The sequence below is a fragment of the Leptidea sinapis genome, chromosome 40 (assembly GCF_905404315.1).
Source record: "Leptidea sinapis chromosome 40, ilLepSina1.1, whole genome shotgun sequence".
Lineage (NCBI taxonomy): Eukaryota > Metazoa > Arthropoda > Insecta > Lepidoptera > Pieridae > Leptidea > Leptidea sinapis.
This window is the reverse complement of record NC_066304.1, coordinates 8,667,239-8,739,327: the sequence shown is the minus strand read 5'-3', so window position 1 is coordinate 8,739,327 and position 72,089 is coordinate 8,667,239. Positions and strand designations below refer to the sequence as shown.

General features: G+C 42.1%; 1 protein-coding gene across 1 annotated transcript; it reads right to left on the bottom strand.

The window, feature by feature from the left end:
• Positions 1 to 23,263: 23,263 nt before the first annotated feature.
• On the bottom strand, positions 23,264 to 68,361 carry LOC126976325 (integrator complex subunit 9). The gene is made up of 9 exons (XM_050824607.1): positions 68,163 to 68,361; positions 67,868 to 68,059; positions 64,392 to 64,594; positions 55,962 to 56,253; positions 51,549 to 51,800; positions 47,778 to 47,996; positions 45,409 to 45,511; positions 34,114 to 34,334; positions 23,264 to 23,824 (listed from the first exon to the last, which is right to left on the bottom strand). Exons 1-9 carry the CDS (start codon positions 68,169 to 68,171, stop codon positions 23,357 to 23,359), a joined length of 1,959 nt encoding a protein of 652 aa, XP_050680564.1. The 5' UTR covers positions 68,172 to 68,361; the 3' UTR covers positions 23,264 to 23,356.
• Positions 68,362 to 72,089: the final 3,728 nt, after the last annotated feature.

The window sequence follows — 72,089 nt, the reverse complement described above, 5'->3', positions numbered from 1 at the left end:
GTTGGTGGCAAATTATCCTCCCTAATTATGGTCTATTTATACCTCTCATCTAAATTTAATAAATAATCTTTGGACCATCTATGCCAAAAATCATTAGTAATCTTTTGAACTAATTTCCATCTTGTTAAATTTACATTTTCAGCCTGATTAATGGTTCTCCTACCAGGAAATGTTCGGGTGTCAAGAGGGTCAACCGGATGGTCACTTAACTGACTCAATGGTCGTGAATTCAGACAAGACTCTATTTGTTATCAGCACCGATAAAGTTTGGCGCAATGTAGATCAGTGCAACGTCCTCGTCGACCGTTTTGAAGTTAAGTCAGAGACTGCTTCTATATGAATGGCACGAGTCGCACGCACAGGAAATTATAGCCTTTATAGGATTTGCCTCCCCTACCAGGAGAGAATCGAAATTTATGTGACCCGCATAGTCCGGTAACGGCACTTCTGCTAATTGACCCATCAGAGGGGTGGTTTGCAATTGAAAAGATTTTAATATGACAGGAACAGTGGAAATATTCCATTCCCGATACATTTAGTGCAGCCTATGTATTGTTGAGATATGAGCGTCCTCTACGATGACCTGGGTAAGATGACTTATGTCAGGCATCACTATGGGATGTTTCTCGTCGTAACTCAACTTAGATAAAATTATTCGACCACCTACTCTCAAAAGTCCCATGTCATCTAACAACGGGTTGAGAATGTGCAGTTCATTTTTCTTATGTACATGACCTTCCAGACTTTAGTTGCTTGATTTCCTCCTTAAATTTTATTGCCTGCACTTGTTTAATGCAACCTAATAAAGAATCATTAATTTCCTTGCAGTTATGAACTCCGCATGTTTCCTTCTTTCGTGCGCTTTTAATATTAAATTTAAAAGTCTTTTTACATATGAAAAAATTCTTAACATTTTGTTCAGAGACGAATATTTACTGAATGACATCAAAAAGAATTCTAAAGGAATCAATTTTGAGAAAATAAATGCCTTTTATGCCTTTTTATGCCTTTTACTCCAAAATAAATTGTAGGTATCAAAAAAATTATCAAATGAAACACTTCCAAATGATAATTCTGTGATTTTGTAAATTTAATTTTTTTTTATGAAAAAAACGTTTTTTGCGTTTTAGTCTATCTCCCGTGATATCAAAAGCTTCTAGAACGATAACTAAAATGCCGTTGCGTATAGCGTAACGGCATTTCAGTGTTTCTTTTACATAAAAAATATTGCCTATCATAACGCTAAAATAAATCACCTTACTGATTAACTAAAACGTCGTTATGGTACATAACGTCGTTTTAGATTATCAATGATACGTTTCAAAACAGCTTTATGTGAGACTTTAGTACGATTAAGGGCCGTTAAGTCTAGAAAACTAAAAACGATTAATATATTTTATAAGAAAATTCTTGCTAAAGTGCGCCTAAGCTAAAAACCTTATGACTTAACGGCATTATAGCGCAGTAATATAAAAGTAGATAGTGCAACAAATCTTACAAAATTAAGTGAAGTGTAACAAACAAAAAACAGCTATTTTATCAAAATCAAAAATTTAATATTTTTAAGCATTTGTTTATAATAGTAACTTTGTTGATATTCACTTAAAACTAGATTAACAGCTTCAAGTCCTTAAATCACAACAAATATTTGTACTTTAAACTTCAACATTTATCACTTACAAATATATTTAAAAGTCGTGGTTAAATAAAAAATACCTAACTAAAAACTTAAATGTTACAATAATTAAAATGAGATCTGAAAAAATTAATACTAAATAACATAATAATATTTCTTAACATAAATTTGAGTAGAAACTCAGAAGAAATATTAAAAAATCAATTCAATAGGTAAATCATATGAAATATATTCTAAAACCTATAACTAAGAAAACACGTGACATAAATTAATCAGTCTCAATAAACTTCCATTACGTCTATTTTTTAATTCTGTCAGAACTTGTACTTGAAGTTATATTTTCCTTTGTCGGTAAGTTTTTCCAGTATAACAGTTTCTGGGGGGGCATTATGTTAGATAACTTGTCAAGTATATCAGCTTTTCTTTTAGGTTCTATACATTTTGGTTCAGTCCTGTATTCTAATGTCATTATATTTGGATTTTTCAAATATTTATCGTTCATGAAACGGAGTGGAGTATATTCATCATCAAAATTATTCTTGTACATGAGATGATAACTTTTACGGATAAAACATACTTCACTCATATTTTTTAAATAAGCCCTCGGGTTATAATAGCCAATTTTTGTTTTGCGCGCTGCAATTATCAAGCCAGAGATGTACTACTATCCCTATTTCTCAAAAGAAAATGATAAAATGCGGACATAACGTCTTCTTGTTTTCTGCCTGCAATGCCATCATGCCAGATAACCGTGAGAGGCTTTGATTAGATGGTGATCTTGCCAAGTGCAGCAAAGGTCTGATTGTAAGCTGTAAGGCGCTGACAGAAAATTGCAGCTATAAACGTCTCTAACCTGAGTAACATTATAACTTTTTCGAGTTCTGCGCTATAGTACACTTGTGCACTATTTTGTGGTTCCTCTTTATGTGCTTTATACAGTTCCCGTGCCTTTTTGTATCTTTGGTGATGTTTATCCCAATCCGAACAAACTGTACACTCTGTAACTCTCTGGATAGTCGCGTCATGTGATGTATCCTTTTTGTGAAAATTATAAGCTTCACATATTTCACACTCTTCATTGCCAAGATCTGTAAAAGATATGGTCATCTTTTTGACGTGTGATTTGTATTAGCTGTATGAAATATTTTTATCGGGGTACCTCTCACACCGGGGGCATCTGAGTTATATTAATGTCGCTTGGTAAATATCTCGCAGAGGTGCGTGTTCACGTCTGTAGTGTGACACTAATGGGTTGAACAATTCAACGTGCTGGTTAAGTAAATTCCGATAAAATGCTGGTGTTTGCTGGTGTTTTCCACGTTTATCCGTAGAAAGAGAACTAAACGTTGTATGTAGGACCCTATTATTCGTTTTCACATACCCTAGAGTAGTACGAAAAAATATTTTGCAAACAGCAGTTCTGGTACCATCACGTTTTTGAAGCCCAAAAGTCCTTTTTGCTTTCCGTTTTGGTTCGCTTTTAATTTTTCTTTTTGGTATTGCTTCACAAGTATGAGGTTCAACAAATGCATGTTGTTCCTGCTATGACATATCCCAATACGCTTTATTAATAGCTTCTCTCTCTGCTTGGTTCAACCGTATTTTACATTTTCTGAGACACTTATCATTGCACCCAGATTTAACATTATGCTCGAACTTTCTTTTATTAACGGCGTTTAATTTTCGCTGGAAAAGTGGAGTGGTATATTTGTTTCGTTTACGTAACAGTTTAGACACTAAAGTTTGGGATTTCTCATACGCAGGAGGGAGAATACACTTCTTTTTTTTTGTTAACCTTTGAGACACAAAAGGCATTGGACTTTCGGGTATTTCATAAGTAGAATCAGATGGACAGTAATCTTTATCACGAACGGAGTCGTCTGAATCAAAATCAATTGACTTGTTTAATAAACCATCTTCAAGCGGATGTGTCCACGGGCATTAATTCATTGCATGTTAAATCAATTTCGATAGGTGTGTTGACGAGATGTTGTGTAACTGTTGGGCGGACTGTATTTTCATTACATAAAGCTCGTATTAAAGTATTTGTGTTTAAACTCAACAAATGATGGGAGTTGTATGTCGTTGCGGTTTCACAAAACGTGTCAAAAACGCTGCAGGTCATTGAGTATGGTCTGGCATAAATACTGTCAACATTGTTAAGTCCAGGCTCGGGTTCATTAAAATTTTGTTTCTCAAAGTGATTCTTAACCAAATGTAATTTTTTTTTCGCTCTCTGGGAAAAAGCAGAATTTCTGTAACAATTAAAAAAATATATCAATTAGTAGGTCCTTACAAATAGTTATATTTGTACGTAAAATTGTAAATATGAGTTTAATGACAGTGCGTGCATATTACAAACTAAAAATATTCTTAATCAACAAATTTGTTACATATATTAATCTTATAAAATATTATGTTAAGTGAAAAGAAATAAATATTGGCATACCTTATATCGTGATCAACCATCGCGTCGGAATTGGCGGGAACAATTATTATGGAAACACGCGTCCTCCTCCAACAAGCGCTTGCGCCGTTATACGGCTCAAAATTTACCCCGACGTATTTAATTTATTTAATTTTTTGTGACATCGCATTTCGTTCGCGATTATTATAACATGCCCTCCCCCCGCGAGAGCAGATAGCGGCATTGTTGTTTACTAATGTAGGATAACTGCGTTTTAGTGTAACTGTTACAGGCAAATATTTCTAATTTGATTTTGGGAATACAATTACTGGCTTGTAACAATACGAACACTTCAAATATAAAAACATCATATATTAACCTTTAAAGCCGTTAAGCGGCGTTAATGACATTGATGTCTAGCTTTTTCAGTTAACGACATTATAAGTAAGTAAGTAAGTAAGTATATCTTTATTTGGAACAAACACTACAAATACACGTGAACATTTACAAAATATAATAACATATAACATGAAAAAACTTATCTTAAAAATTACTATAATATACCTAATCTAAGTAAAACTAACATACATTAAAAAACTAAAGTAAGCCTTATTCTATATCAACATAATTAGGTGGTATTTGCAGTGTTATGTCCCAAAAAGGTTTGCTACTCAGCATATTAGTTGGGTATCACCCAACACTGATTTTCAGTAGCTACCTTCAATAAACCGGCCGTCGCGATAACAGCCACAAGTGCTTCCATTATTAAATACAATAATTATGTAATAAATAAAAATAAATAAATGATAGTACTCAAAACATAAGGTAAAAAATAATATTATAGTAGACGGCTAGATCGTAACAGTTATTAATTAGATATATATTGATTTTATAATATATAAAATTCTCGTGTCCCGGTGTTTCTTACCAAATTCCTCCGAAACGGCTGCACAAATTTGTATGTAATTTTGTGTGCATACGTGTTTTTTTATATTTTTTATTTTATATGCCCAATATATAAATATATATACATACATATATAAACATATATATCCATATATACATATACACATTAAATATATTCATTCAAACTATGAAAGAGATTTGCGGCGTGATTTTTTGTTAAACTTCATATTAAGATTTATTTTGAGAGAGGCCCAACTGAAGTGTAAACAAATACGTTTTATATTTATTTCTAAAGGTATAAACACTATTTATATTACGAAGGGGAGGAGGTAAGTCATTCCATATTTTAGAATAATTATAACAAAAGCCTACTTCAAATGCCGCTGACCGGTGTGGTGGTACACAGAGCAGGTAAGGAGAAGCTCTAGTGTGATACTTGCAAGTGTCAGCAGACCATCGTAACTTGGTATAAAGATATTGTGGAATTTTGTATTTTATAACCCCAAAAAGAAGAGTAGCGAAATGCAATTGTCGCTGATATTCCATTTTTAGCATTTTAGCATTATTTAGATATGGTGAGACATGTTCACGAGGAGGGATTTTAAAACAATATCTAGCGCAGGCATTTTGTACCCGCTGAATAAGATTTTTAGTTCTTGCTAAGAGCCTGTGACTTATAACTGCATCGGCATAATTGAATTTAGATAGAACTAGACTCTCACAAAGCTTGATACGTGTCCCTACATTCAAGTAATTCCGAATATTGTATAAAATTTTAAGTCGATAGAAACAGTTTCGAACGGTAGTGAGTGTATGCTTCTCAAATCTTAACTGTTCGTCCATTAATAAACCCAAGTTACGTGCTTCATTAACTCTTTCGAAACTTTTCTCATTTATTTGAAGTAATGGATGCTGTGGGCCAATAATATCGATCTGATTTCTAGTTCCTAATATCATGAACTTCGTTTAATCGGGGTTTAATAATAGAGTATGAGACTCTGACCACTCTGAAATACGTTGTAAGTCTTCATTTAGTTTCGTAACAGTGCTACTAACATCGTCAGGCTTACATGTAATATATAATTGTATATCGTCAGCATATAAGTGAAACTTACAATGTCTAATACTTTCTACAATGTCTGCGCAGTAAAGTGCAAAAATTATAGGGCCTAGGATGGAACCTTGTGGAACACCTCGATTGACAGGAGTAAATTTAGAAAAACATTTCTTGCCATCAGATGATGTAAGCTCCACAGTCTGCTTACGATATTCTAAGTAACTTAGAAACCATTTAAGAGTGTCCAAGCTAAAGCCATAAAATTTTAACTTAGATATTAATAAAGATCTATTTATAGTTTCAAAGGCAAGCGAGAAGTCTAGTAAGACCAAGATTATACCCGCCCCCTTATCTTGTGCATCTAATATATTATCCAATCCTTCCATTAAAGCAGTTGTTGTGTTATACCGTTTCCGGAAACCCGATTGCAATTTTGTTAGTATGCTATTTATCTCTAAATATTCTGTGAGTTGAGCATAAACAATTTTTTCTAATACTTTCGATAGGCACGGTAATATACTGATTGGTCTTAACTCTATCATTAAATTAATATTTTCTTTTTTTGGTAGGGGCTTCACCAAAGCTGTTTGCCAACTTGTAGGGAATACACCAGGTAATATGGATGTATTCATTATGCTAGTGATGACGGGTAAAGCGTGGGGTAACAATAATTGGAGCATATCAAGTGAAATACCATCAAGACCAACAGATATTTCGTTCGTGGGCTTTAAAGAAAATACACTACGGTTATACCTATTATTGTCATAATAATAAAGAGTCGAAAGCGGTACATATTGGCTTCCAGGTACATTCACAAAATGTGAATTTATTAAATCGGGATCCCTAAGGTGCTCAGGAAGATAATTGTAATTTTACTGATTCACATTAACATGCCTTCTCACATGTTTCCAAAGAACTTCCGATTTATGTAAATTCGAATTTATATAAGTGTCAAAATATACCGCTTTTTCCCTGTCAATTGCGGCCGTAACTTCAGACTTGAGGTCTTTATAATAATTTTTAGACACCTCCGATTTGTTTTTTCTAGCCCTTATTTGTGCTTCATCTCTGCGTCTCATGAGTAACTTAATATTATAAGTTATCCATGGATATTGATGGTCGCGTATGCATATGGTCTTCAACGGAGCTAATATATCGATCAACCACAAAACGTTCTGACTGAATTGGTCTACCATTTCATTAACATTAGGCGCTTGTGAAATATTCTGCCAATTAATTAAATTTAATGCACTTTCCAAATTGTCCGATTTTATATCCTTAAGCGGCCTAAAGATTATATTTTGTGGCGAAAGTTTATCCCTCATGATGTTGAGATTAAAAGATATAAATGTGTGAGCGCTGACCTCCGCAACTAAGTCAAGACACACGTTATGTACTTTTGTATTCGAACAAACAAGATCAAGTAAAGTTGCAGTATCCCCAGTAAAATGTGTTGGTTCATTAATATGTTGTTTCAAGTTATGAATTGTTAGAAAATTATCTAAGCCCTTGCTACTTGTTTCCTGAGAGTTTAAGTAATTTATGTTAAAATCTCCTACTAATAATATATAGTCATAATATGGGAGCGAACCTATCGTTTCAGTAAGTGAGTCGAGAAATATTGCTGTGTTAGTCCACTGTGGGCGATAAGCAGTGCCAATTGTAATAATTTTGGTTCCTACTTTTATTCTTAGCCACATCTGCTCAATTAATGACGGAGTGGGACAATCAAGAAAGCGGACTGTTATTCCCTTCTTAATGTAAAAACCTACACCGCCACCTCGCGACCTTAAATTATTAGGTATTCGAGCAATATGTAGTAAGCGGTATCCGGGTATACGAGGAGCTTTGCCTTCTTCTCCCTGATATAGCCATGTTTCGTTTAATGCGACTATATCTACATCATGTCGTGCCATTAGAAAAATTATTTCAACATGGTGTGTTCCTAGGGATCCCGGGTTAAAAAATCCAACTTTAAATTTCTTTTGTTTAGCCATTAAATAAAGATAAAATATTTAAAAAATTAAAAATATGTATATTATATATTGTTGTAGTATATAAAACAGAAAAGTATATCATACAATAAATAAAATATAAAACTTCTTTCCGTACTACTATTAATAATAAAATATCAGGATAGATTAATATTACTAATAAGGTAAGATAAGCTATGACTAAAGTCTGAATTCGACTAGTTCTGTTATTTTTATATAGCAATGATTTGATGCAAAAATTCTTTTTGTAATTATTCAACATTGCGCTTAAATTAGCATAATAAACAATTGAGGCCTTTACGTGAAGCAATACCATAACTGAGATACCCCCCGAGGACATAACACACACAACGATCGGAATTTTATGAAATACACAAAATATCTTTGTTAAGAACATAACGTTATCGTGAACAGCTACATTGTAATGAAAATACGCTTGAAGTATTAAGTTTTTACAAATTGTCATAGCAGAAAAGAAACAATTTAAATGATATTTAATCCAACAGCCGAATACGATAAGCCGGTGCACCTGCTTCAAGACGCATATATATTTGTCCACCTCGGGTCCACACATAACGCCAACCCTGTCGGCGTCCTTCCTCTTTTGCCTTATGGAATAACTGTCGATTGAAATAAGTCAGACGTTCATTTATATATATACGGGTAGGTATACCATCTGTGATGCCCGACGTATCGATGTTCCGCCGCACGCGTGCTGACTGAAGGACGTCGTCGCGCAGTGCCCGCCTGGACAGTCGGACGACCACGGGCCTCGGGCGCTGCTTATCATTATCACCGCCTGTTGACGTTAAATGACGACGCGGGCCCGCGCGTTCGGCGCTCACAATGTCTTGTACATCAAGCGTGGTCCCTATTTTCTTCGCGACGAGTTGGCACAAATGAATAATACTTTCTCCTTGATGTTCAGGCAATCCAGAAATTTGAATATCATTCATCATGCTCTCCTGCTCTCTAACGTTCAAGTCAGCTTTTAATTGTGTGATAATATCTTTCATTTGTGTACACTCATTTTCTAGTGTACGTTCCGACACTCGCTGCTCGAGTGTTGTCATACGCACCTCGACTCGATCGATTCTGTTATTGAACTCACCCATCGTTGTATTTAATTTCGACATTTCTTGGCGATGAGAGGACATCTCAAGTCTAAGGAGTCTGATTTCGTCGGCCAGAGTATCACAGGGGCTGGTTGCAACAACATTCCCCTTATTTATCACTTGCCGACCGTCGTTACTTAGCAATTCAGTAGCTATGGAGTGTTTATTGCCATCAGTATAACCACTTTCTTTGCATTCATTGCAAAACCACTTTGAGATACGGGAGTTAGGGCTAATATTTGTACAAGCCCGATGGTATACTGAGGTACATTTGCAACATTTAATAGAATCCGATGAGGAAAGAAATTTGCCACACGAATAACATTTGTTGGTTTTACTTGCCATCTTTGTTTACAATACTTGGTGCAAGTACCCTCAATAAATTTTTGATATTCGTTTCTTTTATTCGAATATTGTAAAAAACACTGATATATTTGAAGATAATACTTATATATCACTTAAGTAATGTATCTATAAACTAACACATATATTTTTCATAAACTATAATCAACTTTTTCCAATTTAATAAGGTATAAAAACATAGCAAAATTCACTAGCACTTGTCACTGCCGTCGCGTCGCGTAATGCCTTGTCTTGTTAAGTTAACATACTTAAACAGTTATATGAAAAAAAATATAACAATATAACCGTTAAAGTACTTTTACATCTTTAAAGTGTACGAAAAATGGTTAGCCGCAATCTAGAGAAAAAACCTAACGAAAATTTTTTAAGAAATATATGACATATAGAACATTAGCGGCTTTGTAGACTCACAAAGTCACTTAACGGTATTCTTGTTTAGTACGTTTAAGAAAATACCCCAATTAAACGGCATTTTCAGCATAACTATTTCAAAAACTACTTAAGTTATAGAAATCCCGCAAGTACAGTTGGATAGAGTGTTTTTCTCTCATTACTTTGGAATCAAAAAGTAAAAATCTTCCTTATGTGGGATAACGGCATTTTAGTTATACCACGGCAGAACAGTAGTGTGTTGGTATTTAGACAATTTTATAACATATTTTGCATGTCAATTGACGAAACATATTGGATTATCAATAATATTATGTTAACATCTTATGTACAATGTTTCTTGCAAATAAAATTTCATTTCATTTCATTTGCACGCTCTGACTTCTTATTGTGTGCTGTATTCTGTTATTCGATAGTTGATCATTGGTTGATGAAGAATGTAGGTCCCTTCCACCAAAGCATCTCTCTCTTCAAGTCGGAAGGTTGCAATTCTCTGGAAGCACAGTCTGCGGGGTTAAGTTTTGTTCCAACATGATTGAACTGATTACTGTCTAGAATGTTAAGAATTTCTGATACCTACCTAGACGTTAATCCTAGCAACCATGCTAGGACAACGGTTGAATCAGACCATGCGTGAAGCTTTTCTTTACGCACAGCCATAACTTGTGTAACTTCATGCAGCAATTTTGTAGCCAGGACTGCACCGCACAATTCTATTAAAGGAATTGATAACTCCTTCTCAATCGGCGTCACTTTAGTTTTCGAGGCTAGGAGATGTACGTCAACATCACCTTTTCGTTTACTGAACGAAAGAACACAACCCCAGCGTAAGCTGTTTGGGAAGCGTCTGCAAACGCGTGCAATTCGACTTCATTATCTTGATTAAAATGTAGCCACCTTGGAATTAAGATGGTTTTCAGCTCAGTGAGTTGTAATCTGTATTTAAGCCATTCATTTAGCAAATCTACAGGAAGCTCGTCGTCCCAAGCCAAACCTGACTTTCACAGTTTTGGAATGAAAAACTTTGCAGTCACGACAAAGGGGGAGATCCAGCCCATTGGGTCGTATAGCCGAGCAACGTCGGACAACACTTGACGCTTTGTTGGTAATTTGTTAACTTCGGGTAAATCTACCGTATACTGAAACTCGTCAGAATCTCTGTTCCAACAAATGCCCAAAACTTTAACCATGTTGTCTGCCTTAGTGGGAATAGATGGAGCTGAACTCTGATTGTCTTGGCCAATGTACTGCAATAAAGATCTACTGTTGCTGCTCCACTTCTGTAAGTGAAAACCTCCTCTTCAGTTTGACAGCCCGTCATGAGATAGTCGATATAAAAATCCTTCATCGTTATTTCCGTTGCGGTTGGATAATTGAGACGCTCGTCCTCTGCCAACCGTTGCAGCGACTTTACGGCCAATGAGGTGCACATGCCGTTCTAATGGTGAGCGTGAGCAACTCGTACACTCGAACATAATTAATTGATAATGTCAGTTCATGGTCTCTAGAAGCTAATAATTATTAAACAAAACTGCCGACGATTCTTGAGGAATTTATTTTCGATTACACTATACACATAATACAAAATTTTTAGATTAATTTAGGAAATTTGGTACCTGCATATTTTGTTAGTATGGAATTATTAACAAATTAAAATAAATATTTTACACACCAATAATCAAATTTACAACTATCCCGATAGTTGAACGTTTAATTAATTAAGAACATTACAACTGCTAGTTACCTGCGCGATTCCATGACTCGGAGTACAGTATTATGAAATACTTTTAACAGCAAATCAATAATTTGAATAAAGCTATTACGGCTAACCTGCATGACTTCTAGTTCTACGAAAGTATATTACGTCAGATTATATATATCGGCGCAAATACTACAACACACCTATTATAAAAACGAGAATAATTCAGTTTAACTAATTTTAGTTAAAATTAGTTCATAATTTTGATGTGAAATTATTGAAAACGAATAACATGAATTGAAAACACGTGCACGTGCACCGGGTCCTATAAATACAGCCGCACGGTCGACACGGGTCAGTCGTGCTCGGGCTGTCGTACGGTAACGCTGCCCGTTGAATAAACGAAAGTAATAAAAAACCTACTCGTGTAGTTTTCTTTAGAAGAACCAATTTGTGATCTTCAGCAAGATAGCAATTGTGATGTCAACAGTAATGACGTCACCTTTTAAAAACAATGCAGAGGTTCTTTCCTCGTCATATATTAGACATATTAAATTATTTGTGGGTGTTAATTAATTACTGCTACATAGCTATGTAATAAAAAATATAGAATGATTTAATTAATATTTGTGAATAGTTTACGTACTTTATTGCTTCTAGAATTCCTCAAATTTTTGTACTTTTACACACACAGCATCGTTTATTGTCAATCGATGTGCTTCTTAATTGTTTTGCAAAGTGTTTCTTGTATATTATTGGCTTTTCCTTTTCCATTTTTTATTTCCTTCCCTTAACTTCATGTTGGGACTTGGATTGGGGAGCATGTATAAAATTTTACTAACTTATTTTTCAATTTAGTATTTCAAAATTCGTCATCTTTATAAATTATTTCCTTAGCAGGTGGTCCACGCATTTGATTTTTTCGATCGTTATGTTTTCATAAATGGCCTTGCCTGTAAAAAATTTGCATAGGTATTTGCGTCAACATTTGATATTAAGGCGAAGTTTTCCCAAGACTTTAGGTAAAAATTGCTCGAATGTAGGTACGCATAGACACGGGCGTCGGGCATGGCTGAGAACGAACCGAGCGATGCGGGTCAACGACCGCCGACCCAGAAGGACCGCGTAATATTTTTTAAAACTTACGGTTGCGCTAGAGTACGGAATTACTGTGATATTTTTTATGAATTTTTGAATTAAATCTTTTTTATCGACGTATGAGAGATATATATATATTACGCGCAAAATTATGATTTCAACATTATGGATATCGTATCCGAGATTCTCGAGGCTGCAGAGAACGAATTTGGAATCATTTTTGAAATCCAAGATGGCCGCCACGCAAAATTATTTTATCAACAATATGGGTATCGTATCCGAGGTTCTCGAAGGTGCAGAGAACTAATTTGGGATCATTTTTGAAATCCAAGATGGCCGCTTCGCACAATTGTGATTTCAACAATATGGGTATCGTATCCGAGGTTCTCGAGGGTGCAGAGAACGAATTTGGGATCATTTTTGAAATCCAAGATGGCCGCTGCGCTAAATTATGATTTCAACAATATGGGTATCGTATCCGAGGTTCTCGAGGGTTCAGAGAACTATTTTGCATATTGCTGAAAAATGGTGCATAAATCAAATTGTACATTTGGATGCTATCTTTGAATCCTTCTACTTAAATTGCAGACTCCATAGCAGTCGAATTACTTTAAAATAATGTGATTATTACATTCACCAAATAATTATTGTTCTCCACAAAAAAATATGTATTTACGATATTTACCCGAATTAGTTTTGTAACGTTCGTGCTCCTTAGGTGTGACATTTTTCGTGCAGCTTTGTATATTTTCACAGACATAAAAATATTATTTCCTGTTCTTTTACGAATTACTCCAGCTGCGCCTGATAGGGTTGAGTTTTTTTTAAGTGACCTTATACCCCAAAAGCCATCTGCTACGACGTCAATAAGTTACCATTCATCCATAGTCATTCATTAAAATGGCTAATTCTTTTTCCCAAACTTTGTTGACTATGTCCATTATTTTGTTAAATATGTCAGAAGATATTTAGGGCAAATCCATTGCTGCTAACAATTCATTTCATTGCGTATTGCCATATCCTATTGCTACTGCATTCGCAACTGTGTTTATATTTAAATCAATTTCAGTATCATTGCAACAAATGAAAAAAAAATTGTAATACATTTTGCATTTTAATTTTAGATTTGAAACTAGCCCTTATTTTTTTTCAATTGCAATTAACAGTCTATATTACCATGTGAGGAAACTTCTTAAAGGTCCATAAAAAATCTTTATTTATATTATATCATTTTGCCTCCAACTCGACCCTTACCGACAACGGAAAAAACTACAGCCCTATAGCTATTACCTCCCTGCTCTCCAAAATCATGGAGAGCGTAATTAAACGCCAGCTCTTGGTATACCTAGAGGGTCACCAGTTGATCAACGACCGACAGTACGGCTTTCGCCATGGTCGGTCGGCAGGTGATCTTCTGGTATACCTAACACATCGATGGGCGGCGGCAAACAAAAGCAAGGGGAAGCCTGGCAGTTAGCCTGATATAGCGAAGGCCTTCGATCGTAGAGACATCGCTTCATTGTGTGTCTTCTACCGCATTCATCACGGGGAGTGTTCCGAAGACTTGTTTCACCTGATTCCTGCCGCCGAATTCCACCTTCGCAGGACACGCCACAAGTTAGGATGTCATCCCCACCATCTGGATGTGTGGCGGTCCTCCACAGTGCGGTTTTCAAGGAGCTTTTTTTCACGTACTACGAAGCTGTGGAATGAACTTCCTTGTGCTGTGTTTCCGGGATGAAATGACATGGGTACCTTCAAAAGAAGCGCAAACACCTTCCATAAAGGCCGGCAATGCTCCTGTCATTCCTCTGGTGTTGCAAGAGAAAGTGGGCGGCGGTGATCACTTAACTAACACCAGGTGACCCGTACGCTCGTTTGTCCTCCTTTTCCACAAAAAAAATGGATAAAAGTTAATCTTTCTGAGAGATTATTTTTTGAATGTTAAATAGTTGTAATATTTCCGAAGTGTTATATTATATTATATCTTTTATGTACCTACCTGATATATATTGTTATTTTTGTGGAAGATAGCGCAATAGATGAATATCGTATTTAACCGCTGGAGCTGGCACTACCGGAGTGCAACCCGTATTTTTTTTCTAATCCTGACTGTTTAAATAATGCTGTCAATTGTTACATTGTATACGTTATATAAATACTCACGTCTCTGCATTGTCTTCGAGAATCTATGGTATTTGGTATACCCCTCAAAAACAATTATTTCATTGAAATAAAACATATTTATGGTAAACATTAGAACTCATGGTCATACTACTTGCGTACGTAGAGCTATACGTACGTCTATAACTATGCCAATATCAGATCTCAAGTATTTTTTTAAGTCAAATTCGAACTTTCCTTACTACGCTGCAACGTAATAATAATAATAATCTTTATTTGCATTTGAATAAGGTCAGTTTTACAATCGGTCTTATTTTATTTATATTACGTTTCTCTTATTGTGCAGCATGCACACTTGACTATTGCTGGAATTGACCTCACTGGGTTGAAGACGAAGAGGGTAGGTAGTTCCCACCCGCCGGAGTAGGTTATCGCAGGCTTTCTCGCTGCCGCACAGGTAGGCCGCCGCAGGGGTAGGTCACCACAGGGGCTGGAGTTCCTCGTAGTAATAAAACTGCTGGGTACTTCTTGAGTTTCCTTTATTCCTTGTTGTTTCTTGTTCTAGTAGTACTGCGGTACTGGATGACTTTTCTCGGTTCTATGGCGTTTTATAGCAATCTCGCCCGAGCGTCCGGCTCTCTGAATGGCTGCCTCGCCGCGCTTCGAACGATTAGCCAATCAGAGAAAGCGTCATCCCCCGCATACCTCACAATGTTTTATTGTTTACGTTATTTATCTATTTACATTTATAAACTATAATTATAATATTTATCTAATTAAACATTATTTACAGTACTTATGGTCATAACATGATTTTTAGGTGTATATACTAATTAGTAACTCTTTCGTACACGGGTATTATTATTATTTCAAGTATTCTATTCCTAGTATTATTATCTAATAGTGGTTTGAACCTTTATTTAACAATTATATTTATTTATAAACACTATAAAACCTTTAGAGAACGAAAAAGTAATTTCTATCGCTGTATAAAGTAAATTTAACAATTATAATTCGAATGGTTATTATGCAGCAACAAGTAAGAACTGTAATTTATACAATACAAACAGGAATCTATATAAAACAATTGAAATCATAAGATTATGTTAAAATTAACAACTAATAATAATAATAATAATAGCTACAATACTGAAAACGTGAGCGGACATACTACTTGGGCTCAAATACGGGTGGGTATCGTTAGTATCCAGCCAAAACGGAGCTTACTTTTCTATTACGATATGTGATGCTGACTCACGCGCTCGAAAGTAAATATGATTATTGTATTGACGAGACGTTGTTCTGCACATTTCTCCCGCCGTGCGACCGCGTCGCATCACTCCGGGTGCTGGGACGACGTCCATCTTCTTCACCGGCCGTCGCAGGACGCCACCTCTGGTAGCCACGTCGACCGTGCGCACGATGCCGTCGGGACCAGGATACGTCGAGATGATTCTTCCCCGTATCCATACATTTCGGGGATGGTTGGAGTCGATCAGCTGCACGAGGTCGCCGATCTTGACACTGATTCCTTTCCCATGGGGCTCTCGACGATGTTGGAGCTCCGGCAGGTACTCGCGAATCCATCTCGACCAGAAAATGTCCGCCAACCGCTGAGCTGCGCGCCAATGGGTCTTTGATGACAAATCTTTATCATCAAATGTTCCTGGTGTCTGTACTTGCCCGGATCCACCCAGCAAAAAATGGTTGGGTGTCAAGGGTTCCGGATCTTCTTCGCGGACTGTGATGTGAGTCAGCGGGCTGCTATTCACTGTATACTCGACTTCGGCCAGTAGTGTCGAGAGAACCTCTTCAGTGGGATATCGTTCGAGAAGTGTAGCTCGGAGCGCTGTCTTCACGGAGAGCACCATCCGTTCCCAGGCGCCACCCATAAAAGGCGCTCCGGGAGGAATGAATCGCCATGAGATTGTTCTCTTGGCGGCTTCCTCTATTGTTGCTTTGTCGATGGCCTTTCGGAGTTCCCTGTCGGCGCCTTTCAGATTGGTCCCATTATCAGACCAGATCTCGCTAGGGCGCCCACGACGTGCTATCATTCGTCGAAGCGCCATTATTGCTGAGTCTGTGCTAAGTGATGCTGCTATTTCCAGGTGTATTGCCCTGGTGGTGAGGCATGTGAAGATGGCAACGTATCGCTTTTGATGGCTTCGTCCAACTCTGACTGTCAAGGGTCCGAAATAATCCACTCCTGTGAACGTAAAAGGTCGTTTGTTGTGAGCTAAGCGACATGATGGCAAATCTCCTGTTCTAGGCTGTGGCGGCGCTTGATTCTTCATACGGCAGTACAGACATTGTCGTAACAATGCGCGTGTTACTGGACGGAGACGCAGAATCCAATAATGCTGTCGTCACTCGTTCACTGTGGCTTCTACTCCGCTGTGATGTCTCTGTCGATGTTGAGACTGGATCCACAGTTTGACGGTTGAGTGGCTGCCGTCTAAAACCATTGGACGCTTCAGCTGGTCTGGAACGTTCTCTATCGCTAAGATACGACTTCTGAGTCTCAAGATTCCTTCGGTGTATTCCACACTCAATTGATGAAGGCGACTCTCTTTCTTGACTGGTTTTTCATCTTTTAAATTTTCTATTTCTTCATGGAAGCAATCTTCTTGTGTCCACCTCATGAGTAATGTTTCCGCCCTTTTCAGTAGTTCTGCAGATACAGGAAGACCCTTCAGTGATTGATTTTTAAAATTCTTGCCTTTGACTGGTGTCTTAGGATGTACGTTTCTATCGTTTCTGGTCGACTCCATTCTCGTCAAATATTCTCAATTTGGGATAGGTTACAATATACAACAGCGAGAGTTCTACAATTCATCGAGTTGTGCAGAGCAAAATCCGAGAAGGTGAACTATAGACGTCAAAGGAGGAATAAATCTACCGATCCAGATTGGAGACGGAGAGGTCTTAGTTTTACTAAAAACACACAATATAGACATTCTACTAGTCTTTCAATCATATTTCACAGATAATAGTAGCATTGAAATACAAAACAACAATATATAATATGGTACTAATCATCCAGACGGTACTGCCCACGTTGGAGCAGCAGATGTTGTTAGATCCAGCATTAAACACCACGAACTACAACAATTCAAAAAGCACATACACAAGCCGCAACTTTAGCAGTAGATGACCGAAATGGAACCTTTAATGTCTCTGCCATATACAGACCTCCGTAACACAAAATAACTGAGGAGCAATACAATGAGTTTTTAATACCCTAGGCCCACGTTTCATAGTTAGTGGAGATCGGAATGCAAAGCACATCCACTGAGAGCTGAAGAAGAGCTTAGACAGGTCAAACAAACAAACAACTGTTTTCTACCATCTCAACTTCAGAACCCACGCACTGGCCCTCAGATTAAAACAGACTTCCCGATGTTATTGACTTCTTCATCACCAAGGTCTTATCTAGACTCTTCAATCAAATACAAACATGTCTAGATACTAAAACAAACAATGTACCGCTAATACTGACCTCACCATCCAAAGAACTCCAAAATTATACAACAAACGTACTGATTGGCACAATTTTCGCGATATAATCGAGGAGAAACTTGCATTAACAATAGCATTAAAAACTGAAGCCAATATTAATAATGTTACAAAAGCAAGATACCTCCTCAGACACCTAAAGTGTATTCTGAGACCAAAAGACTGAATATTCAAGAAAAACGTAGACTGTATCTGGTATTGAACACAAGCAGACACCCTAGTTACAAAAGATAACTCAATAGAGCGGCCAAGTGACTGAAAAAGCTTATAGCGGAGGCCAACGAAGCCGCACTTGAGACATGCTTGGAAGGTCTAAGCCCAACAAAAAATGAAAAGTGGGCAAGAACCCCACAGGATAAGGCAGCTGCATTTGCACGACATCTCAGCCAAGATTTTAAATGCCTCACGATGCCAGTTCAAAAGTAGAAGAATCCGACATTGACAAATATTCTCTCTTCTTTAGGAGAAAGGCCATCAAGGTTCCAGGTTGCTATCTTGAGAGAGGTCATCGTGACTCCTTTGACAGAGATGTTATGAGATTTATTAAAGTGCTCATTTGTTGTAGGATTAAATCTAGTTTTTCTGCTTGTCTTAAAACAATTGTTCAATTGTGGAGTTTGTGGATTCAATTCAAATTCAAATTCAAATATTTTTATTCAAAATAGGATGTCAATTCACTTATTGAAAGTCAAAAAAAACTACCACCCATTCCAAAGTGAATGCCTCAGGCCTGAGAAGAATGGGCGCAACAAACTCAGCGGGCTTTTTTTTTCATCAAAAATATGTTTTACAATTAAAGTAACATTTACAAAGTAATATTGTACAATTAAACTTATTATTTAATAGGCTGAGGGCGGTCGCTCCATTCCCAATCTGTGGTATCATTAAGAAAGTCATTTATGTTATAGTAACCTTTACCACACAAACGTTTTTTAACAATTCTTTTGAATAACGTAACACCTTTGTTTTGAACATTTTCTGGGATCTTGTTGTAAAAGCATATACATCGCCCCACAAAAGACTTACTAACTCGACTAAGCCGAGTAGTAGGCATCATCAGTTTGTCTGTTCCTGGTGTTAACATTATGGTTATGACAGTTTCTGGCAAATTCACTTATGTGCCTATGAACATACATTACATTATCAAGAATATATTGAGAAGCAACAGTCAAGATGTTAATTTCTTTGAATTTTGCTCTCAATGATTCTCTAGGACCTAGATTATAAATAGCGCGAATAGCCCTCTTCTGCAGCACAAATATTGTATTAATATCAGCAGCGTTGCCCCATAGCAATATACCATATGACATAATACTATGGAAATAACTAAAGTATACTAGTCGCGCCGTATCTATGTCAGTTAATTGTCTAATTTTTTTAACCACGTATGCTGCAGAACTAAGTCTGTTCGCCAATCCTTCAATATGGGGGCCCCATTGTAATTTGGAATCTAGAGTTATGCCAAGAAATATAGCAGATTCCACCGGTTCTATCACCTCTCCGTTTAACAAAACATTTGCATTTACATTTTTGACATTTGCTATGGTAAATTTAATGAATTTAGTTTTCTTGCTAATTAACAATAGGTTATTAGCGCTAAACCAGTACACGATGTCAGATAAAATATCGTTCACTTCGTCATACATACCTTGGTTTCTTTTCACTTTGAAAATCAGTGAAGTGTCGTCCGCAAACAATACTACCTTATGTTTTTTCTCTATAAGATTAGGAAGATCATTTATATAGGTAAGGAAGAGGAACGGTCCAAGAATAGACCCTTGTGGTACCATACTGAGAGGAGTCCGAGGAGATCTCCTGCCATTCACGTCGACCCTCTGAATTCTATTGTTTAGATATGAAGTCAGAAGATCGAGCGAAGTTCCTTTTATGCCATAGTGGTATAGCTTCCTGACCAGCGTTGAATGTTGAACACAATCAAAAGCCTTAGATAAATCACAGAAGATGCCAAGTGCATTCTACGATTCCACCCAGGCATCAAAAGTATTCTTGATCAGCTCAACACCTGCATCCGTTGTTGAACGTCCCCTAGTAAAGCCAAATTGTTTCAAATGAAGTAACTTATGAGAGTTAAAGTAAGTAAGCATTTGGCTTAAAATTATTTTTTCAAAAATTTTACTAAGGGTCGGCAAAACCGACACAGGACGATAGTTGTTCGGGTCAGAAGAGCATCCCGACTTAAATATTGGTGTAATTTTACTATGTTTCAGAAGATCAGGAAACACGCCACGATTAATACAATTATTAAAGACTATTGCAAGATATGGTGCTACGACATCAATTATTGAACTTATTATTTTAACAGAAATGCCCCATATATCAGCAGTTTTTTTCATGTCTAAAGATTTAAAAGTTTTTATTATTTCTCCAGGGTTAACAAAACTAAAATTGAAACTTTGTTGACATTCTATAACATTTTCCAGAAGAAGTCACTCAGCAACACTGGCGGAGCAGACAAGAGTGTTTGTGATAGATACTGGAATCTCAGAAAAAAAAATCTCAAAAGCTTGTGCGGTCTTTCAATCTTCCAAATTCCCACTTAATAACATTCCAAGTCATCTTTATTTTATTTGGTGCATTTTTAATTATTTGTCTGATATGCATAGACTTTGCAATACAACAAACACTTTTAAATAATTTAGAGTATTTTTTAACGTATTCGAGAAAAGATGCATCATGATTGTACCATGACCTCTCACTATATAGTTCATATAGCCTTTGTCTGCTCCTATGAATGCCAGCTGTTGCCCAATCATTAAATGACAGGATATGACTGTCTAAGAAGTAAATATAGAATCAAACTCTGTTTTAATTATTTTAAATAACATATCATACATTTCATTGGGATTAATATTATATTTGAATAAATCCAAATTTGAGAGTTTAACTGACACATTGCCTCTACATTTCTCCATTCGTTTATTGACGTTCAACCGCGGATGCAGGTGTTGAGCTAATCAAGTATATTTTTGAAGTCTGGGAGGAATCGCAGAATGCACTTGTCATCTTCTGTGATTTATCTAAGGCTTTTGATTGTATTCAACATTCAACGCTGCGACAATAGACAGGCGACAAGCGACATATATGTAGCTATGGCATAAAAGGAATACTGCGCGCGATCTTCTGACTTTATATCTAAACAATAGAATTCAGAAGGTCAACGTGAATGGCAGATATCCTGGGACTTCTCTCAGTATGGGAGTGTTGGGAGAGTATAAATGATCTTCCTAATCTTATAGAGAAAAAACATTAGGTTTCACTTATTTTCAAACTGAAAAGTAACCAAGCTATGTATGACGAAGTAATCGATATTCAATCTGACATCGTGTTCTGGTTTATTTTTATTTTATTTTACATTTTTGGAAAACTTATAGCTACGTTGAAAAATATAAGTTACATACAAGATTACAGAAGGACAATGAAAAGTTTTCACAGAAAGGAATGGATATATGATATAAGAGTAAAGTGAACAACAAATACGAAAAATATATGAAATGATAAAGAAAAAAAAATTAACAAAATAACTAAAATTAACAATTACACCATATACATTGCCTAATTGGAGTGGTGAACAAATCCAGGTTTTTGACAACTTAGACAAGTCGTTGAAAGACCGACCAGCCCGCAGTAGATAACTAATTTGTCTATAATTAGTTCTAGCTCCGGGAACATACAGGCAGCCATGGTCTCCGGAGTGAGGCAAACGGAACCTGAAGACCAATGCGCGCGAGTAGTTCAGGACAGTCGACCGAACCCCACGCTATATTCATTAAGTAATTAAGTAAATGAGATCGGCTATACGTCCTCCCAATGGCAGAATATGGAATTTTTGACAGTGCTTATTGTAGCTCGGAAGATATGCTTTTATTTTAAATTGAAGATGACGCAGAAACAGTTTTCGTAACGCTTCAATACGTCTAATGCATATATTGTAGACGGAGTTCCAACATATTATATATGCACAGTATAATATTTTTATGGCTATAATGTAATTCAATTCTGAAGACATACGTAAAATAAAACCAATGGATTTCGATGCCTTACTTATGATCGAGTTAATGTGATCGTCAATTATTAATTTATTATCAAATACAATTCCTAGGTCGCGAATTGGGTGGACTCTTTTTAGAAACGAATTTTTTAATTTACAATTGAATGAAATGGGAGTAGATTTTCTATAGACTGAACGTTTTCCTATTAATAATACGGCTGCAATGCCGTGGGACAGCAAAGTTAATTTTACTTAATAATAGAGTACTATGTGGCCATGAATTAGTTTGTGTAAAAAGACAAGGTCTGAAACTTTCCTACGCTGTACAAGAGGCGTCATATCGTAGAATTTCGTTTTGGAGAAAAGTTTAAGTAACAACATTTTGAAGAATTTAAAACCATCCCATTACTAACACACCAATCACAGATCCCATCAAGATCACTTTGTAATATGATCGTATCTTCTGTAGATTTAATTTCGCGATAAATTTTTAAGTCGTTAAGTTAGTGGCTAGATCGTTCATAAAGACCAAGAAAAAAGGGGCCCTAAATGGGAGCCCTGTGGAACCCCTGATGGCACGGTTCTTGTAATTGACTTAAGCCACATCTTTACAACCTGGGAACGGTTCTGCAAATAGGATTCGCACCAGCGTAGTAGAGAGCCACATATTCCTGCGTGACCAAGTTTTTCTATGAGCAGTTCGTGGTCAACCACATCGAAGGCCTTTAATAAATTAGTGTAAATAGCATGCAATTCGTGGCCATCTGTGAAAGCTTGAGTAATGTCATTGGCAAACTGAAACACTAACACTGCATGAACATGATAACGTGACGGAAGGAATAAGGTAGCAGTAGAGGGATCGAGTACAACAGTCCTCGGACTGTACTGTGCAGTCCGTATACTGCACCGGGACTCTGACGTCAACATGGAAGTATTTACAAAGGAAACGTTTATAGTTGACAAATTATTTAATTAATTAAATTTGTAAGTAGTTTTAAAGTATCAAATTATTTAGTAACGTATTGGACGTGTACACGAGCGGTCACACGTGCGGCAGACAGGCGGCGATGGCGCGGCGCAGCGCCAGCCGCAGGTCGGCGCGGGCGCGGCCCTCGCAGAACACGTGCGTGGCGGCGGGCTCCAGGTGCAGCAGCGTGTCGTGGCGCGGCAGGTGCACGATGCTGGCGCCCGCGCCCGCCTCCACGCGCGCGCCGGTCACGCCCTCCCGCGCCAGCGCCCGCACCAGCGCCTCCACCTCCAGCGCGCCCCAGTGCAGCCGCGCGCCCTCGCCCGCGCCCTCGGCCGGCGCCGCCAGCTCCACGCGCGCGTCCCGCACGCGCAGCTCGGCCACGAGCGGCGCGGCCTGCAGCGGCGCGGCCTGCAGCGGCCCGGCGCCGCCCCCGGCCCCGCCCAGCTCGCGGGGCGTGGCGCGCGCCGCCAGCTCGCCGCACAGGGTGCCGCGCGCGGCGCGCCGCCGCAGCCCGGCCGCCCGCGCCGAGCCCCGCTTCAACTGCCGAACGAACGCGACGTCTTTAAATTATTTATTTTATTTATTTATTCAGCAAGAAACAAACAGTTTTTTATAAAAAAATTACATTACAGACTAATTAATTGTTCACATAAACCTTTAGTTTCCCATATGAAATAGAATTTATTTATATTAAAGGCGCGGTTACTTGAATCGAACGAATTATTTATACTTAATAAGTGATTTAGCACGAAAAATAAACTTAAACATGAAATATCAAAGTGTAAATCCAACGATGTTAATCTTATTGAACTAATCGGATCCAAAAAGTTTTAAATTTAATTTGAATTTAAACAATGAGGAAGTAAATAAATCTATGCTAGAAAATTTATCATTATACAATTTAGTAGCACGACTAATAAAACAGTTATTGGCATAACAAGTTCTACATTTAAAAGTAGAGAACAAGGGTTTTTTACGACAAACTCGTTCACGACTACGAGGAATTCTAAAAGTTATTTATGTATGGATTTAATGAATTTCTTTTGAACGCTCTCTATGCGTTCAATATGGACTTGATAGAAAGGTTTCCAAACTGCGAATGCAAACTCCAGATGGCTACGCACAAAACAGTTGTATAAAATTTTATAGGTCAAAGCGTTTTTAAATGGTTTAATAACGTATAATATGAATCCAAGCTCCTTAAATGCTTTGTTGGCAATTTTATCAATATGACTGGTGAAGGTAAGCTTAGAATCTAAAATGACTCCAAGACCACGAACTTCAGTTACACGTTTAAGTTCTACATTACAAAGGCGATACAGAACAATTACTGGATTACGTTTTCTATTAAAACTGATAATAAAGCATTTGTCAGGATTTAGATGAAGGTTATTGTGCTTGCAATAAGATTCAAAGATAGTGAGATCTTGTTGCAGGGTATAACAGTCGGTAACACTACGAATTATCCGATAAATCTTAATGTGATCGGCGTACAGAATAGCATTAGAGTCGGTCATGTCATAGAGATATAATATAAATAGCGAAGGTCCTTAATGAGAGCCTTGTGAAATGCCAGAACTTACAAGTTTAAATTCAGAGCAGAAACCACCTGTAACAACAGCTTGACTTCTGCTTGTCATATAAGATTCAATCAACAATAACAGTAGCCATATCTCCAGAATTAGATGAAACGGCGGGATTCCTACAAGATTGACAACGCCATGAAGCTTTTTTATCGGCGTTGATTTTTCGGTACGTCAATTCAGCAATTCCGGCACATCTATAATGCAAATTCCCTTGGCATTGTTTACACAAAATACCATCCGTGACAACATCGTTACATATTTCGCAATCAATTTTATATCGTTACACTTTAAACTTTAAAACACAAACGTAATTCGTAACGTATTCGGTAAAGAGTTTACGCCTATTAACATAAAGTCCATTATTGAATGTCGCGAGTAACATGGAAAGTTGGCAGTGGACACTTAGGTATTATTACTAAAGGTGGGCGTTATAACACACAACACATTATATATTACAATATATTTTTACAACAGTATAACACATTATGAAATTTGCCACTAGACTGTTATAATATAAATTGTTTCCATAGTGTTATAATTCGTTTGAAATTTAATTACTGCGCCATCTATGCACACGAGCGGAAAGCGGTGTGTTTCCTTAATGAAATTAAAATTTTGTAAATTTAATATTTTTAACAGATGCCACTTTTTCTAATTCGCTTTAGTAAGTGCTTAGTCTTCAAAGTAATGTGAACACTTCGTATATCACAATAAAAGCTATTTTTACTTGCGACGAACAAATAATAAATTATAACACTGTTGTTTTAGATTGAAAAGTATTGTAAACACTCTTGCTATAAACATAAGAGCTAGTTCTACTTGCGATGAGACGAAGATAAATAACATTTTGGATAAAATAACACTTTCATTCATAATATTTCCAATGAGAATCATTATTTGCGAGTTTTAAAATTGACAAACTGCTAGTTGTGTTTCAAAAATTATTATTATCATTTTTAAAGTAAAATGTTTGTAAAAACTATAGTATGAATAGTAAATTAAATGGATATGTGTATTATATAATACATCTTGAGTTTTTTTTTTGTGTTGGCCTGGAGTAGTGTGTGTGTGTGTGTCACTCACCAGTATCGTGGGCACGTCAGCGGCGCTGATGTGCGGGCGCAGGCGCTGCGTACTGCACGGGCATCGCCAGCTCGCGGGGCCGCAGCTCGCGCACCAGCTTGTTGGCCTGGAGTAGTGTGTGTGTGTGTGTCACTCACCAGTATCGTGGGCACGTCAGCGGCGCTGATGTGCGGGCGCAGGCGCTGCGTACTGCACGGGCATCGCCAGCTCGCGGGGCCGCAGCTCGCGCACCAGCTTGTTGGCCTGGAGTAGTGTGTGTGTGTGTGTCACTCACCAGTATCGTGGGCACGTCAGCGGCGCTGATGTGCGGGCGCAGGCGCTGCGTACTGCACGGGCATCGCCAGCTCGCGGGGCCGCAGCTCGCGCACCAGCTTGTTGGCCTGGAGTAGTGTGTGTGTGTGTGTCACTCACCAGTATCGTGGGCACGTCAGCGGCGCTGATGTGCGGGCGCAGGCGCTGCGTACTGCACGGGCATCGCCAGCTCGCGGGGCCGCAGCTCGCGCACCAGCTTGTTGGCCTGGAGTAGTGTGTGTGTGTGTGTCACTCACCAGTATCGTGGGCACGTCAGCGGCGCTGATGTGCGGGCGCAGGCGCTGCGTACTGCACGGGCATCGCCAGCTCGCGGGGCCGCAGCTCGCGCACCAGCTTGTTGGCCTGGAGTAGTGTGTGTGTGTGTGTCACTCACCAGTATCGTGGGCACGTCAGCGGCGCTGATGTGCGGGCGCAGGCGCTGCGTACTGCACGGGCATCGCCAGCTCGCGGGGCCGCAGCTCGCGCACCAGCTTGTTGGCCTGGAGTAGTGTGTGTGTGTGTGTCACTCACCAGTATCGTGGGCACGTCAGCGGCGCTGATGTGCGGGCGCAGGCGCTGCGTACTGCACGGGCATCGCCAGCTCGCGGGGCCGCAGCTCGCGCACCAGCTTGTTGGCCTGGAGTAGTGTGTGTGTGTGTGTCACTCACCAGTATCGTGGGCACGTCAGCGGCGCTGATGTGCGGGCGCAGGCGCTGCGTACTGCACGGGCATCGTCAGCTCGCGGGGCCGCAGCTCGCGCACCAGCTTGTTGGCCTGGAGTAGTGTGTGTGTGTGTGTCACTCACCAGTATCGTGGGCACGTCAGCGGCGCTGATGTGCGGGCGCAGGCGCTGCGTACTGCACGGGCATCGCCAGCTCGCGGGGCCGCAGCTCGCGCACCAGCTTGTTGGCCTGGAGTAGTGTGTGTGTGTGTGTCACTCACCAGTATCGTGGGCACGTCAGCGGCGCTGATGTGCGGGCGCAGGCGCTGCGTACTGCACGGGCATCGCCAGCTCGCGGGGCCGCAGCTCGCGCACCAGCTTGTTGGCCTGGAGTAGTGTGTGTGTGTGTGTCACTCACCAGTATCGTGGGCACGTCAGCGGCGCTGATGTGCGGGCGCAGGCGCTGCGTACAGCACGGGCATCGCCAGCTCGCGGGGCCGCAGCTCGCGCACCAGCTTGTTGGCCTGGAGTAGTGTGTGTGTGTGTGTCACTCACCAGTATCGTGGGCACGTCAGCGGCGCTGATGTGCGGGCGCGGCGGCGCGGCGGGCGCAGGTGCTGCGTACTGCTCGGGCATCGCCAGCTCGCGGGGCCGCAGCTCGCGCACCAGCTTGTTGGCCTGGAGTAGTGTGTGTGTGTGTGTCACTCACCAGTATCGTGGGCACGTCAGCGGCGCTGATGTGCGGGCGCGGCGGCGCGGCGGGCGCAGGTGCTGCGTACTGCTCGGGCATCGCCAGCTCGCGGGGCCGCAGCTCGCGCACCAGCTTGTTGGCCTGGAGTAGTGTGTGTGTGTGTGTCACTCACCAGTATCGTGGGCACGTCAGCGGCGCTGATGTGCGGGCGCGGCGGCGCGGCGGGCGCAGGTGCTGCGTACTGCTCGGGCATCGCCAGCTCGCGGGGCCGCAGCTCGCGCACCAGCTTGTTGGCCTGGAGTAGTGTGTGTGTGTGTGTCACTCACCAGTATCGTGGGCACGTCAGCGGCGCTGATGTGCGGGCGCGGCGGCGCGGCGGGCGCAGGTGCTGCGTACTGCTCGGGCATCGCCAGCTCGCGGGGCCGCAGCTCGCGCACCAGCTTGTTGGCCTGGAGTAGTGTGTGTGTGTGTGTCACTCACCAGTATCGTGGGCACGTCAGCGGCGCTGATGTGCGGGCGCGGCGGCGCGGCGGGCGCAGGTGCTGCGTACTGCTCGGGCATCGCCAGCTCGCGGGGCCGCAGCTCGCGCACCAGCTTGTTGGCCTGGAGTAGTGTGTGTGTGTGTGTCACTCACCAGTATCGTGGGCACGTCAGCGGCGCTGATGTGCGGGCGCAGGCGCTGCGTACTGCACGGGCATCGCCAGCTCGCGGGGCCGCAGCTCGCGCACCAGCTTGTTGACCTGGAGTAGTGTGTGTGTGTGTGTCACTCACCAGTATCGTGGGCACGTCAGCGGCGCTGATGTGCGGGCGCAGGCGCGGCGTACTGCACGGGCCTCGCCAGCTCGCGGGGCCGCAGCTCGCGCACCAGCTTGTTGGCCTGGAGTAGTGTGTGTGTGTGTGTCACTCACCAGTATCGTGGGCACGTCAGCGGCGCTGATGTGCGGGCGCGGCGGCGCGGCGGGCGCAGGTGCTGCGTACTGCTCGGGCATCGCCAGCTCGCGGGGCCGCAGCTCGCGCACCAGCTTGTTGGCCTGGAGTAGTGTGTGTGTGTGTGTCACTCACCAGTATCGTGGGCACGTCAGCGGCGCTGATGTGCGGGCGCGGCGGCGCGGCGGGCGCAGGTGCTGCGTACTGCTCGGGCATCGCCAGCTCGCGGGGCCGCAGCTCGCGCACCAGCTTGTTGGCCTGGAGTAGTGTGTGTGTGTGTGTCACTCACCAGTATCGTGGGCACGTCAGCGGCGCTGATGTGCGGGCGCAGGCGCTGCGTACTGCACGGGCATCGCCAGCTCGCGGGGCCGCAGCTCGCGCACCAGCTTGTTGGCCTGGAGTAGTGTGTGTGTGTGTGTCACTCACCAGTATCGTGGGCACGTCAGCGGCGCTGATGTGCGGGCGCAGGCGCTGCGTACTGCACGGGCATCGCCAGCTCGCGGGGCCGCAGCTCGCGCACCAGCTTGTTGGCCTGGAGTAGTGTGTGTGTGTGTGTCACTCACCAGTATCGTGGGCACGTCAGCGGCGCTGATGTGCGGGCGCGGCGGCGCGGCGGGCGCAGGTGCTGCGTACTGCTCGGGCATCGCCAGCTCGCGGGGCCGCAGCTCGCGCACCAGCTTGTTGGCCTGGAGTAGTGTGTGTGTGTGTGTCACTCACCAGTATCGTGGGCACGTCAGCGGCGCTGATGTGCGGGCGCGGCGGCGCGGCGGGCGCAGGTGCTGCGTACTGCTCGGGCATCGCCAGCTCGCGGGGCCGCAGCTCGCGCACCAGCTTGTTGGCCTGGAGTAGTGTGTGTGTGTGTGTGTGTCACTCACCAGTATCGTGGGCACGTCAGCGGCGCTGATGTGCGGGCGCGGCGGCGCGGCGGGCGCAGGTGCTGCGTACTGCTCGGGCATCGCCAGCTCGCGGGGCCGCAGCTCGCGCACCAGCTTGTTGGCCTGGAGTAGTGTGTGTGTGTGTGTCACTCACCAGTATCGTGGGCACGTCAGCGGCGCTGATGTGCGGGCGCGGCGGCGCGGCGGGCGCAGGTGCTGCGTACTGCTCGGGCATCGCCAGCTCGCGGGGCCGCAGCTCGCGCACCAGCTTGTTGGCCTGGAGTAGTGTGTGTGTGTGTGTCACTCACCAGTATCGTGGGCACGTCAGCGGCGCTGATGTGCGGGCGCGGCGGCGCGGCGGGCGCAGGTGCTGCGTACTGCTCGGGCATCGCCAGCTCGCGGGGCCGCAGCTCGCGCACCAGCTTGTTGGCCTGGAGTAGTGTGTGTGTGTGTGTCACTCACCAGTATCGTGGGCACGTCAGCGGCGCTGATGTGCGGGCGCAGGCGCTGCGTACTGCACGGGCATCGCCAGCTCGCGGGGCCGCAGCTCGCGCACCAGCTTGTTGGCCTGGAGTAGTGTGTGTGTGTGTGTCACTCACCAGTATCGTGGGCACGTCAGCGGCGCTGATGTGCGGGCGCAGGCGCTGCGTACTGCACGGGCATCGCCAGCTCGCGGGGCCGCAGCTCGCGCACCAGCTTGTTGGCCTGGAGTAGTGTGTGTGTGTGTGTCACTCACCAGTATCGTGGGCACGTCAGCGGCGCTGATGTGCGGGCGCAGGCGCTGCGTACTGCACGGGCATCGTCAGCTCGCGGGGCCGCAGCTCGCGCACCAGCTTGTTGGCCTGGAGTAGTGTGTGTGTGTGTGTCACTCACCAGTATCGTGGGCACGTCAGCGGCGCTGATGTGCGGGCGCAGGGGCTGCGTACAGCACGGGCATCGCCAGCTCGCGGGGCCGCAGCTCGCGCACCAGCTTGTTGGCCTGGAGTAGTGTGTGTGTGTGTGTCACTCACCAGTATCGTGGGCACGTCAGCGGCGCTGATGTGCGGGCGCGGCGGCGCGGCGGGCGCAGGTGCTGCGTACTGCTCGGGCATCGCCAGCTCGCGGGGCCGCAGCTCGCGCACCAGCTTGTTGGCCTGGAGTAGTGTGTGTGTGTGTGTGTGTCACTCACCAGTATCGTGGGCACGTCAGCGGCGCTGATGTGCGGGCGCGGCGGCGCGGCGGGCGCAGGTGCTGCGTACTGCTCGGGCATCGCCAGCTCGCGGGGCCGCAGCTCGCGCACCAGCTTGTTGGCCTGGAGTAGTGTGTGTGTGTGTGTCACTCACCAGTATCGTGGGCACGTCAGCGGCGCTGATGTGCGGGCGCGGCGGCGCGGCGGGCGCAGGTGCTGCGTACTGCTCGGGCATCGCCAGCTCGCGGGGCCGCAGCTCGCGCACCAGCTTGTTGGCCTGGAGTAGTGTGTGTGTGTGTGTCACTCACCAGTATCGTGGGCACGTCAGCGGCGCTGATGTGCGGGCGCGGCGGCGCGGCGGGCGCAGGTGCTGCGTACTGCTCGGGCATCGCCAGCTCGCGGGGCCGCAGCTCGCGCACCAGCTTGTTGGCCTGGAGTAGTGTGTGTGTGTGTGTGTCACTCACCAGTATCGTGGGCACGTCAGCGGCGCTGATGTGCGGGCGCAGGCGCTGCGTACTGCACGGGCATCGCCAGCTCGCGGGGCCGCAGCTCGCGCACCAGCTTGTTGGCCTGGAGTAGTGTGTGTGTGTGTGTCACTCACCAGTATCGTGGGCACGTCAGCGGCGCTGATGTGCGGGCGCAGGCGCTGCGTACTGCACGGGCATCGCCAGCTCGCGGGGCCGCAGCTCGCGCACCAGCTTGTTGGCCTGGAGTAGTGTGTGTGTGTGTGTCACTCACCAGTATCGTGGGCACGTCAGCGGCGCTGATGTGCGGGCGCAGGCGCTGCGTACTGCACGGGCATCGTCAGCTCGCGGGGCCGCAGCTCGCGCACCAGCTTGTTGGCCTGGAGTAGTGTGTGTGTGTGTGTCACTCACCAGTATCGTGGGCACGTCAGCGGCGCTGATGTGCGGGCGCAGGCGCTGCGTACAGCACGGGCATCGCCAGCTCGCGGGGCCGCAGCTCGCGCACCAGCTTGTTGGCCTGGAGTAGTGTGTGTGTGTGTGTCACTCACCAGTATCGTGGGCACGTCAGCGGCGCTGATGTGCGGGCGCGGCGGCGCGGCGGGCGCAGGTGCTGCGTACTGCTCGGGCATCGCCAGCTCGCGGGGCCGCAGCTCGCGCACCAGCTTGTTGGCCTGGAGTAGTGTGTGTGTGTGTGTCACTCACCAGTATCGTGGGCACGTCAGCGGCGCTGATGTGCGGGCGCGGCGGCGCGGCGGGCGCAGGTGCTGCGTACTGCTCGGCCATCGCCAGCTCGCGGGGCCGCAGCTCGCGCACCAGCTTGTTGGCCTGGAGTAGTGTGTGTGTGTGTGTCACTCACCAGTATCGTGGGCACGTCAGCGGCGCTGATGTGCGGGCGCAGGCGCTGCGTACTGCACGGGCATCACCAGCTCGCGGGGCCGCAGCTCGCGCACCAGCTTGTTGGCCTGGAGTAGTGTGTGTGTGTGTCACTCACCAGTATCGTGGGCACGTCAGCGGCGCTGATGTGCGGGCGCGGCGGCGCGGCGGGCGCAGGTGCTGCGTACTGCTCGGGCATCGCCAGCTCGCGGGGCCGCAGCTCGCGCACCAGCTTGTTGGCCTGGAGTAGTGTGTGTGTGTGTCACTCACCAGTATCGTGGGCACGTCAGCGGCGCTGATGTGCGGGCGCAGGCGCTGCGTACTGCACGGGCATCGCCAGCTCGCGGGGCCGCAGCTCGCGCACCAGCTTGTTGGCCTGGAGTAGTGTGTGTGTGTGTGTCACTCACCAGTATCGTGGGCACGTCAGCGGCGCTGATGGGCGGGCGCAGGCGCTGCGTACTGCACGGGCATCGCCAGCTCGCGGGGCCGCAGCTCGCGCACCAGCTTGTTGGCCTGGAGTAGTGTGTGTGTGTGTGTCACTCACCAGTATCGTGGGCACGTCAGCGGCGCTGATGTGCGGGCGCGGCGGCGCGGCGGGCGCAGGTGCTGCGTACTGCTCGGGCATCGCCAGCTCGCGGGGCCGCAGCTCGCGCACCAGCTTGTTGGCCTGGAGTAGTGTGTGTGTGTGTGTCACTCACCAGTATCGTGGGCACGTCAGCGGCGCTGATGTGCGGGCGCGGCGGCGCGGCGGGCGCAGGTGCTGCGTACTGCTCGGGCATCGCCAGCTCGCGGGGCCGCAGCTCGCGCACCAGCTTGTTGGCCTGGAGTAGTGTGTGTGTGTGTGTCACTCACCAGTATCGTGGGCACGTCAGCGGCGCTGATGTGCGGGCGCGGCGGCGCGGCGGGCGCAGGTGCTGCGTACTGCTCGGGCATCGCCAGCTCGCGGGGCCGCAGCTCGCGCACCAGCTTGTTGGCCTGGAGTAGTGTGTGTGTGTGTGTCACTCACCAGTATCGTGGGCACGTCACCGGCGCTGATGTGCGGGCGCGGCGGCGCGGCGGGCGCAGGTGCTGCGTACTGCTCGGGCATCGCCAGCTCGCGGGGCCGCAGCTCGCGCACCAGCTTGTTGGCCTGGAGTAGTGTGTGTGTGTGTGTGTCACTCACCAGTATCGTGGGCACGTCAGCGGCGCTGATGTGCGGGCGCGGCGGCGCGGCGGGCGCAGGTGCTGCGTACTGCTCGGGCATCGCCAGCTCGCGGGGCCGCAGCTCGCGCACCAGCTTGTTGGCCTGGAGTAGTGTGTGTGTGTGTGTCACTCACCAGTATCGTGGGCACGTCAGCGGCGCTGATGTGCGGGCGCAGGCGCTGCGTACTGCACGGGCATCGCCAGCTCGCGGGGCCGCAGCTCGCGCACCAGCTTGTTGGCCTGGAGTAGTGTGTGTGTGTGTGTCACTCACCAGTATCGTGGGCACGTCAGCGGCGCTGATGTGCGGGCGCAGGCGCTGCGTACTGCACGGGCATCGCCAGCTCGCGGGGCCGCAGCTCGCGCACCAGCTTGTTGGCCTGGAGTAGTGTGTGTGTGTGTGTCACTCACCAGTATCGTGGGCACGTCAGCGGCGCTGATGTGCGGGCGCGGCGGCGCGGCGGGCGCAGGTGCTGCGTACTGCTCGGGCATCGCCAGCTCGCGGGGCCGCAGCTCGCGCACCAGCTTGTTGGCCTGGAGTAGTGTGTGTGTGTGTGTCACTCACCAGTATCGTGGGCACGTCAGCGGCGCTGATGTGCGGGCGCGGCGGCGCGGCGGGCGCAGGTGCTGCGTACTGCTCGGGCATCGCCAGCTCGCGGGGCCGCAGCTCGCGCACCAGCTTGTTGGCCTGGAGTAGTGTGTGTGTGTGTGTGTGTCACTCACCAGTATCGTGGGCACGTCAGCGGCGCTGATGTGCGGGCGCGGCGGCGCGGCGGGCGCAGGTGCTGCGTACTGCTCGGGCATCGCCAGCTCGCGGGGCCGCAGCTCGCGCACCAGCTTGTTGGCCTGGAGTAGTGTGTGTGTGTGTGTCACTCACCAGTATCGTGGGCACGTCAGCGGCGCTGATGTGCGGGCGCGGCGGCGCGGCGGGCGCAGGTGCTGCGTACTGCTCGGGCATCGCCAGCTCGCGGGGCCGCAGCTCGCGCACCAGCTTGTTGGCCTGGAGTAGTGTGTGTGTGTGTGTCACTCACCAGTATCGTGGGCACGTCAGCGGCGCTGATGTGCGGGCGCGGCGGCGCGGCGGGCGCAGGTGCTGCGTACTGCTCGGGCATCGCCAGCTCACGGGGCCGCAGCTCGCGCACCAGCTTGTTGGCCTGCGAGTAGTTGAGCGAGGTGTCGATGGGACAGTGGTAAGCCTTCATGCTGAGCGGCTGGAACGGTGCCAGCGCCTCTGCGTACGGAAAGTCCGGCTCTGAGGAACGAACACAAGTCTATTGACATTACAATTTCTAGTTTCTACACAATAATTTTACTGCGGGCGTATGAGGCACTCAGATTCGTCTCGTTCGGAGGCACCTTCGAATGGCGGCGGTATTTTCATGTATCAAGGCCTAGTTTACCTAATTAATGATCAAGGAATTTCTACTTCCCAACAATTTTAAAGTTCACCCTGGATATATTTAACAAACTACATTATATGTATTGTGCACATTGACGTACAATATGCATCTAGACTCTCAATCACACTCAAAAATTGTCTGAAGCAAACCTCTGCCATCGCGTCTATTAGGCAGTTTTCATTCGTGTTGCGACCGCGCTTTAAATACAACGCCAGGCAATGACAAAGTGTTCAGTGAAAAACGGTCTAAATTACAACATATCCAATCTTAAAAAGGATGGAGTTTGGTATTTCAGGTAAGTGCCACTTTAAATTAATAAAATTATGTAACTAATTTGACGTTTATAATCATTTTGCTAAATAATTACATTTCAATTACTAAAACAAAATACATCGCTGCAACTTTGAACTTAACTGCCACGAAATAAGATGTTAATTTGAATGAATGTTTTGATATATTTTTTTTATTTATTTATAGAAGGAACAAACAGTGTCATACAACTACTTTAATAACTATGAGTGAATATAAACGTTTAGTTCCCTGCTTTATCTAATTATACAATATATAAAACGGTGAATTTTATAAAGTATACAAAATATACTCTATAATATCTTACAGGAACGAATGTAATTTATTTAAATTTATCACATTTGTTTTTGATTTTAAGGTTTGTTTTGAATTTATTTATGGAGTTACAAAATATATCAATATCATTTAAAGGTGTTATTTTAAAGTCGACAGGAACGTCTTATGACGCTTGTCTAACTGCGTTAACTGATTTTCGATGTTACTCATATAAAGTTTGTATAAAAATTGATAGATGGCGCTAGTAGTTGTTTACTTCGCGCTAACAAGATATGTAACGTTTTGCCCTATCAATTAGTTGGTTTGAATTTTTGTTGTTGTTCTTTATCAGAGTGAATATAGTGTTTTAATGTGAGTGTCAGTGTTTTAATGTGAGTGTCAGTGTTTTAATAAGTGAGTGTGGATCCCTACGCAGGTAAAATTGTACATGGTGCCGAAACCTGGGATAATTGTAAAGTGGACTTTGGACTCTTGTGTATTTCAAAGACTTAGAAAAGTTTTGATCAATTTGGGACTTGTAATATTTTACAGAATATACAAGTAGATCATCAACTTAGAAAAATTCTATCAATTTAGGACTTGTAATATTTTACTGAATTTACAATATCATCAACTTAGAAAAGTTTCGATCGATTTTGGACTTGTAATCATTTATAAATTTAATAAGTGATTGATTTATTTCTTTGATTATTGGTGATTTTGAACGCAGACATGGCTGCTAAATTAATTAAAAGTCAAGCAGAATTAATTGCGAGATTAGAAAAATCATTGACGAACTTTAAGAAGAGCCCAAAATCAAGAGTTACCAAATCATATGTAGAGACAAGAATTACAATTTTAGAAGATTTATATACGGAATTTAAGAATAATCATAGAGAGCTTATTCAGATTGCTACAACTGAACAAGTAGATGGCTTATCGTATTTCAAGAATGATGACTTTGATACTTTTGAGGAATTATATACCGAATATGTGTCAGAACTTAAAGAAAAATTAGACATATTTCAAGAGAAACCTAGTTCAGTAACTAATAATCCGATATATGATGAAGTCAAACTTCCAAGAATACAATTACCGTCTTTCTCTGGCAAATATGAGGAGTGGCAAACATTTCACGATATGTTTGTGTCGCTAATACACAGAAACGAGAAATTATCTGCAGTGCAAAAACTACACTATCTTAAGAGTAGTATATCTGGAGAACCGGAAAACTTGCTGCGTAATTTTCCGACCACTGAAAGAAATTATGAAGAGGCTTGGAAGCAACTGACTAAACGTTACAACAACAAACGTTACAATACAAATGCCATAATGAAAGTATTATTCGCACAAAAACAAACGACTTCAGAGTCTTCGCATTCTATCAAGCAACTACTGGACACAACTACCGCTTGCTTAAAGGCGTTGAACAATATGGGTATCGACACAAGGTCGTGGGATACAATAGTGATTTACATAGTGGTTTCTAGATTGGACGTAGAGTCTCACAAACAGTGGGAAAATCAAGTAAGCATGCTAACAGAGGAATTGCCTACCTGGTCGCAGTTAGTGGACTTTCTTGAAGCTAGATTTCGTAGTTTGGAGATGATTGATTCCGGAAAGCAAACAGTTAAAACAAGTTTTCAACCTAAAAAGCAAATCACTAAAACTAAATCATTTCACACAGCAGTTCAACAAGAGAGCAAGAAGCCAGATACTTTGTGTGCTTTATGCGGAGATAATCACTACTTAAATCTATGTAAGCAGTTTGGAAAACAGACAACACAACAGAGAAGAGAATTAGTACAAGCTAAGGGTCTGTGCTTCAACTGCATGCAGCCCACTCATGTGGTTAATAAATGTCGACAATCCACATGCTGCAAGAAATGTGGGAGAAGACACCACACGATGCTGCACTTTGATAAAGAAGGATCCATAGAGAACACTCATAATTCACAAGAAGTCACCAAAACAGGGATTGAGAATACTATTCAAGCACGTACGTCAACAGCAGAACCAAGAATCGTGGCTAATTTCTCGAAGCGTGAAAATCAGAGTAATAATGTTCTACTGGCGACAACACTTCTTAAGGCTCGATCAAGTAATGGTGAAAGACTTTTAGTGCGTGGTTTGTTAGATCAAGGCTCGCAAGCCTCATTCGTTACAGAATCTGCGGTTCAATTACTTGGCTTAAAACGTACTTCTGTTAATGGGTTCGTATCAGGTCTGGGAGATGGTCAAATGCATATTAAACATTTAGTTATGTTATATTTAGAGTCGCGCCACAATCCAGAATTTTATATTCAAGTAAACGCATATGTTTTAGGTTCGCTTACATCATGCTTCCATGTGAAAAGCTAGATTCACCTGATTGGTTAGAGATTGAGGACTTGGAGTTAGCTGATCCGAATTACGCAACCCCGGGTAAGATTGATATCTTACTAGGAGCTGAAGTTTACGCAAATATTTTGTTAGAGGGCATGATAAAACACCCTAAAGGAAATCTCATCGCGCAAAATACGGCGTTTGGTTGGGTTTTATCGGGACAAGTGTCCAATTCATCTTCGGCTAAGACTAAAATAACTAGCTTGCATTTGCAAATCAAGGACAACGACGATTATCTCAAGCGTTTTTGGGAGTTAGAAGCTGAACCAGATAAAATTCAGAAAAGATTGTCTAAGGAGGAGCAAATGTGCGAAACGCTCTATGAAGCTACAACTATAAGGGACAAGGATGGAAGGTTCATTGTTACACTACCGTTTACTAATGAGGATCCTGAATGTCAGTACGGACAATCAAAGGATATAGCAATGAGAAAACTACTGGCTTTAGAAAGAAGACTAAACAAAAATCCGAGGCTGTATGAAGAATACGGAAAAGTATTACGTGAGTATGTTACTCTTAATCACATGGCTCTAGTCGAAGCAGATGATGTGGACAATCCTAAAGCTGTCTATTTGCCACATCACGCTGTAGTTAGAGATGACAAGGAAACAACAAAAGTTCGTGTTGTTTTTAACGCGTCGAGCAAAGGTGTTAATGATGTGTCGCTAAATGACAATCTTATGGTTGGACCCAAGATACAGCAGGACTTAAGACACATATTGATGAGGTGGCGCACACATCCCATTTGCATCGTTGCCGATCTGGTAAAAATGTACAGGCAAGTGCTTGTTCATCCGAAACATGTCAATTTTCAGAGAATTTTATGGAGGCCAAGCCGAGACATGCCCGTCCAACATTACAAGCTACTTACATTGACATTTGGAACAGCATGTGCACCGTACCTTGCGGTTAAAAGCTTACAACGTTTGGCTGAAGACGAGAAAAGTAAGTTTCCTGTAGCTTCAGAAATTGCAAAAAATGACTACTACATCGACGATCTTATGACTGGATGTGAAACGATTCAAGAAGGTAAAATTATCTATGAAGAGATGAATGCACTTATGACGTCTGGTGGTTTTGAATTACAAAAGTGGAGCAGTAATAGTCAAGAGCTGTTGCAGTATATCAGAGATGACAATCATAAGAACGATAAATGCAGCACATTACCTATTAAAACAGATAATATGGTGAAGGTTTTGGGTATTCAATGGAATCGAGAATCCGACAATTTTGAGTACGTAGTCAACATTCCAGAAGTAAAATATCCAATCACAAAAAGACAAGTTTTATCAAACATTGCACGACTATATGATCCTATGGGTTGGATCGCACCTGTAGTCATCATAGCAAAGATATTAATCCAAAAAATATGGAAATCACAGTTAGATTGGGACAATCCATTAACTGAGGACTTGAGTGAAATGTGGCTCCAATTTCGGAAGGAGTTGGTAGAAATTCAAAGAATTAGAATACCTCGATGGATGTGTTGCTCACGCGATAGCAGAGTTGAACTTCATGCGTTTTCAGACGCATCGAGGGCAGCTTATGCAGCAGCAGTATTTATTCGGGTCATTGATCAGGATAAATCTGTGCATGTGAATTTAGTGTCGGCTAAGACTAAGGTTGCGCCGATAGAGAAGGAAGTTTCAATTCCGCGTTTGGAATTGTGTGGCGCAGTTCTTGCAGCGAAATTATTAAATGAAATATCTCAAGTGATCCCTACATCAAAGGAAAATCTATATGGTTGGACTGATTCGACAATAGTATTAGCTTGGCTGAAGGGGGGATCAAGTAAATGGTCAACGTTTGTTAGTAATCGTGTGTCAGAAATTCTATCTATAATGGACTACGATCAATGGAGACATGTCTCGACCGAGACCAACCCTTCAGACTGCGCTTCAAGAGGATTAAATCCATCAGAAATGGTATCACATGATTTATGGTGGCATGGACCTCAGTGGCTGAGAGAAATTGATATTAATGTACCTAACCTACAACTAGACGAGACACATGAAGAAGAAAGAATAATTTCAATGAAAGTTACAGAGAGTAAAGAAGATTTTGAATGGATGAGATTTTCAAGTTTAACGAAATTGTTAAGAGTGATTTCGTACTGTTGGAGAATAATACTACCAAAGACTGAGAGAGAAGCTTTACCTAGATTTATTACTGTAAAGGAAATGAATCAGACATTAGACAAGTGCATTAAACAAGCTCAGAAATTTGCTTTTAATGAAGAGATTACGTTACTAGCGAACGGAAAGGAAATACCGAAACGAAGCATTCTTCATACTCTTTGCCCAATTTTGGATCAAAAGGGGTTATTAAGGGTAGGTGGACGTATTGATTTGGCCAACGTAAGCTATGACGCGCGGCATCCGATAATTATACCGACTAAGTCTCATCTTACACAGTTATTAGTATCGGATGCGCATAGCAAAACGCTTCACGGGGGACCACAAGTTATGTTAAATTTCATTCGTTCCAAATATTGGATAATACGGGCTAGAGATCAGGTCAAAAAGCATTTCAGGAGATGTATTGCTTGTTTAAGACATTCAAAAGCGAATAGAGTGCAGCTAATGGGACAACTTCCTGAAGCAAGGTTAAAGCCATGCAAGCCATTCAAGGCAACAGGGGTAGATTATGCAGGACCAGTTAATATCAAGTTTTCGCCAGGACGTGGTGCGAAATCCTACAAAGGATATATTTGTGTATTTGTCTGTATGGTGACACGTGCTATACACATTGAGGCTGTGACGGATTTAACATCTAAGGGATTCATTGCAGCATTTAGAAGATTCACATCTAGACGTGGCCATTGTCAAGATCTATATAGCGACAATGGCACAAATTTTGTTGGTGCTGATAATCAATTACGCGACATGTTCGATCGAGCTAAATCGAACCTCCCAGATGAAATAGCCGAGCTATTAACATTGGAATCTACAACGTGGCATTTTATACCACCACAGTCACCAAATTTTGGAGGCTTATGGGAAGCTGGAGTACGGTGCGCTAAAAATCATTTGAAGAAAGTTATCGGGGATAGTACTCTTACATACGAAGAGCTAGCTACTGTACTATCACAAATAGAAGCATGCTTAAACTCGCGTCCTATTTCCGTAATTAGTAATGAAGCAGATGACCTTCTCCCATTGACTCCTGGTCATTTTTTGGTAGGTGAGTCTTTATTAAATGTTAGTGATGAGAGTTATATTGACTGTAATACTAGTAGATTAGATAGATGGAAGTTAATTCAAAAAATAGTTAGAGACTTTTGGCAAAGGTGGTCTAAAGAATATTTATGTAATTTAAATCAAAGATATAAGTGGCAGTCAAAATTGTATGAACCAAAACTTAATGATGTTTGCATTGTAAGAGATGATAACATTCCACCATCTAAATGGATTTTAGGCAAAATTACACAGAAACATGTTGGACCTGACAATGTAACTAGGGTTGTTACTCTTAAGTGTAAAAATGGTTTTATAAAAAGACCCTTAAGCAAAATAAGTGTACTTGAAAATGATTGTGGTATTTAGTTAGGTTTAATTTTATAGTTTAAGTATATTAGATTGTCTGAGTAGTTCAATTCATCACAAACTGTTTAGTTTTTTTTTGGATTTTGTATTTAATTCTGTGAGATGTTCACGGTGGGCGGTTCAGTAATTTATTATGAACCAGCTGTTCTATGTTTTCTGTAAAATTATATGTTGTTAAAATGTTTAGAAGGCTCTTAGTTTTTAAAGGATAAATCCTTGGTGGGCGGAATGTCTAACTGCGTTAACTGATTTTCGATGTTACTCATATAAAGTTTGTATAAAAATTGATAGATGGCGCTAGTAGTTGTTTACTTCGCGCTAACAAGATATGTAACGTTTTGCCCTATCAATTAGTTGGTTTGAATTTTTGTTGTTGTTCTTTATCAGAGTGAATATAGTGTTTTAATGTGAGTGTCAGTGTTTTAATGTGAGTGTCAGTGTTTTAATAAGTGAGTGTGGATCCCTACGCAGGTAAAATTGTACAACGCTATTGTGGGTAAAACAAGTTCTACTGAGTGGAATCGAGAATAATAGTTATTTGTTCCACCGAACAGCATTATATTACAAATATTGCTTAGTAGATAAAACTAATTGTAATAAAACCATGTGTTGCCTTTAGTAAGGCAGTACGCGGGTGACCATTGATCGGTCCGGTCCTATTTACCATTAACCATTACAGGATCGGCCCGAGTAACCATATTAACCATTATTATTTATTACCAATGCATTGTAGATATGCAGTACGCGTAACCATTAACAGCAGTAACCATTAACCATTGATCGGTCCGGTCCTAGTTACCACTAACCATTTGTCTATAACCATTACAGGACTGGTCCGAGTAACCATTTTAACTAATTAATAGTAGAGATCCGCGTACTCACAAGTAGAACCAATAATTATAGTTATTTAGCAAGTGTCATAGATTAATTTAGTATCTTAAGTAAATAAATACTTTTACCATAAAACCAATATCCATATATTTACCCCTAAGTGCACCCCTTTTCATGGTCCTTCGTGCATGATTTTTTGACTCCAGCTCATTTTTTAATGGCCCGATCAGGCACCACTATCATAGAAATTTGTCAAGATGCTAGAACCAGGTGGCATTTGACTACTATCTTGTTTCAAGATTTATGGAAGAGATGGAAAACCGAATATTTAGTACAGTTATCGTCCAGAAATAAATGGATGGACATTAAAAAGAATAAAATAAAATCTTAAAAAACTACTAAGCAATATTTGTAATATAATGCTATTCGATGGATTTACTTAGAACACACTATTCAAAACAATAGATATAATATGCACTAAAAAGTTTAAAAATAATTACGTATTTTTATAAAATCTAATTAATTAATCTAATTCTAGTTACGATTATTGTAATTTTTGGAGTCGGTGTCATCCACGATAGGTTTGTAACTACATACATTAGGTGAGATGTGCTTCAGTCGTGAGGAGGCGAGAGGCGAGAGCGGGTCGCGACGGAAGGACACCGATTCCAAAAATAACAATAATCGTAACTAGAATTAAATTAATTAATTAGAATGAATAAAATACGCAATTATTTTGATACTTTTTAGTGCATATTATATCTATTGTTTCGAATAGTGTTTTTGAAGTTGGTTGTTTTTTTGTTAAAATAATTTATAAGATATATTTTATGTCTTCATCATGTCCAGTACTAAATTTTAGAGTCTTAATAAACTTTTTTTGAATTCCCTCTAAACGATCAACCTGGATTTGATAAAACGGCTTCCAAATTGCACAAGCAAATTCCAATTGTTCGTACAAAACTATTAAATAATATTTTATCCTCCTTATTCATAGTAGTCTGCTAACTTAAATCATTGCTAATTCTCACTGTGTCTTCTTCTATTGACCTAAGTCAGAATGAGAAAAAACACTCCTAAGCGGCTGTTTAAAATTAGCGGACCATTATGAATAAGGGGGTATATGTTAAAGGGTCCTTAAGTGGTTTTCGAGCTCGTGACTGAAATGAAACCAAGTTGTTTATATCCTTTATTTACAATTTTATCAATATTATTAACGTAGGTGAGTTTCGAGTCTAAAATTATGCCTAGATTCCAAACTTCAGTGACTCTTGTGAGTTCTCTACCACGAAGATTATAATTTTAAAATATTGGATTGCGTTTTCTTTTAAAAGTAATAGTATGACATTTTTCTTTATTTAAAAATAAATTAATGTAAGTGGTATTAATTACAAAAGTACTTACTACATTACGTATTATTTGGCATTATATTTCAGTATCATCTGCGTATAATATTGAATTATATTTCTTTATAATCACAGAAATATCATTAATGTACAAAATAAATAGAAGAGGTTATATGAGTGTATCAGTTAACAAACACGTATATACATCGCCGCCGTACGCCGTGTTTGTTTATGTTTACGTCCATTATTATTGACTATGACGTCACTAATTAATTGAATAACTTGTGGGACTTACGTTGTTTACTTCGGAGCAAAAATATTAATACACTTTTATTTTAGTTTTACTTATATTTTAGATTTATGCGATTGTTTTTCATAAAGGTAGACTTTCGATGCCCGTCAGTAGTCAGTTGTGCCGCGTCAGTGTCATCGCGACGGGGCGACACATTACTATACCTTGTCCATTTTATTAATTATATTATATTTTTGACAGCTCGCTTGACAATTTACATGAAGATGTAATATAATAATCGACATCGCTTAATTTTTTTGTAAAAAATATAATATATTTTGACGCCGCCATTTTGAAGTTGTCTGTGACTCGCAACATACGCCCGTGCTAGTCACACGCATTTACGTTCGCTGAGTGTTGTCTCGCATTTGTCATACCTCGAGTTGAGTAGTATTATTTTTCGGTGCTACTTTTGAGAGTGCTTATTATGTGATATGTTATTATGTATATAAGTGGTCTATTTCGTGGTAAAAAAATCTTCTTTGACCAACGTTTTGAAAAAAATTGTCTTTCATATAAAAAATCGGACAAAAGAAAAATATTAACGGAACGCACAGATATTGCTTTGATACGATGTGACTTTTTGAGACACAAAAATTTGAACATAAATTGTGTTTACGGATAAAACAAGGCTTAACTTAACTGCTGCTTCCACCTCCGCAGCACCTATTGGAAAAGGCGAACGCCTCATCATTTGCCACGCAGATACAGCACAAGGTTTTGTACAAGGCGCACTGCTGGCATTTATATGAAACAAATCTCAAACCACGTAGAAATGAATGCGGAGTTGTATGAAGAGTGGTTCGAGAACATGCTTCTATTATTGGAAGAACTATCAATAATTTTAATGATAACGCCCCCTTCTACTCTCGCCAAATTCACAAAATGCAAGCATGCAGCCAATAAAAACGTGAAAATGGAGAAAATGTCACAATTCCATGTTAAAAATATTAAAAACCAAAAAGAAACCAAAACGGTGTGTGATCGTTGAAACAGCAGCAGAATATGCTAATATCGTGCTTAGGATTCCCCCAGATCACTGCCAATACAACGCCATACAATGAGTACAAGTGCAAAAAAAATGTCAATTTTTTTTCCATTTATTAAATTGTTGTTTGGGTACTTTTTTTCAGTTTGGTAGTTTTGATAATAAACTTATTTATGTTCGTGATACGACCGGAATGAAAGAAGCCCTACATGTTAGTAGTTAGAAGTCTGCCACAATACATCAGTCAAAATCTTATTTCAAATCAATTCACCCGTTTTTCAGATTTATAGATTGAGCAAAAAAACAGACAATTTAAAAAAATTAATTTTTGCCTCGTTTACATAATATGTACAACGTGTATTAATTATTTTATGAAAAATATGTAGCGACACAGTGTGTATAGGACGACCTGTATAGTCGAGTGGTTAGCGATCCTACCTACTAAGCTAGAGGTCCCGGGTTTGAATCCCGGTAGGTGCAAGCATTTATATGATGAATATGGATGTTTGTTTCCGAGTCATGGATGTTTAAATGTATTTATGTATGTTTATATGAATTTATGTATGTTTAAGTAAGTATATTGTATTAAATATATCGTTGTCTTGTAACCCATAACACAAGCATATATAATGCTTAACTTGGGGCAAGATAATTTGTGTAAAAAGTGTGTCAATATTATATTATTATAGGGGAGTCAGCGGCTTTGGTCATGGCGACATAATGCCAGGATCTAAATCAGCAAATAAGCGCTCGCGCCCCGAGTAAACTCAGTCGTTAAATTCATCGTCTACTCATAATAGTAAAATAGACATTTTAGAAAAGTCATTAAATTAATCGGTTCGTAAGTTTGTTGCATCTTTTAATTGAACATCCCCGGGTTAACAAAGAACACGCGATAAAGTCGTACCCTAGGGTCTTTGTAAAATAAAAATACAATAGAGATCTATTAGCAAGTGAGACACAGTGAGTAGTTACCGGTGAAGATGATGGCGTGTGCCGGGTTGTTGGCCCACAGCTCCACGAGGTGCACGGCGGCGCCGAACCGCAGGCTCGGGTGTCCGCAGAACACGACGCACGGCTGCGGACACACACACACACACACGTGGTTCATGTATTATGTTGTTATAACTACCACTGTTGCACTTTATATATGTTTACAACTGCAAGCAAATGTCTTTTGTCTGTGGTTGTTGCAGCTGTACCGTATAACGCTGCTAAATCATCCGACATCTCTGTCTTATTTTAAAAAGCGTTAGATTACGTCATTGCAGCACCACATTCATTTTCTGATACAACCGCAGTGACGTCACCTTGACTACTTACTAATGAATCATTTCTTACTCTGCGATTGTCAAAACACGTATCGTACGGAAAGCCTCACGGTAATCTTTGAACAATTCTATTTGTATCATATCATTCATGTACCAAACATTAAGATCTACAGATGGAGTTGAATATCAAAGCAATATTTTGGAGGCCACAGATAAACCTAATATTATTCCAACAAGCACTCTGAACTGTTATTGAATTTTGATTGATTTCTTCTTTTACTATTAGGAGGGAGACGCAGAAGCTGGGCAAGCTCACCTGTGCCACCAGCAACAGATGCGCGTAAAATTAAGTTATGATCGTAAGTGATAATTAAGTGATGAAGTTTTGATGATGAGGAATGGTGTATAATATATTGTAACTAGCTAGAATTATCTTAAATGTAATTTTGTATTTTGTTCTCTCGTTTATAATATTTTATGTTATATACTGTCTCTTATTATACCTACTATTGTATTTGTTCACAATTATAAATTTCGCACGTTCCAATTGTCTTTTTGTAATTCTTTTGCTCACGAAACATTTAATGGCGTTGAACAAATATTATTTTATTATAGTTTCTCCTATATAAAATGATAAAATGCATGTAATCGTTTAATTGTTGCAACCCTTACCTCCAAGCGTCTTTGCGAAACTGTCTAGAGTCTAGGTTTCAGAAAGTTTCTGGACTGACCATTTGAAGGGTACAGGGGCAAAAGAAGGAATGTCACTCAAACAGATTTATGTGTAATTAACATTTTAATGTTTGAAAGTATAAAAATTTCTCTTACATATCAATTGCTTAGAAACTACTGATAAAAACTTTAGTTTACCTTACAAAGATCAGCTTTAGATACAAATAACCTTTTTTTAAAAATTGACAAGTAGATAAATTTTGAAAAAAAAAAAGAAAGTCACTCACCTAACATAGGCAGGTAAGGCAAGCTAAATTTATTGCTACATTCTAATCACGTATGCTCAACTTTTTATTCGGTTTTTCGTTTCTTTTTAATATTTTTATCGCTTTCAGCCATTTTTTCCACAAATCGACTGAAAAATACGAAACTTAATGATGCCGACTCTTAAGCAATCACATTAACAAAACATAACCATTAACTATCTTTATTTGAGTTTGACAATTGGACATTCCATGTTACGTTCCGTTATAACAGAGACAATTTCACTTTTGCACCTGTTTTGAAATGTTGAATATTTGAACGACTATGATTGCTTTTGTGCTTTTAACATAATTCTACATAAAATAGGCGCGTGTTTCTATATTATGTACTTCACTTATATTTGTATTTTTTGTGACATTCGCTGTCTTGCCCCTGTACCCTTCATTTGTAATACAATTACTTTAGAAACAAATATTCTAAAATGGACGACTCGTAGTAAAGTAACTCACATATTAGTTTTGTATTATTTTATTAATTTCGTTGTATCTTAAGTTAACAAGAAATGTACCAGAGACTTTCATTGTAATTTGGTAATGAAGCTCAATCTTATACCACTGTGTACTGCATTTTCAGTTAAGTTCAGTCATTGGCTGTATTTAATCTAGATCTGACTATAATGTTTTAAACCTGAAAGAAAACCTAATTGGCGGAATAGATATTTATATAAATTTATTTATACATATGTTAAGAAAAGTTTTGCTAAAGCCGTCCACGAGAGCGGATGATCCGCAATACAGTTTCTAAAACTAGTGCGGGGCTGAGGATAGATCTAAATGTTTGTCTTGTATTATTACTTCTTTTGTATCTAGGTACATAATGGGTTTAGTAACTTGATTTTAAGTTGAATACTTTGTTTAAACTGTATAATTTAGAAGTGACGAATAAAAATTAATACTGTGACAATAAACGGAAATATATTGTACATTAGGATTTCGTGTAGTCGTTCGGGTCTGGGAGTTACATTATTTGAGTAATTTTTTAAATGAACCTTTGTTTAGACATACCAACCAAAGTATTTGTCTATGTAAATATTAGTATTCAACGGGAGGAGTCACTTCGTTTATATGATCACGCTACCTGTCGGAAGTCGGCACTGAACACGTCGTCGTGCAGGTGCGGCGCGTGTCGCAGACGGCCCGCGCGGGCCAGCGCGGCGTGCGGGAAGGGCTCCTCGGGCAGCAACACTCGCGCCTGCTTGGCCGCCGACACCCACTCGCCCAGGATGTTGCTGTACGCCAGCGACGCGTCCGCCACCGCCGACACCACGTACAGCGGCACGGCCGCCAGCCCCGCGCCCTGCGCCGCCACTCCGTCAGCCATCTCCCCCGTAAGTGGGCGCAAGCGGTCGAGTCGAAGGTGGTTACTTTTAGACAAAGCGGAGGCCTTCGATCGAGTGTAGCGTAAAGCGCTCGGAGCGAAACTACCATCTTATGGGCTTCCCGAGAAGATGTGCAAATGGGTCACTAGCGTCTTAGCCGATCGGATCATTAGGCTATATATTATCATCGGTGTATGCTCCGACTTAAAACCCATAAAGGCTGGGATCCCGCAAGGTTGTAAAGCGGCGGAGGGAATAGCTAAACTGTTTCTGTGACATATCAATGGTATTCTAAAAATCAAAAGTATTTATTGTTGTGCAGACGACGGCACAAAGTATGCTTCCTCCACCGACCTAGCCAACATTTCCCGGGATAGCGTCGACGAAAAACGAAACAAATTTGTGTCTGGAATCGATACTATTCTTTGCAATAACCCTGAAAGATGTCAACTAATTTAGTCCAATTTTACCATAAAAAGACACAACTTCGAGTGCTCACCATTAAAAAGTCAACTCTAGCTGCCAAAGCCTGTATTAGCATCCGTGGCGTCGATATATCGAGAGTTTAGTTCTATGGTCACTTGGAAATAAACGCCACACTGACCTCTTAACACGTTAAACACCGATAGAAAAAAATAAAAATCGTAAAAATACTTTTGGTCGTAATTTGTTTATTATGTTACGATACGTATAGAAAATAAGTTTTCAATTCTGTACATGAGTTACATAGTTACAGTCAAATACATAGCTAAGGTCACCGGTGCACCCCATGGCGCACAAATACAGAAAATATATTCTCCGGTACCCGACGCCTCGCCGGCCACCCCGCCGGCCACCCGCTACACCAGTAGTGCGCTCGCGCTTACGGTGATAGAACGTGTGTTACTAGATCAATTACGTTCCTACTATCTTAGCTGTCATCATTTTCTTATTGAATAGTTAATGCGCGAGCCTTTAGATATGGATTTAGCTATGGAGAACTTCGAATTTACGCAGGATGAATGGAAGCAAATCAACGCGTTAGAAATTTCTTTTTCAATCGCTTCTATAAACAATGACACTCTCGTAGAATCGGATAGTGAACCCATGCAATTACCGAAAAAGAAAAGACGTTTGGTTATCGCAAGTGATAGTGACAGTGAGTCGGATGAAAATTTTGTTGCCGCCAATATATCGCAAAATGACCGTATTACCTCAAAATGGTCGAGACCAAAAAAACGACAGCCATCAGTGATTCCTTTCACCGAGTTCGAGGGTATGAAACCTCCATATTCTAATTTGCTGAAAGAAGCTGGCCCTGACCAGTATTATGATCTATTAGTGCCTGAAGAAATTCTTAAAATGATTGCTGAGCAGACAAATTTGTTCGCAAGTCAAAACATCACAGCCAAGCAAACAAAGCCTGGATCAAGGTCTCATTCATGGAAGCCAACAAACAAGACAGAAATAAAACAGTTTCTTGGGCTGGTCTTGTTTATGGGCGTAGTAAAGCTGCCGAAATTAGCTTATTATTGGAGCAAAGACAAGATACTTGGACAAACTTTTCCAGCCACCGTTATGAGTAGGAACCGCTTCGAGTTACTACTGCAATACCTACACTTTAGCGACAATTTATCTGTCGACAGAAACGATCGTATTGCCAAAATAAGACCTTTACTCGATGCTCTCAATGCTACTTTCCAGAAATATTATTCGCCTAAAGATGTTTGTGTGGATGAAAGCCAAGTACCTTTCAGAGGTCGAATAATATTCAGGCAATACAATAAAAGTAAGCGACACAAGTATGGCATGAAGCTATTTAAGTTATGTACTGTTCCCGGATATACTTGCAAACTTAATTTGTATAGTGGGAAAAACAGTGACGCAATAAATACTACGCCAACAAATGTGGTGATGGCACTATGTGAAAATATATTTGACAAAGGACACACGCTAGCAACTGATAATTGGTACACTAGCTTGCAACTGGCTTATCGGTTATTGGAGAAGCTAACCCATTTAATTGGCACATTGCGAAAAAACAGAAGAGGATTGCCTAAGGCTGTTATTGATTCGAAACTGCAAAAAGGTGAAACAATGGCTATGGAGAATGAAGATAGAGTAACAGTGCTTAAATGGAAAGATAAGAGGGACGTGCTTATGCTGTCGACAAAGCATTCCGACAAAATTGCTGTGGTGGTGAAAAAGGCAAACAGATTCGTAAACCAAAAGTTATTTTGGATTATAATAAATCGAAAGGGTCTGTAGACATGAGTGACCAGATGGGTGCCTATTCTTCGCCATTGCGGAAAACCGTAAAATGGTATAGAAAATTGGCAATAGAACTACTTCTAAATACGGCAGTTGTAAATGCTTGGGTCATGTACAATGAAAATAAGCAGAGCAAATCTTCAATTGTCGACTTTAGGAGGGCTCTCATAAATTATTTGACTCGGCCAGCAGATTCCCAAGAAATAATTATCAATGAAAGACCTAAAAGACTCAAGCATGTTCTAAAATTAAAGGAAGGAAAAGTAAGAGACACGCGTCGTTTTTGCGTGCAATGTTATAAAGATTCAGTACAGGAATTTGGTCGTAAAGTAGCTAAGAATAAAGCTAAGAAAGTGAGTACGTACTGTGTGCAATGTAAGGGGGAGCCTCACTTTTGTCTAAAATGTTTCAATTATGTCCATCGCTAATATGTTGATGCTATAAAAGGTTTCTTATCTCATCTTTTACAGCATGTTTTGTCAAATATTATGGCTAATTATTTATATTTCTAATGGTTGTTTGTAATTATGCTTACTAATGAGAACTTTATTTTATTTTTCAGTAAAACTGATTTTTATGTTTGTATTTCATTAAAAAATAAAGACTGCTAATTTTCGTTTAAATAATAAAGACTAATTTGAATTATATATCCTGAATTTTTATTTTGGTTACTTTTTTCGCTATCTTTCATTTTTTAAATTCCTTACAAGGTATGTTTGTCCCACTGCGCAGTATAGTTCTACAGCGCCGTGCCGGTCACGGAGTACGAATAAAGTAACAGTCAGTATGGCCGGCGGCGAGAAAAAGTAGTTTGAATATGACTATACGTTGAGGTCACCGGTGACCCCCATGGCGCTATGATAGAGGAAGGGTGAGGTCACCGGTGACCCCCATGGCGTTTAGCGTGTTAAAAGCTTGGTTTACTCAGTAAGCCGAGACAGTACTTCACTATAAGCCACCGCCTGCAACTATATAAGACTTCCAGACAAAACTCCGCCGGAGTACTGTTCTCACCTTTCGAAGGGTACTCCCCAGTATCAGCTTCTTTCATTCCACCTGATTCTATGGAATTGTGTAGAGATATGAGTTCCCTCTGTATCTTCTACCGCATTTATCATATTGAGTGCTCAAAAAATTTAATCGGATTAATTCCAGTGGCCGAATCCCACCACCGGACATTACGTGCAAAGTAGCACCCGCATCACGTAGACGTCTAGCACACCACAACCGCGCGTTTTGCAAGAAACTACTTGTCGCACAAGCACCTCTTGCCGCCTCACCTCCAGGTGCGCCGACAGACACTCCAGCAGGTCGTACAGCACGCCCGACGGGTACACGGGGCACAGCACGGAGCCGCCGGCGCGCAGCGTGGCCGCGGCGTGCACGCACAGGTCGCCCAGCATGTGGTCGGGGTTGTGCGCCGGCGTCTGCGTCAGCGCGCACAGCAGCAGCAGGTCGGCGCCGCGCAGGGCCGCCTGGTTGATGGGCCGCGGGTGGGTGGTGAGCGTGGACGAGCCGCTCACGTACGCCACCTGCCGACGACACACGACACACCTGTCATCACTAGATCATCAAACCAGCTTTGGATATGCTTCTGGTCCACATTTGAACTATGTCCGGAATTCGTATTTCTTTCCGACTGGTATAGAATAAGTGATTGGTTAACTCATGACATTTTTGTTCAAAGTTGCCAGAAGCTCCCATTGTTTGAGACGAGAAGTAGTGACCGTTAGATTACAGAAACAGAGGTACATATATGAAAGCGGAGGTGATAGATTTGTATCTACGTAAAGTAATGCAACAAAAATATTATCATACTATATTATTAACGATTTTAAAGATAAATATACAAAATAACTTTCATTTTAGCAACATGGCGCTGTTTCCGGTAACAGGATGAGCCGGCCACCACAAGCAGCTCCCGTACACGAGCTTAACGCATGGACCATCGTTTCCCTCGACTATAATTTAGGAAATAGAATGGGCCGCCCCACTAGGAATCATATTGGAGAGAGACGACGGTGAGGAAAAAAAACTCGACCATATTATGCTCTCAAGAAGGATGTTTAGAGCCATATATTATGCAATGCTCACTAAATAGTTCTACTTACATACTGTATGCAAATGGAGTGATCAAGCAGTACCGTTAAGTGATGCGAGCGTACCTTGTGGTGCGGCGAGCGCAGCACCCAGTTGGCGGAGCCCAGACAGAAGCCCGAGCTGACGGCGGTGGCGTCGAGCGCGCCGTACACGTCCACCCGCTCGTCGTAGCCCACCACCCGCACGCGCTCCAGGGCCCGCGTACAGGCGGCGGCCGAGTGATGCGAGCGTACCTTGTGGTGCGGCGAGCGCAGCACCCAGTTGGCGGAGCCCAGACAGAAGCCCGAGCTGACGGCGGTGGCGTCGAGCGCGCCGTACACGTCCACCCGCTCGTCGTAGCCCACCACCCGCACGCGCGCCAGGGCCCGCGTACAGGCGGCGGCCGAGTGATGCGAGCGTACCTTGTGGTGCGGCGAGCGCAGCACCCAGTTGGCGGAGCCCAGACAGAAGCCCGAGCTGACGGCGGTGGCGTCGAGCGCGCCGTACACGTCCACCCGCTCGTCGTAGCCCACCACCCGCACGCGCGCCAGGGCCCGCGTACAGGCGGCGGCCGAGTGATGCGAGCGTACCTTGTGGTGCGGCGAGCGCAGCACCCAGTTGGCGGAGCCCAGACAGAAGCCCGAGCTGACGGCGGTGGCGTCGAGCGCGCCGTACACGTCCACCCGCTCGTCGTAGCCCACCACCCGCACGCGCGCCAGGGCCCGCGTACAGGCGGCGGCCGAGTGATGCGAGCGTACCTTGTGGTGCGGCGAGCGCAGCACCCAGTTGGCGGAGCCCAGACAGAAGCCCGAGCTGACGGCGGTGGCGTCGAGCGCGCCGTACACGTCCACCCGCTCGTCGTAGCCCACCACCCGCACGCGCGCCAGGGCCCGCGTACAGGCGGCGGCCGAGTGATGCGAGCGTACCTTGTGGTGCGGCGAGCGCAGCACCCAGTTGGCGGAGCCCAGACAGAAGCCCGAGCTGACGGCGGTGGCGTCGAGCGCGCCGTACACGTCCACCCGCTCGTCGTAGCCCACCACCCGCACGCGCGCCAGGGCCCGCGTACAGGCGGCGGCCGAGTGATGCGAGCGTACCTTGTGGTGCGGCGAGCGCAGCACCCAGTTGGCGGAGCCCAGACAGAAGCCCGAGCTGACGGCGGTGGCGTCGAGCGCGCCGTACACGTCCACCCGCTCGTCGTAGCCCACCACCCGCACGCGCGCCAGGGCCCGCGTACAGGCGGCGGCCGAGTGATGCGAGCGTACCTTGTGGTGCGGCGAGCGCAGCACCCAGTTGGCGGAGCCCAGACAGAAGCCCGAGCTGACGGCGGTGGCGTCGAGCGCGCCGTACACGTCCACCCGCTCGTCGTAGCCCACCACCCGCACGCGCGCCAGGGCCCGCGTACAGGCGGCGGCCGAGTGATGCGAGCGTACCTTGTGGTGCGGCGAGCGCAGCACCCAGTTGGCGGAGCCCAGACAGAAGCCCGAGCTGACGGCGGTGGCGTCGAGCGCGCCGTACACGTCCACCCGCTCGTCGTAGCCCACCACCCGCACGCGCGCCAGGGCCCGCGTACAGGCGGCGGCCGAGTGATGCGAGCGTACCTTGTGGTGCGGCGAGCGCAGCACCCAGTTGGCGGAGCCCAGACAGAAGCCCGAGCTGACGGCGGTGGCGTCGAGCGCGCCGTACACGTCCACCCGCTCGTCGTAGCCCACCACCCGCACGCGCGCCAGGGCCCGCGTACAGGCGGCGGCCGAGTGATGCGAGCGTACCTTGTGGTGCGGCGAGCGCAGCACCCAGTTGGCGGAGCCCAGACAGAAGCCCGAGCTGACGGCGGTGGCGTCGAGCGCGCCGTACACGTCCACCCGCTCGTCGTAGCCCACCACCCGCACGCGCGCCAGGGCCCGCGTACAGGCGGCGGCCGAGTGATGCGAGCGTACCTTGTGGTGCGGCGAGCGCAGCACCCAGTTGGCGGAGCCCAGACAGAAGCCCGAGCTGACGGCGGTGGCGTCGAGCGCGCCGTACACGTCCACCCGCTCGTCGTAGCCCACCACCCGCACGCGCGCCAGGGCCCGCGTACAGGCGGCGGCCGAGTGATGCGAGCGTACCTTGTGGTGCGGCGAGCGCAGCACCCAGTTGGCGGAGCCCAGACAGAAGCCCGAGCTGACGGCGGTGGCGTCGAGCGCGCCGTACACGTCCACCCGCTCGTCGTAGCCCACCACCCGCACGCGCGCCAGGGCCCGCGTACAGGCGGCGGCCGAGTGATGCGAGCGTACCTTGTGGTGCGGCGAGCGCAGCACCCAGTTGGCGGAGCCCAGACAGAAGCCCGAGCTGACGGCGGTGGCGTCGAGCGCGCCGTACACGTCCACCCGCTCGTCGTAGCCCACCACCCGCACGCGCGCCAGGGCCCGCGTACAGGCGGCGGCCGAGTGATGCGAGCGTACCTTGTGGTGCGGCGAGCGCAGCACCCAGTTGGCGGAGCCCAGACAGAAGCCCGAGCTGACGGCGGTGGCGTCGAGCGCGCCGTACACGTCCACCCGCTCGTCGTAGCCCACCACCCGCACGCGCGCCAGGGCCCGCGTACAGGCGGCGGCCGAGTGATGCGAGCGTACCTTGTGGTGCGGCGAGCGCAGCACCCAGTTGGCGGAGCCCAGACAGAAGCCCGAGCTGACGGCGGTGGCGTCGAGCGCGCCGTACACGTCCACCCGCTCGTCGTAGCCCACCACCCGCACGCGCGCCAGGGCCCGCGTACAGGCGGCGGCCGAGTGATGCGAGCGTACCTTGTGGTGCGGCGAGCGCAGCACCCAGTTGGCGGAGCCCAGACAGAAGCCCGAGCTGACGGCGGTGGCGTCGAGCGCGCCGTACACGTCCACCCGCTCGTCGTAGCCCACCACCCGCACGCGCGCCAGGGCCCGCGTACAGGCGGCGGCCGAGTGATGCGAGCGTACCTTGTGGTGCGGCGAGCGCAGCACCCAGTTGGCGGAGCCCAGACAGAAGCCCGAGCTGACGGCGGTGGCGTCGAGCGCGCCGTACACGTCCACCCGCTCGTCGTAGCCCACCACCCGCACGCGCGCCAGGGCCCGCGTACAGGCGGCGGCCGAGTGATGCGAGCGTACCTTGTGGTGCGGCGAGCGCAGCACCCAGTTGGCGGAGCCCAGACAGAAGCCCGAGCTGACGGCGGTGGCGTCGAGCGCGCCGTACACGTCCACCCGCTCGTCGTAGCCCACCACCCGCACGCGCGCCAGGGCCCGCGTACAGGCGGCGGCCGAGTGATGCGAGCGTACCTTGTGGTGCGGCGAGCGCAGCACCCAGTTGGCGGAGCCCAGACAGAAGCCCGAGCTGACGGCGGTGGCGTCGAGCGCGCCGTACACGTCCACCCGCTCGTCGTAGCCCACCACCCGCACGCGCGCCAGGGCCCGCGTACAGGCGGCGGCCGAGTGATGCGAGCGTACCTTGTGGTGCGGCGAGCGCAGCACCCAGTTGGCGGAGCCCAGACAGAAGCCCGAGCTGACGGCGGTGGCGTCGAGCGCGCCGTACACGTCCACCCGCTCGTCGTAGCCCACCACCCGCACGCGCGCCAGGGCCCGCGTACAGGCGGCGGCCGAGTGATGCGAGCGTACCTTGTGGTGCGGCGAGCGCAGCACCCAGTTGGCGGAGCCCAGACAGAAGCCCGAGCTGACGGCGGTGGCGTCGAGCGCGCCGTACACGTCCACCCGCTCGTCGTAGCCCACCACCCGCACGCGCGCCAGGGCCCGCGCCAGCGCGTCGCCCGAGTACAGTCGTCGCCAGGCGCGCGGTCTCGCCGCCAGCGACAGCGGCGCCGGCAGCACGTGCAGCAGCTCCTTCCAGCGACGAGCGCCCGCGCCGCCGCCGCCGCCGCACAACCACGACGACAGCTCCTCCAGGTAGAACCTGCCACGCGTGCTCGACATCAGCATTTTACAAACCCGGCGTCACTAGTCCCGTATAAAATTTTGTTTTCATAAGGCTGATTATGAAAACATAAGGAAAGGTCTCAATAAAATTGACTGGAAATTTTGAGTGAATTTCCTTGTGTTGACGATATGGTTGTACTGTTTTATGGTGAAATTGGTAAACTAATTTTGAAATATACACATATATAATATATGTAAAGAAAACACATTCCTATTTTCTTAATTACCTTTTTAATATGAATTTTACCACAGTACCTAAAGGAATGTCAAAGCATTTATGAATGTGTTGTCAATGTCAGTGACTTGTGTCTAATCTGTGTTTTAAAGTTTTATCACATTTTACAAACTTGGAGGTTAGAGGTAAAATAGAAAAGATTAGAATTGAAAGTTGAAACTATCAATATTAATTAATAAGGAGTTGGCGTATTTAAAGAATAAACTTTAATGTCGTTTCTTTTATTATTTCAGGTTTGTTTTAATATGGTGATGTCATAAATTAAGTGTGTTAAAAACTATACAGCATAATAAATCTTTTATTATTTCAGAGTAACACATTATCGTTTTATTAATTGGCCGATCCTAAAAACTATCATTATAAAACGACATTTTTGTTTGTAAAAGTCGATTGGAAATGGAAAAACTACGTTTTGAATTTACACTGTTGCCTGGAAGTGATGGAAAATCAAACATTACTTCTATAACCTCAATAGCCACAATGGATAATTAAGTATATAAAATACCGGAAGAGTTACAGTCAGCCAGTCTTCATAAAGAAATTGTGAAAACACCTGCGTATATCAAAGTAAAAAATAGTTAAAAAAAAGGTACCAGTCAAGAAGAATATGGATAACAATGACAAAAGAACTCGAAAAGACCTACATAGATGAGGATGGTAATTTACAATTTGGGGATCTATATCTAGAAGAAATCAGCCAAGAAATACTTGCTACTCAGAAAACAGAAACAGGTACATTAGAAAAATTGTTTGAAAAGCTAGTAGAAAGTACACAGGTGAGTAAAAATCAGAGCTTAAAACATATTGCATAAAAGTTTGTGATTGATAAATTCACAAGTAAACATTCCAATGCAAACCAATGGATTGAATTGTTTGAAAAAGAATGCATGCGGTTTGATGTGACAACAGATGAAAAAAAAATTGAAATAATCAGGTTATTTTTGGATAAAAGTTGTGTAGATTGGTATAGTTCAATGATCATAAAATTAACCATGAACTCGGAATGGTTGACATGGAAAAACAAATTCTGTGAGACATTCGCAAACAAGGAATGGAACCCAGTCACATATGCATTATTATTTAAATACAAAGAAGGTTCATTATTGGATTACGCTATGAGGAAAGAAAACTTTTACTGGAAATGAGAAGAACAATTGACACAGGTACTTTGGTGGATCTTATTGCAGCGGGTTTACCAGAATTTATTGTTAATAGGATTGATAGGGAAGTGTTGCAAGACACAGTGGATCTGTTCAATGAAGTGAGCAAGTATGAACATATGGTAAATAAAAGAGTTTTTTTTGAATAAGAAAAGATATGAAGAAATTGCAATTTTTTTCAACATTAGATATTAACTCTGCTTTTTGGTCCATCCCTTTACGAATCAAAGATAGAAAAAAGACGGGATTTGTAACACAAGATGGCCACTTTCAGTGGACATGCCTACCATTTGGGCTGAAGACATCACCTGCAATTTTTCAGAGAATATTAAGTAACATATTGAGAAAGTATAAACTTACAGATTTTACAGTTAATTTCATTGATGATTTACTTATTTATTCTGAAACATTCCAAGACCACATTAATCATTTAACTAAGTTGTTAGAGGCGATCAAAACCGAAGGTTTCAGGTTAAAATTTACCAAATGCACATTTGCATCAAACTCTGTCAAATACCTGGGTCACATAAAACAGAATAATTCTGTGAAACCACTCAAAGATAACCTAATTTCTATAAAGGATTTTCCAGTTCCACGAACACAAAAGAATGTAAGACAATTTCTGGGAAAAATAAACTTTTACCATGAGTATATACAAAAAAGGGCAATAATACTTGAACCATTGCATCATTTACTCTGGAAAAATCAAAAATTTGTTTGGTCAGACAAATGCCAAAAAGCATTTGACATGATAAAAAACTTGCTATGCTCTCAACCAGTTCTAGAAATATGTGACCAACATTTGCCAATCAACATCTATACTGATGCTTCTATAGAAGGCATTGGAGCAATTTTAAATTAGATACAGCCTGATTGAAGAGAAAAACCAGTTGCATACTTTTCAAAAAAACTAAATGAAGCCCAGAAGAAAAAGAAGGCAATATACTTAGAATGTTTAGCTATCAAGGAAGCACTGAGATACTGGCAGTACTGGCTAATAGGTAAATCATTTACAGTTTATTCAGATCACAAACCACTAGAAAATATGAATCTGAAATCTAGAACTGATGAAGAGCTGGGTGATTTGATGTATTATGTTTCTCAATATGATTTTAAAATTAAGTATGCTCCAGGAAAACAAAATTTGGAAGCAGACTGTCTAAGTAGAAATCCAGTATTAGAGTCTGAAGAAAATACAGATGAAGAATTAAAAGTTGTTAACTTTGTTAAACTCAAAGATATTTTAACAGATCAAAAATACAATGAAGAAATACAACATCAAAAAAGCAAATTGATTGAAAAGAACATGGTCTACTTAAAGACGATCAAGAAAAAAGAAAAAAATATTCTATCAGAACAATTCAGCATTAAATTATTGGAAAATATACATAAAAACCTGTGCCATATTGGAATCGGACAAATGCAGAAAACAATTAGTCCACACTATGTGGCCAAAAATTTGATGATAAACATCAAAAAAGTTTGTAGTAATTGTGAAATTTGTATTAAAAATAAATCAAGAGGACATGACAAATTTGGACTTATGTCTCATCTGGGCCCAGCCAAAAAGCCTTTCGAAATAATGTCTATAGACACAATTGGTGGCTTCGCGGGCTCAAGATCAACAAAGAAATTTCTTCATCTCTTAGTAGATCACTTTACAAGATATGCATTTATTCTAACATCAAAAACGCAGGCGGCAGACGATTTTGTAAAACTAGTCATGAACATATCAGAGGTGGAGAATATTGGCATGCTTCTCACTGACCAGTATCCAGGAATAAATTCGAAAGAATTCAAGAAATTATTAAAAGACAAGAGAATCCCAATTGTCTTTACAGTAAATGCCCCATTCTCAAATGGCTTAAATGTAAAATAAAAAAATCAGATGTAAAATAAATGAAAAAGGGAAAAAGAGAGCATGGCCAACAATAGCCCATGAAGGTGTAAATATATATAACAACACTACACATTCAGTCACTGGCTTTTCACCAAGATATCTTTTATATGGAACAGATGTTAATATTTTACCAAACGAATTAAAGCAAGAGATATCCAATAGTGATTGGATAGGGGACAGAAAAACAGCATTAGAAAACACAATAAAATCACACAACTACAACAAAACACTATTTGATAAAAATCGAAAACACTATGAATTTAATGTGGGAGACATGGTTTATGTGGAAAATGGAAATAAGCTGAACAGGAAGAAATTAGATGAACTAAAAATTGGACCTTATGAAATAAAAGAAAAAATATCAAACTCAATTTACAAAATTGATACAGGGCACAGAAAAACTGAATCAAACCTTTTTCATGTTACAAAACTTATAGCACTCCCTACATTAGATGTTTAAGGTGCTGCTGGATTTGAGAAAATTGGGAATTTTCTTTTCTGGGAGGGGAGATGTAAAGAAAACACGTGCCTATTTTCTTAATTACCTTTAATATGAATTTTACCACAGTGCCTAAAGGAATGTCAAAGCATTTATGAATGTGTTGTCAATGTCAGTGACTTGTGTCTAATCTGTGTTTTAAAGTTTTATCACATTTTACAAACTTGGAGGTTAGAGGTAAAATAGAAAAGATTAGAATTGAAAGTTGAAACTATCAATATTAATTAATAAGGAGTTGGCGTATTTAAAGAATAAACTTTAATGTCGTTTCTTTTATTATTTCAGGTTTGTTTTAATATGGTGATGTCATAAATTAAGTGTGTTAAAAACTATACAGCATAATAAATCTTTTATTATTTCAGAGCAACACATTATCGTTTTATTAATTGGCCGATCCTAAAAACTATCATTATATATATACATAAATACCTAGTTTGGTTCACTCCGTGTCTCCAGAATGGCCGTTCTGTAGGCGTCCACGCTTCTTCAGGTGATGAAAATCTCTGACCACGCAATTTATTATTTATTTTAGGTAAAGTATAGAAATCATTAGGGCTTAGGTCGGGGCTGTACGGCGGATGGTTTAATAATTCTATGTTTTCTTGCTCTAAAAACTCTTTTGTGCTGTGTGCGGTGTGAGAACTCGCATTGTCGTGATGGCGGATGATGCGGCGGTTGCAGTTCTCTTTACGGAGTTCAGAAACGACCTGTGGCAAACAAATGCTAGCATACCATTCTGCATTAACCGTTCTTTGTCCCTCAAGAGGAATTGTCGCAACATGGCCGGTTTTGGAAACAAACGTGGCTACCATTTTTTTTGCAACAATCCGTGAGCGAACAATTTTTGTTGGCTTTAACTAATTTTCGAACACCCAAACTCGTGACTGGTTTTTTGTTTCGGGTTCCTACGCGTATATCCAAGATTCGTCACCTGATACGATGTTGTATACAGCATTTGAAGATCCTGCGTGGAATCTTTCGAGAGTTCTGACGCAAGTAACGCGAGCCGCTTTTTGCTCTTCACAGAGCAAATGCGGTATCCATCGGGAAAACAACTTTTTTACACCTAATTGTTCATGCAAGATTATTTGTATTTGACTCATGCCAATGTCTAAAGTTGCCTGAATTTCGCGGTATGTCACATGTCGATCTTCCTCAATCAGCTTACGCACAGCATCAACGTTTTCTTTGGTGACTGCAGTTTTTGGACGGCTTTGACGGGGATCATCACTGAGCTTGACTCGTCCACGTTGAAATTCAGCAAACCAGCGATAAATTGTGGTTTTTGATGGGGCTTCATCACCAAATGCAGAAATCATCCGGTCAACACACTGTTTTTGTGTTAAACCACTTGGAAAGTCATAATAAATCATCGCTCTAGAATTTTCTCGAGTCAATTCCATTTTCTCAACAACTATACAAGTTTCAAAAGACCTTGTGACAAGACCGAGAATCTTTTTTTAAATAAATAAATGGTATTCGATTTTTAAAACCAAGGAGTTTTCAATTAAAATGCCGATGCCGATGCAGATTATAACAGTGGAAATATTCCATTCCCGATACTTTTAGTGCAGCCTATGTATGTCCTGTCGTTTCATAGCACTTTAAAAGCTTTGTTACATCTGAGCAGCATGGGTTTGTGAAAGCTCGATCAACAGGTACCAATCTTGTTTCCTTTGTGGAAGACATTACTGAGGCTCTTGATACTGGCAAATCCGTTTATGCAATCTACACAGACTTGGTACGTAGTATCTTGGAATACTGCAGCGTTGTGTGGAATCCACACTTTAATATTTACTCACAAAGAATCGAAAGGATACAAAAGAGATTTATTTTGAATCTATCTTACGATCATAATGTAGTTAAAACTCTTAAATTATATAATCATAATAAAATATAATTAATAAAATTTTGTGAGCCATATATAGTATGTAATTCCATGAATTTGATAGATCAGTTAGGTGAGAATGATCAAGACAAAAATAAATTAAAGTTAAACCTTTTGGACCAGTGTACCACTTTAGAATTAATATTACCAATATTACCTTTATAGTGTTAGATGTTATAATAATAAAATAAAGAGAAGTCATTCTGAACACATAAGAGAAATTGCAAGTGTGGACAATGAAAACTAATGCAATACAAATATTATTAAGTAAAAAATAATAAGTAAGTAGCAGTGCATCAGACAAGAAACTCGAAAAATAGTACAAAAGTCATTTTTTATAACAAATATAAATTGGCACATCTACTGGGTGGCTGTCTCAGCTCAATGACATGTCTTTTGCTGTTGCAATTTTGAAATAAATTTAAATGACTTTTAATAATATTATATTATCATATTATATTCTTTAAAAGTAACTAATCTAATCTCCAATAACACTTGTACATCAAAATAAAAGTCAAATTGTCAGTCGCTGTGAGAAGATGTGTTCAACAAATTCTTATAAAAACATAGTATTATAAAATAATTTAACTTTATCTCAAATATCCTCAATAAACAACTTAATTTCGAGTGTGTACTGCAATAACCGAGTTTCGTTGTGCTACCTATAGTACTTACTAAACAACAATCAATCAATTGTACTCCAATCTACCTGAATGATTAAAAGTTTTAAGTGCTAATTAGTTAAAACCTAAAGTACTTAGCAGGGCGATATAAACTTATTAAAATTAACTAATTAATCTACTAAAAACCTATCAGAGAACATGATATCGACGGGAAATAACAGCTCAGCTTATTCCCAACTCAATTGACGATCTAAAATGAACTGCTTTGCTATTTCATACCACGACTTCATTAGAGCTATCCAATTTAGGTTGACGTCAAATCAAGTCGGAAATTGAATCGCAAACTGTTTTAGATCGTTCATTCATTCATTCGTATCACGAGGTAATATTTAAACCTAACCTGGATAGCTTATGTGGTGTTAGGTTCTGGCTTCATCTACAGTATCTACTTAACAGTTGATAACCTGCTCAACCCCAATATTTTTTTGCAAATTGACTTGAGATGTCGCTCTGCCTAATATAAACAATTTGTTATGTTTTTAAGTTGATAACCCTCACTTCTAGGATTAATTAATTAATTAATTAATAATTAATACACAAATAAAATTTGAAAACAAAACTTTTAAAACACAACAAATTGTTAAGGAAGTTCTAGATATACTTAAAGAATCTAGCCGACGTCATAACGAGAGTATAACTACATACGTGACTATAACTGAGAATACATCCTGCATCCGAGAACTGTTACAGGATATCAAAACCACAACGAAACACCTACTCACTGAAAATAAGATACTAAAATCGGAAGTGGTAACATTAAAAAATAATGTACTGGTACAGCTTAATGAAGAAAAAATTTCTGAAGTACAAACTGAAATCTGAGAAATAAAGGAGTACTTTCAATCAAAATTACAATTGCAATCTCCAGTAGTATGTATCCCCAATCAGCACCTGGACAGCCGGGAAGCAAGACAAGAGGTTGATAGGTCGATAGCAGTTAGTTAGGTAGAAGGTAGACATAATCTAAAAAACATTCGCCCTGATTATTTACCAAATGTCAAGAAAATTCTATGTCTTGGAAAATATAAAATTAAAAAAGGGTGACCATTAAAAGTATGTTTTACATTAGAAGAAACGTCTAACATAATACAACATTACAATAACTCTATTAACTAAGAAGGAGTGTGAATCTATTCCGATCAAATTCCGCAACAGAGAAAATACTTAATGGAACTTAAAAATAAACTCAAAATACGGCAGGAGAATGGTGAAGACCACCTTACTATTAAAGTTATAAAATGAATTCCAAAAATTATTAAACAAGCATCAAAAAACTAAATAAAGACCAGGAATAAACAGAGCTAGATATAAATACATACGGAATATGTAATAATTATGCCGACGTAAAAATCACAAACAAAATATTAAAATTTCTATACATAAACACTCAAATTTTAGTAAAGCCTGGTCAACATGATGGACTTAGATGTATCATGGAAAGTTTTAAAGCAACATTGAATGTTATCATTATAACTGAGACATGAATTAAAAATTAACTAGACGCTCAGACACTTAACATACCAAATTACGATCACTACTATAGTCACTATATAGAGGTGGTGTCTCAATATATTATGTGCAACTTATAAATGTATGTGTGTGTCAAAAATTGTTATTGACACTTTTTGTTTTATTTTATTTACTGAACATCAATCTTTAATAGGATTTAAAACTTTGATTTGGCTATGTCAATATAATGTGCAGTGTGGAAGATTAATAACTGTAAATATCAAATAATGATTTCAATAACCTGCCAATCTGCAGTGTGGGCTCTGTTGCATAGACCTGTCCCTTGAACCCTGTCTCCTCAGTGATGAAGGGCAGAGCCATCATACATGTGTAGTTAGATATTAATATAACATCAAGTTGTGAGAAGTCCACCACCTTGTCCAGCGGTGGACAAAACTCAGGAACACTGTCTACAAATACCCGTCCACAGCATTCTTTCAACTCCTGAAAACATTATATTATATATTTAATAGCAAACATTAAGATAAGAAGAAAAAGACAATGTAATTATAGAAATTAATTTGCTTTAATGTATGAAAAGTTTAAAAACCCAAAAAGTGTAGAATATTGTATGACTTACTTATGAACATATGCTAGATTTAGGAATTTAAAAGAAATATTTATGGTAACAATTGAATAACACTTAGTTTAAGCCTAATAAAGTTTCTTTGACTTTGGTTGGTTTTGACAGTATGCTATATAATATTGTGTCAATTGATTTAAAAGATCCAAAATAAATAATTAAAACCCTACTGAATTTTTTTACAAGATTACTTATAGGCATAAAATAAAAATATAGCCCGATCATAGCCCGAATGCGCGGCCTTTTTAAACGTTGGCGACACCGACGAGCTGAGCCTACGAGTGTTTTGGACAGAGTAAAAGTGGAAAATCTACAAGAAAAAGAAAGGAAAGACGAGTATGTAGAGAAACTGAAAGAAAGTTTTAAAGGCATAGAAGAGATAGGTGTGATTGAAGATTTGTGGGAGACATTTAAGAAAGGGGTCGTGAATGTTGCTGTTGAGGTATGCGGGGTAGCTAAAAGAAGGAAAGGAAGAAAGAACTATAATTTGTGGATGGATAAAGAGGTACAAATGGCGGTGCAAGAAAAGAAGAAAGCTTGGTTGGATTGGTTAGCAACAAAAGCTAACCAAAAAGTACAAAAGGCAACGGATGACGAGATAAAGGAAGCAAGAACGAAGTATAAAAGATTGAAATCAGCATCGAAAGCAGTTGTGTCTAGAAAGAAAGAAGAACGAAAGGATGATTTTGATAGGAGGCTCACTGAAGATTTCCAGTCAAACATAACAGTTCTTCTGGAAATCCATCAAAACAGCCAGAGGAAAAACGTCTACCTCGGAGCTCAGTATAATCAGGAGTCAAGATGGGAACATTATAAGAGGAGAAGAATGTGTGCTAAAGAGATGGAAAGAGTATTTTGAAAGTTTGTTTGAAAGAGAGGAAGTGCATGAACAACATCCGGCAGCTTCTATTGAAACTAATATAAATGTTGATGAAAGTGAGATAAGCATGGATGAAATAGAGAAAGTATTGAAAAGTATGAGATTAGGTAAAGCTGCAGGGTATGACAGGATTACCGTCGAGATGCTGAGGGCTGGTCAGGGCATAGTGGCTAGCCAGCTGTACCGCCTCTTCAATGTGTGCTGGCGAAATGGGCAAGTACCAGGAGACTGGTGCAAAGCTGTAATCGTGCCATTGTATAAGGGAAATGGGTCACGACAAGACTGCAGAAATTACCGCGGTATAAGCCTTCTCAGCGTCGTCGGTAAATTGTATGCAAAAGTGTTGATTGAAAGAGTTGTGAATGAAACAGACGAAAAAGTATGGGATGCACAAGCGGGATTTAGAAAGGGAATGGGATGTACGGATCAGGTCTTTTCCTTGCGGTGCATAGCCGATAAGTTTTTGGCTAAAAACAAAAAGGTCTATTGCGCGTTCGTGGATCTAGAAAAGGCCTATGATAGAGTGGCGAGGAATGAATTGTGGTCAGCATTGTCCACGAGCGGTGTGAGCAGTGTCCTCATACGAGCACTGCAATCTCTTTATAGAGATTCTAGTGCTTGTGTAAGGATAAACGGGGCATACACTGAATGGTTTAATATCGAAAAAGGTGTTAGACAGGGATGTGTAGCGTCACCGTGGCTGTTTAATCTGTTCATGAACAATTGCTTGACAGGTTTAAAAGAGAATGACAGTGGTTTGAGAATGAATGAGTTACTCGTCAAATGTTTTCTCTATTCTGATGACCAAGTATTACTTGCATCTTCAGCCGAGGAGTTGCAAGAGATGGTAACTGCTATGAATGGAGCTTTTGGTAGAAAGGGAATGAAGATGAATGTAAAGAAGACGAAAGTGATGGTGCTTGAAAGAGATGAGGTAGTGACAGACTGCAATATCGTGATTGGAGATGAAAAAATTGAACAGGTGAATGAGTTTGTGTATCTGGGTTCTAAATTTACAAGAGATGGAAAGTATGAGAGTGATATTGAAAGAAGAGTGAATGCAGGAAACATGGTGAATGGAGCTTTGCACTCCTTTATGAACAGTTAGAAGGTGTCTAATAAGGCTCGCTTGGCTGTGCATGAGGGGGTGTTGGTTCCAACACTCATGTACGGAAGTGAAAGTTGGGTATGGCAGAAGAAACATGAAAGCAGAATAAATGCAGTTGAGATGAGAGCGTTGAAAAGTATGATAGGAGTTACACTGAGTGACAGGATAAGAAATAGTGAGATAAGAAAACGTTGTGGTCTGAAAGAAGATGCTGTGACAAAAATTGAGAAAGGTATGCTGAGATGGTTTGGACATGTCGAGAGAATGAATGAAGAACGATTGACGAAGAAAGTGTATAAGGCCAGTGTGAATGAAAGTGTTGGAAGGGGTAGACCTAGGCGGACGTTTCAAGATCAAATCAGGGACGTCTTGAAAAAAGGCCAGGTCAAGAGTACCCTAAACCGGAGAGCATGTATGAAAGGAATAATGAAAGTGGACGAAGCGAAAGAAGTATGTAAGGATCGTAGCAAGTGGAAAGAAGTGGTCTCTGCCTACCCCTACGGGAAAGAGGCGTGAATTTATGTATGTATGTATGTATAAAATAAAAAATACCCTGGAAAAGTATACAACTTATACTTATTTGGATAATTGCTACATTGATCTATCACTCCTATTCAACCTTATATAAAATTAAATATTATATAAATTTAACATTCTTTATGATATTATATTTCACACCAGACTCTACAGTATGAATTAATATGCTCAAAATTTCTATTTAATCTAATGATCTATTAATTTTATACTTTTCTGTAAATTTTTTGCAAAGTTATAAGAAATTTGGTGAAACACTATTATGCTGACAGAAAATAATTGTTTAAACTCTAAATTGATTTCAATTAGCTAAGTAATCTAGTTTATTAAATACACCCTTTAGCACAGTTGCTCTTATACAACAAGCTTTCTGTTCTTTATCATAATATATAATAAGATGGGTACCTATGGTAGGTAGTATATGATATGATAACCATTGTAAATATTTCATATCTCTGTATGTTTACAAAAAAAGGGAAAAAGAAACAAGTATACTGGATGCTCACTACCTAACAAAGCTCAACTCAGCTGCTTACTGATATCTTTGACACATATTATTACAGATTAATAATTAACAGAACAACACAGAATCTGAATATTGAATGAACTTACTCCTTCTAATAGTGGATCATTGATGTGGGGAGGTGTGTAGTTAGGCAGAGAAGCTAGCCGTGTACTTGGTACTGGAGGCAGAGGCAAGAAGTTCAAAACTGAATGTGCTGACAGGCCACAATCCAACATTATCAGCAACTCCTTGAATGACAGCACAAAGCATGGCTTGGAAGCATCACTACTTAGGCAGTACTGTAAATAATAGGAATGCATTGAAATATAAGAATATGTTTATATATAATTATGTGTATAAACTGGTATTTTAAAAAAATCAGTTATTATTTCATTTACTCACCAGTTTCATATTTATATTTGGTTAATTTTGTAATTGAAATGAATTATATTTTTGTTCACATTAGTATTACAAGAAAATGTAAGACTGTATTTTTTTCATTTGATCTTAAAATTAAAACATTTTCTCATAAACCTATAGCAAATAAATTCGAAATAGGTAGACCGGTAATTAATTTTCGGGAAATTGTTTACTTTTTTATTTTTTTTTATTTTGTGGCACGGGATGCAAGTCTATAGGCCTTTGTGTTTACTGTAATCTGCTAATTTTATACCCACTATAGCAGTTAGTAACATTTATTACAGGTTTAACGTAGTATCTGCTTTTATTGAGCAGAGGAAATGTATTTGAAACTAGATAAGGAGACAACAGAGGCTTTCTCTTGCTTGAAAAGTAATTTTAAGGAGGGTTTACTCAAGTGAATCAAACCACTAAAAATACACCGCATTTTATCAACCTGGTTCACCAAAATATCAGATGTATAAAAGGAAAAGAACTTGAGATAGAATTGTTTTTAAATAACTTTAATATTGATGTAATATGTTTAACGGAACACTGGTTAAAAAGTTTTGAATGTATTTTTAATTTCAACAATTACCAGGTTGGTAGCTTGTTCACTCGGTCATTAATTATACTGAAGAAAAAGTTAAAGTATAAGAATCGAAATGTTATTGTCTGCCTGTCTATTGAGCGCATAATTGAGCTAGCCTCAATTGAATAAGAGCAATTCATTGCTGTGTCTGTTTATAGACTACCCTGTGCTAACTTTGAACTTTTTGAGAAAGTTATGGATGGAGTTTTATTCAAAACAACAAAATAAAATAAAAAACTGTTTGTTTGTGGAGACTTTAATATAAATATTTTAGAAAATAGTACTTTAAGTATTAAATTATTAAATATATTTAAATCATACCACTTATCCAATATGTTCATGGAACCCACAAGAATAACTTCTACTAGTGCCACATGTATTGATAATATTTTTACAAATGTGAGGGCTACTAGTAAAAACATAATTAGTAAATTAGATTGGGACCACTGTGGTCAGTTAATTCACTTTGAATCTTTAAAACCCAATATAACTTTAGTGCCAGTTACATGAGACCGCATGGAAAGAGTGAGGGCCACCCTTGTTAGACACTTCCCATTTTTACATAATGCATTAAAAACAAATGAAATGTATAATTTATTCTTTAATAAGTTCTATAATTTAATAAATTCAATTTTCAGTCCTAAATCGGTCCTCAAAACTGTTGCAATAGTTTTTAGCGAGTGGGCAACAGTTGAATTACACAAAAACAGGCAAAAATTGTACGATTTATATGCGGAGTGACAATATAACTTTAGTGATGACTTCAAAAGATATGTTCCATAGTTCTCTAAAAATTTAAAAAAAGATTGTACTATTGCCAAGTCAAGGTATATACGAGATAAAATAATCAATAGTTCTAACGTGATAAAAACGACTTGGAAAATAATAAATGACGAAGCCGGAAGGGTGACCCTGAAAAATATCTGAGTTAAATTTAAAATTTGACAACAGGTCTGTAAAGTCAGATTGCGAAGTTGCAACAATTTTCGAAATATTCTTTACAGATATACCTGTTACCACTACAAATTCGTTGAACTCACCACCAGACTCCGCTCATTCACTATTGAAAGATAACCTACAACCAATAACACCAATTAATACAAATGTCTAATATCTAACTTGTAACGTAATACTTTCGTAGCATATAGATCGTAGAAATATAAATCGTGCATATTAACTGTAATAAGCGTATGCCGAAAGATTCGTTCTTAAAAGAACATATTATTTTATATACCGTAATATTAGGTCTTTTATCTTTAGAGACTGAGCGTTTGGAGATTATATAAAACAACTGCTTGAGTAGTATGAAGACTGTGAGGAATTTGTGGATTGTATATTTTACTTCAGTTACACGATATATATACAAAAACCTTAAAACTAGTTAACCAATTACAATTGTTACTTAAAAAATATTTACAAATTTAGAAATTACACACCATTACTAAAGCTTACATTTTGACCAATAGTTAAACTTTTCATTCAATAAGAATTGAGAATAAAATTATGTTTTAGAGACTGAGCGTTTGGCGATTAAATAAAACAACTGCTTGACTGTGAGGAATATGTGGAAGATATGATTTTTTTTTTTTGAGAGGAGGAAATACTGTTACGCATTTACGCCCCGGAACCGGGCGTAATATGTCGGACTCGTGTGTCCGCGCAAGCGGACACCCTATACCGACTAAAACCTCCTCTGTGCTGTTAGCAGCTCTGGCTTTCACAGCGAAGTAGGACGTGGGCCGTGGAGGCCGCAGACTACGCAACAACAGTCGCGGGGCGTCTCCTAAGGAGACTCGAACCTCAGACCGGCTGTGTGCTTGTGGGACGGAGAGAGAATGAAAATGAAGATGAAAGATGGAAAGGTGATAAGAACACACTCGCCGGCGAGTGTGGTGATGTTTTGTGTAATGTATGTAAGTGTGTATGTATGTGTTTATGATCTTGTGTATGTTTGTTTGTATGTATGTAAGTAGTGTAAATGTTAGTGTGCATGTATGTTTGTGTCTGTTTGTGGAGTGTGTTTGTGATTGTGTAAGTGGTGTATGTCAGTCCGTCAGTCAGTGAGTGAGTGTAGTGAAGCGATTACAGGACGAGGACTAACGTCTCGTCGGGTATCAAAACAATGTGTGGTGTATCTAGGGTGCGGGCCGCTGGCCATCGTCAGAGTGACGAGTGCCAGTGGTTTGCGGTGGTTGACCGCGCCTACGCCTGCGAAGGCGGTGTGTGCGTGTCTGTGTGGGTGTTTGTGTGGGTGTTTGTGTGGATGTTTGTGTGGGTGTCGCGTTCGCGATGGTGATGTCGTCATCCGGGTCTACCGTTACGTGTCTTATTGGGTTGAGACTATGGTGAAGGGGGGTGTACCCGCATGCCTTCCTAACCAAGATGTTGGGATGGTTAGGCGCCTTGTCAAAGAAGCGTCGCGAGATCTCTTTAAAGTGTTGAGCTATCGTCGGAAGCTCTAGGTCGCGGTGAAGGTCAACGTTTCGGATGAACCACGGGGCTCCGGTTGCCATGCGCGTGAATTTATTTTGAACTACTTGCAAACGACGTAAGAAGCTCGGTCGGGTGTGCGCGAAAACGACGCTTGCGTATGACAGTATGGGCCGTACGATGGTTTTGTACAGCGTCACTTTGTGTTTGAGCGGAAGTTTGCTTCGCCCACACATAAGTGGATAAAGGCGACTGAGGACAAATCGGGCTCTATTGCATACCGTATCAATATGTTTCTTGAAGTTCATATTGCTGTTGAACGTGACTCCTAAGTATTTGTAATCCTTCACCCACGGTATGGGTGTTTCATACAGTTTAATAACGTCGGTCGGTTGTTTTTTAGCGCGGATGCTATTCGCGTTACCGAAGAGTACCGCTGCACTCTTGGCGGGGTTCACTTCAATCCGCCATTTTCTGAACCAGTTGCCTAGTTCATCGACGGCGGCTTGAAGCACTTTAATGTTCTTGCACAAGGTTGAGCGGTTGGAGCCAAAGTAGAGTGCCGTGTCGTCAGCGTACTGAGCGAGCTGGACACTCGGAAACTTGGGAATGTCGCTCGTGAAGAGCGAGAAAAGAGTGGGAGAGAGGACCGAACCCTGTGGCACGCCAGACCTGATGGGTCTGGGTGAGGATAGGGTGCCCTCTACTCGATATCGGAAGGAGCGATCAGTAAGGTAGGCTCGAATGATGCGCACGAGCCTGTCTGGCACTCCCAGTGGATACAGCTTGAATACTAAGCCGTTGTGCCATACCTTGTCGAAGGCCTTCGCGACATCGAAAAACACGGCTGCCGTGGCAGCGTGAAATTGACGCCGTATGAGAATGTACTCGGTGAGTCGGTGAGCCTG

Bases quoted from the DNA above. Each gene is read 5' to 3' on its own strand.
- LOC126976325 (XM_050824607.1), bottom strand. The intron at 56,254-64,391 runs GTTATTGAAATC...CACGCGTGGCAG, and splicing joins CCCACACTGCAGATTGGCAG to GTTCTACCTGGAGGAGCTGT. The intron at 47,997-51,548 runs GTGAGGCGGCAA...GTGGCGGCGCAG, and splicing joins GTCTGTCGGCGCACCTGGAG to GGCGCGGGGCTGGCGGCCGT.